Source organism: Rhinopithecus roxellana, chromosome 9 (genome assembly GCF_007565055.1).
Source record: "Rhinopithecus roxellana isolate Shanxi Qingling chromosome 9, ASM756505v1, whole genome shotgun sequence".
NCBI classification, from domain to species: domain Eukaryota; kingdom Metazoa; phylum Chordata; class Mammalia; order Primates; family Cercopithecidae; genus Rhinopithecus; species Rhinopithecus roxellana.
Genome location: NC_044557.1, coordinates 104,905,250 through 104,977,338, shown reverse-complemented (window position 1 = coordinate 104,977,338; position 72,089 = coordinate 104,905,250). Strand labels below are relative to the sequence as shown.

The 72,089-nt window shown below is 40.0% G+C and overlaps 1 protein-coding gene and 1 long non-coding RNA gene across 3 annotated transcripts; one reads left to right on the top strand and one right to left on the bottom strand.

Moving 5' to 3' along the window:
- Positions 1-27,180: 27,180 nt before the first annotated feature.
- On the bottom strand, positions 27,181-56,514 carry HAS2 (hyaluronan synthase 2). Of its 2 annotated transcripts, XM_030937306.1 has the most exons (5): positions 55,946-56,288; positions 44,732-44,853; positions 43,398-44,024; positions 32,173-32,274; positions 29,172-30,101 (listed from the first exon to the last, which is right to left on the bottom strand). In XM_030937306.1, exons 3-5 carry the CDS (start codon positions 44,022-44,024, stop codon positions 29,172-29,174), a joined length of 1,659 nt encoding a protein of 552 aa, XP_030793166.1. In that variant the 5' UTR covers positions 44,732-44,853; positions 55,946-56,288. The 2 variants fall into 2 exon arrangements, with proteins under 2 accessions (XP_010379820.1, XP_030793166.1); XM_010381518.2 differs by lacking the exon at positions 44,732-44,853 and having other exon boundaries at positions 27,181-30,101; positions 55,946-56,514.
- LOC104676631 lies at positions 54,415-60,348 on the top strand. The gene is made up of 4 exons (XR_749948.2): positions 54,415-55,244; positions 56,263-56,520; positions 57,643-57,790; positions 59,306-60,348. It is a non-coding gene; the product is annotated as an uncharacterized LOC104676631 (long non-coding RNA).
- The last annotated feature ends 11,741 nt before the right edge of the window (positions 60,349-72,089 follow it).

Below are 72,089 nucleotides of genomic sequence, written 5' to 3'. Positions count from 1 at the left end.
AGGACAATGATTTTGGTGTCATGTCTAAGAACTCTTCACCAAGCTCTAGGTTCCAAATATTTTCTCCTATATTATCTTATACAAGTGGATCTCACTTTTGCCCAGGCTGGAGAGCAATAGTATGATCATAGCTCATTGCTGCTTTGAGCTTCTGGGCTCAAGTGATCCTCCTGTTCAGCCTACCAAGTAGCTAGGTCAAATTACATAATTTATAATTTTTATTATAATCTCCCAGGTGCACGTCACCGCACTTGCCTAATTTTAAAAATTTATGTTTTGTAGAGACAGGGTCTTGCTCTGTTGCCCAAGCTCGCCTTGAACTCCTAACCTCAAATGATCCTCCTGCCCTGGCCTCCCAGAGTGCTGGAATTACAGGCATGAAAGTTTTCTTCCTTAATGACATTATTATTACAACCAATAAAATTTACTATAATTATATCAATATCATATAATACTGTCCTAGTTCATATTCAGCTTTCCCTCATCGTCTCAAAAATATATTTTCATAGTTCCTTTCTTTAAATTAGGATCCAAGCAGATGCTACTCATTGCATTTGATAGTTCGATGTTTAAAGTATCTTTTAAATTGTCCCATCACCCTGCCTTCCTTCACATCGTGATCTTCAAAGGGTGGCATAAAAGCCCAGTGATCAGACGGGATCAGGTGCGTTCAGGGTGTTATGGCCATGGACAAGGCACAGTTATCAAGTGAATTACGAGCCAAAGCTTGGGACAGACATGATTGAGAAAGTTAAAATGAAGCTAGCAGTGAAAGTAAGAGGAATTGAACTCCATCTAATGGATACTTACTAACTGATCACTTACTTCACACAAGGCACTATTGGCAGTGCCCTGTATGAAATAAGTACAGAAAGTACAAAGTAACAGTACAAAAGCACTATTAGTCATTTTAGAGAATCCAAAGATTAGTAAAGAATTACTTCCTCTTGGCAGGGTGCGGTGGCTCAGGCCTATAATCCCATTACTTTGGGAGGCCAAAGTGGGCGGCTCACCTGAGGTCAGGAGTTCGAGACCAGCCTGGCCAACATGGTGAAACCACGTCTCTAGTAAAAATGCAAACATTAGTTGGGAGTTGTGGCACATGCCTGTCATCCCAGCTACTTGGGAGGCTGAGGCAGTGAGCCAAGATCATGCCACTGCACTCCAGCCTGGGCGGCAGAGTAAGAGAGACTGTGTCTCAAAACAAAACAAACAAAAAAATACCTCCTCTCAAGGAGAAAACATGACGCTTTGAAAAAGTTACAAAATCATTGTAGAAAGGATCAGGAGAGATCTCTTGGGTGAAAAGGACCGGGATTTGAGCTGTGCCTTGAAAAAGAGTTTATTTGTTTATTATCTATTTATTTATTGTTGGATTATTATTATTGTTGGATGCTGACAAATTATATAATTTCTGTGTTTATGAGCTACAAAGTGATGCTATAGGTATACAAAGTGAAATGGCTGAATCATGTTAATTAATATATTTATCACCTCAAATACTTACATTTATTATTAACTGAAAAATTGTGCTTTTTCCCCATCATCTCCCCATACCCTTCACTCTCTCTCCTCTGGTAACCACCATTCCACTCACTGCGTCGATGTGTTCATTGTTTGACATTCCACGTGTAGTGAAAACGTGAGGTAATTGTCTTTCTAGCCTCACTTATTTCACTTAATTTAATGCCTTCCAGATTTATCCCCGTTATCAAAAATGACAGGGTTTTCCTCTTTGTAAAGACTGAATAGTATTCCATTGTGTGCGCATATATCTGTATCTAGATAGATATATCACATTTTCTTTATGCACTCATTGAGTGATGGACACTTGGTTACATAACTTGGCCATTACCTTCACTGAACTCTGATTTAGTACTAGGGATGCAAGACAAGTAGATGAGACAAGTTACTTAGGTTAACAAAGTATATAATCTCTGACTCTGAGATCTTTTTTCTGTCTTAAATTAAATCAGGCTTTATTCTGAGACGGACCAATGTAGCAGCTTCCTAAGGATGCTGTAACAAAGTATGAAAAACTGGGTAGTTTAAAACAACAGGAATTCAGTTTTGAACAGTTCTGGAGGCTAGAAGTCTGAAATCATGGTGTTGGCAAGGCTGTGTACTATCTGATGGATCTGGGGGAGAATACTCCCTTGTCTCTTCCTAGCTCTTGTGGTTATTGGCAATCCCTGGCTTATAGACTGCAATCCCTGCCTCTGTCATGACATGGCCATCTTCTCCCTGCTTCCCTCACCTCTTCCTATAAGGATCCCAGTTATACAGAATTAAGGGCCCAGTCTGCTTGGGAATGACCTCATCTTTTATTTTTTTTGAGATGGAGTCTCACTCTTTCGCCCAGGCTCGGCTCACTGCAACCTCCACCTTCCAGGTTCAAGCGATTCTCCTGCCTCAGCCTCCTGAGCAGCTGGGATTACAGGCATGCACCACCACATGCGGCTAATTTTTGTATTTTTAGTAGAGACGGGGTTTCACCATGTTGGTCAGGCTGACCTCGAACTCCTGACCTTGTGATCCAGCCGCTTCAGCCTCCCAAAGTGCTGAGATTACAAGCATGAGCCACGGTGCCCGGCCAGGGAATGACCTCATCTTAATTAGATCTGCAAGGACCTTATTTCCAAATAAGATGCACATTCTGAAGTACTGATCATTAGGACTTCAACACTTTAGCTCATCTCTTGGGAGAAACGCAATTCAACCCGTAACAAACTGTGAATGTAAAGTCATTCACCTCTATACAAGTGTGCGTTGGGCTTAGCTCACTTAGGACTATTGATGGCCTTGCATCAAAATCAATTTTCTCAACCTATGTTGAACTATACAATCTCTGGGGGAACATGGGATGCCATGACTCTGTGATGAGATTGATAGAGACAGTATTTAGTCCCTGAGTTTCTGTGACCAGTGTGTTATTCTCTTAATATTTATTATTAATAAATTTAATATTATTTAAACATAAAAATATGGTTTTCATACATGGTATTATGATGGGCCCATCTTATATTGTACAAACATAAGTTGAAGCTTTGAAGAGCAATCTTTCAGATTTTCATTGAATTATAAATTTGTGCATCTATTTAGTAAGAGAGAACTTATTACTAGTTACAGGTTTCTTGGCAACTGAGCTATTTTTACCTAGAGGAGACTAAAGAGGAGGTGATAGGTATTTAAATGACAGAGTCCCAACTGTTTGGAATTATGAGTTCATGTCCTTGTTTAATGTCTTCCTGGACAGCTGCCTCCTGCTGTAACAGCTCTGGAGCTCTGCTTTTAACCCACCAGATGCTTTCTGAATGCCTGATACGCAAGGCCTGTGGAAGCTGTTGGGCAACCCGTGCCTTGTATATATAAGATGCTCAATAAATGTTTATCAGCCCAGGCGAGTTGCCTCACGCCTGTAATCCCAGCACTTTGGGAGGCCAAGGCAGGCAGATCATTTAAGGTCAGGAGTTCAACACCAGCCTGACCAAAATGGTGAAACCCTGTCTCCACTAAAAAACACAAAAATTAGCCGAGTGAGATGGCACGTGCCTGTAATCCTAGAGAGGCTGAGGCAGGAGAATCACTTGAACCTGGGAGGCGTAAGTTGCAGTGAGCCAAGATGGCATCACTGCACTCCAGCCGGGGCAGCAGAACGAGATTCTTTCTGTAAATAAATAAATAAGTGTTTATCAAATAAGAGAATGCTTTGGAGAGGCAGGGGTGACTCTTTCCTTGAGGGCTCTGGAAAAGGAAAATAAATCACCAAGCCAAGGGAAAAGTCAAGCTGAGAATTGCATTAGGCAAACCTGCCTCCCATTTCATTCCTAAATAAGATAAACTACAAAGAAGCTATATACCTCCCTCACAATTTGCCCACAAGGAAATTCCTTGTGAACAAAGGACAGACAGAACTCAAAGTCATTCCTCTGAGGTTCACCTGAGACAAATGCATATCTGATGACTTCCTTTGCCCTATTTATGTAGAAATGCAGATTCACTGAGCCAGACTGAATTGTGTATTCAGTGGAAGGCTGATCAAGGACTCAAAAAAATGCAACCTTTTGTCTTTTATCTGCTTCCTACCTGGAAGCCCCCACTTCCAGGCCCTGCCTTACAGGACTGAACCAATGTATATTTACACATAATAATTGATGTCTCATGTCTCTCTGAAAGTGTACCCTGACCACCTTGGGCACCTATCCTAAGGACGTCCTGAGCCTGTGTCACGGGCTGTCCTTCACAGTGGCAAAATAAACTTTCTAAATTGACTGAGACCTGTCTCAGATATTTTGGATTCACAACTCTGTGCAGTTTATTTCAGTTATTTTCCACAAACAAGGACTGAGTACCACCTTTGGTAGGGCACCATGGGCCTGGATTTCACTTTGGCTCAGTCAGGTAATCCTTTGATGGTGTTACCTCTGCAGTTATCTCAGCCTTTTTAATGCTCAGTTTCTTAGTTGGTAAAATTGTAAAATAATACCCATCCAGCAAGTGTGTTGTGGAAATCACATGGTACAGGTCCTGAGGTTTGAGTCATATTTGGGAAATGAGGGTAGAGACTTTTTTTTTTTTGGGGGGGGGAGGAGTCTCACTCTGTCTCTCAGGTTGGAGTACAGTGGTACGATCTGGGGTCACTGCAACCTCCACCTCTCCACCTCCTGGGTTCAAGTGATTCGCCTGCCTCAGCCTCCTGAGTAGCTGGGACTATAGGCGCACACCCCCGCGTCCCACTAACTTTTGTATTTTTAGTAGAGACGGGGTTTCGCCATGTTGACCAGGCTGGTCTCGAACTCCTGACCTCAGGAGATCTGCCCGCCTCGGCCTCCCAAAGTGCTGGGAATACAGGCGTGAGCCACCGCACCCGGCCACGGTAGAGATATTCTTGCTTGGACTCTTTTCCGTTTTGTTTTTTCTTCTTTCCTTGCTTTCACACAGTCGCCCAAAAACTGTAAGGCCCTAAATAGGTCTTTATGTTTAAAGAGGTGAGAGTTTCATTCTATTATCATCAGCTCAAAGTGATGAGATACCCCACTGTCCTGGCTCCTAGATTTCTGCCCTCAAGAAAATGACATACACTTGAGAAGGCTAGATAAACTTCATCATTATTATCATCATCACAGTCTTATAATTACAAAGCGGCATCACTCTTATCAGTAATAATTATAGCTAAGCTTTATTCAATGATGATGATGATCCAGGCATTGTGCTAAAAACATTTTATTTAGAGCTTATTTAAGCATCATTATAACCCTTTGAGTTAGGAACTATTCTTTTCTACCCACGTGGAAGAAGCAATAAAATATAGCAGTTAAATCCTAGACATAGTGGTTAGTCACTAGAGCTGAACTTGCTGGGTTTAAGTCCTTGCTGCATTGTGTACTAGTTGCGTCATTTGGGGCATATTATTAAATCACTCTGTGTGCTATTATTTTCAATAAGATGGGGTGGTGATTATCATAAGATTACCCATTTCATAGGAATATTATGAAGATTAAATGAATTGAAAGGGTATAGGGCTTGGAACACATTTCACAGAGTAAGAACTCAACAAATGTCTCCTCTTTTATCTCCATCTTTTAGATAGCTCGGGGAAGTTGGCTGACTAGATTTAGGTTATGCAATCTTTAAACAGAGAGACTGAGATTTAACCATAGGCAATTCAGTTCTGCAGCTTGCATTCGAACCCTCTATACTCTACATTTAAATAAAGTTTAATCACTAAACCCATCAACTATAGGAGACCTGGCACAATACCATCTAAATCTAACGGGATGGGTAGCACAATTGATAGGGGCTCACAGGACATCTCTATGGGATGGAGAGAAAGTGAAATACAACTCTGGAGATTTCCAAGACACTCTTCAAACAGGGTGGAGACACACTGATTTAAAGCCCTTCAAATCCTAGGGACTGAATTGCAGAAAAGGTCAAGAGCAGGGATATGGGAATCTTTCATTTTCCTTTTGAAGCCTGGGCTCAGCTGGAGTTTTAAAGGAAAGAAAAAAATGATGCTTTGTCTTCTCTTTTCTCTTGGGTTTGGTAGACCGGACCTGAGGACAGTTTGTTCTGAGTGTGGGTTGGGAGTACAAGTTAGACACCCAGGGTGGTTTAAGTTGCTAAACTGAATGTGGAATCTCTCTCTCTGTCAGAGACAGCCAGTGGATGATCTGCCCTGCCTGGGTAATTAGCCACGTTGTTGAAATAAAAAGCCACGTCAAGCAGCAATTCATAAAATCCCAACCCAGATACTCACCTCCCAGGTATCTCTCAAATGCATATAGCAACAGCTGTGACTGAGTTTTGATACTGAAGTTTGATGATAAATAAAAACACTGACTCCACATTTTGTAAGAACACACTCACACTTTTTTCCTCTTTGTTATTTTTCATTACGTGCATAGGCTCCAGCCAAGCTTTTCTGGCCTTCAAGAGTGTTTCTTGTTTTGCTTTTCTTTTTCTCTTTCCGCCCCTCCTCCCCCAAACCTGGCACTCTGAGTATTGCATGACAGAGTTGATTCAGAAGCGATCTCCAAGCCTTCTACTTGTGGGGCCTCACCAGGCCTAAATGAAAACAATCATAGCAAGCCCTGGGGGAAGCCTGACGTTTGGGAACAAGCTTTGTAATGAGGGCAGGCCTCCAGGGAGCCTCCTCTTTGTCATAAGGAGCTTTGGGTACTCAATTAGGTGTCCCAGAATGCCATTTTCCCTGCTAAACCTCCAGAAAGCTGTAGGTGCTACATATGGCTCCTTGATTCTTTTTTTTTTTTTTTAATCCAGAGCTTTATTTTTATTCCAAAAATGAAGAGAGTTAGATGTCTTTAAGAAACCTCCTTTACCTGAGCAGTGAGCTCTGAACAAATGGAACTCTTGACTGCGGGAGCTAAGACAGACAGCGTTACTTCCTTCCTCAGATCATGCCTCACTCACTTCCACTGGCTCCTTTTCCCACAACTCCTTGGCAGGGACCAGCCCATTTGGCTCTCTATTCAGAGACCTGGCTTAGCGCTGATGTTTGTGTACTGCTTCTAGCCTTCTGACACGCAACTCATTTTCAGGATGCTCCGACCGTGTCTCAGGCCCACAAAACAGCTTGGCATTAATGAGAATTGGTTTAAGAAGATTCTCATAAAGATTTTATCGATTACCTCATTCATTTAACCTTGTATTCCCAAAACTCTCTATGTAATTGATAAAGACCTATGATTACAAAATGCCCCTTACAAGCCCCTTTTCTTGTCTGTTTCAGTTTTTCTTTTCTTTTTTTCCCTCAAACACAGGTATTAGAGTCAATATTTCCAATGTTTCAATGTTTCTTTTTTGTTTTTGTTTTTGTTACTTTATTTTGTTGTGTTTTGTTTTGTTTTTTTGAGATGGAGTTTTGCTCTTGTTGCCCAGGCTGGAGTGCAATAGTGCAATCTCGGCTCACTGCAACCTCCAACTCCTGTGTTCAAGTGATTCTCCTGCCTCAGCCCCACAAGTAGCTGGGATTACAGGCTCCAGCCACCATGCCTGGCTAATTTTTGTATTTTTGGTAGAGATGGGGTTTCACCATGTTGGCCATACAGGTCTCTTAACTCCTGACCTCAGGTGATCTGCCCGCCTCGGCCTCCCAAAATTCTGGGATTACAGGCGTGAGCCACTGTACCCAGCCTCAATGTTCCTTTGAACCCTGAAATAATATTTTTATGATTGATATTTTAGTGCCTCTGTCCTACAAAGAAGCTGATGAACAGAGGAAAATTCTGTCTGAGAATAGGAATAGGAAGAGAGAAAAAAATATTAAGAGAAGGTATCTTTCAGGTGAGAGCAATTTTTATCAAAATATAGATATGATACAAGCTATATATGAGAATATATGAGATGAAATACGTGAGAATCACGTGGGCCACTGTTAAGATGCACAGTTGCCTGAGGCCCATCTGGGATCTATTGACTAAAAAACTCTAAACACTGGAGAATTTACACTTTTTTTTTCTTTTTTGCGATGGAGTCTCGCAGTGTTGCCCGGACTGGAATGCAGTGGTGATATCTTGGCTCACTGCAACCTCCGCCTCTTGGGTTCAAGCAAGTTTGCACTTTTGATGAGGACATTATATTAGATGCAATGTCTATTTCACTGCTTTAGGACAGAGATACTCACTCCCCTGACTGCTAAGAGTTTGACTGTTTTTGAAGGACAGTTGAATGACTCCCCAGGAATTTCCCTGGGCTGAAGAGAACTGTGTTGTTCACGGCTGAGTTTTTTCCCCTGCTCTCCACCCCAGAATAGCCTTTGTCTAATTACTGGTTGTTACAACAGGTGGGTACAAAGACATAGCACCCTTGTCTACATTTAAGACAACTCTAGAGGGTTATTTCATCTCTAGGACCCCCGAGGGATAGGCTGAGGTCTCAGTTGCAACTGCATCGTAGCTCAACTTTTTCCTCTGCCTGTTACTGCTTCTCTCACTATCTTAAAGGTGTGTTTCCTAAAAGCAATTCACAGTAAACCATCTGCAAGAGTCTCCATCTCAAAGTCTGTTTCCTGGGATACTGAATGCAAGGTACACTATAAATATTTACTACTATTGCAAGTGCTCATGTCTAGACTTCAGGGGAAAAAAAAAAAACCAATGACAACAAAAGGCCTTAGTCCTGGACTGCGTTATAAAAGGCATTTTTAATCTACTTGGGCTGCCACCTACACTCTTGGGTTATAAAAAGGGAGCAGTAGCAGAGCAAGTAGAAAAGACCACAAGGAGCATGGTGCCTGCGCCTGTGACAGCCGAATGATTGGCTACAGGAAGCATCAGCAAGAGCAAAGCGACTGAGAAGGATGCTGAGAAGGCAGCCCTAATTGAGCAAGAGCACAGCATCAGAGGTAGTCCAAGGGGTTGCCCTGCATAGCATCCACCTGATATAGAAGGAAGGGATTTGGGGAAAACCTGCAGGGCTAGAGTGCTATAAGGAGTAGAGTTAACAGAAGACAGAGGGAGTTGGCTTTCTAGATGTCACACTCACCGCTTTACCAAGAGACTCTTGTTCTTTTATTTCTGACTGTGGGTTTACCCATTGAGTCTGTGATAATATGTGAAACTGACATATATGCAATTGTCTGCTCATCCTACCTCATCTTCTATAATACATTCTGCTCTCCCATGGGGAAGAGGGTAATGCTACATCATAGGCTACATCTACCCAGATGGGGAGGGTTATTGAGCTGGGCCAATCACACTTTCCTCTTCAATGTCTTTAAAATAAATTTCCCTCTGTTGTGCTGAACCCCTGTTAACCTCAATAGGAAAGGCATCAGGTTTAACAGGCCAAAGAAGAGGTGCAGAGCCAGCAAACAAGATGTAGGGTTTAATTAGGGGCTTACATACAGAAAAGAGAGTCCAGTGGCAGCAGCTGGACAGGAGAACCACATTATGCACAGAAATTGTCTAGTGGCAACAGGCTGGACCACATATCTGTCTCCCTACAGTTCAGTGATGGCAGGCTGGACAGTATGATCGCATGGCCCAGTGGCGGCAGGCTGGGCAGGGAAACTGCAATCACTTGCAAACAGCATGCAGTTTATATCGTATTTTCACTTGATACCCTCCCTTTAACAACCTCCACCTGGCAACCTTCACGCATCCCAGAACTCAGGGCCCCAGTCCACTGTATGGCCCATGTTCCACGAGAAGAAACAGCAGCTCAGGTGTTCCTCATGGACAAGGAATGAATCGAATCCCTGGGTTGGCCCCGCCTGGATTCCCTAGATTAGAACACACATTCAAATACCTCTGCCATACAGAGTCATTTTCAGGGTATGTTCAAGCTATTGCTTTCAGGTGCATTTACCCAACACTCTATTTATATAAATTATTTGTGCTTTGTTTCCTCTAACTTGAAACCAAAGGAATTCTGATAATATGTTGGGGTCGAGATACAGAAGGAGCATAATATTCATGGAGCACTACTGTGTGCCAGACATTCAAAAGGGATTAAATTTGCTAGCTAATTACAGTCTAAAGTAATACTAAGACATCTGACACTGAAAATAATCATATTTGGAAAACATGGTGAATGAGCAATACTAAATAATCCCAGCTCAGATCAACTCAGCAGGGGAGTAAGCTTTCTGGATTTGTCATCCTCACTCATTAGGATGCATTTCAAAGCTCCAGCAAAGCTCCTCACTGAGGTTCTTTCATGATCCAAATGAATGATTGTAAACACCTGCTCTTAAGATTATTCAGACCCCAAACATCCTTTTAGTTCTTTGTAAAGTGAAACTTCGAACCTCAGTCTAATTGCCATTCACTTCTTTGAACAGATCTACAGCACATTAAATGAGAAAGCTTTTGGTCCTGCAGTGTGGCTCCTGCAGCTTGTTTTCTTATGGAAATGAAATTGTTGAAGTAACAAGTCTTATAAAATGTTAGCCTTGCCATTTAAATGTCTGCTGTCTAAAATGTACTGATCCCTTAACCAACAAGGCAGAATATTGTCATTTTGGGCACTCAATAGAAAAACACAGCCGAGAGGCCGGGTGCGGCTGCTCACGCCTATAATCCCAGCACTTTGGGAGGCCGAGGCGGGTGGATCACAAGGTCAGGAGTTCAAGATCAGCCTGGCCAAGATGGTGAAACCCCATCTCTGCTAAAAATACAAAAAAGTAGCCAGGCATGGTGGTGGGCACCTGTAATCCCAGCTATCAGGAAGCTAAGGCAGAGAAATGCTTGAACCCAGGAGGCAGAGGTTGCAGTGAGCTGAGATGGCATCACTGCACTCCAGCCCGGGTTACAGAGCAAAACTCTATCTCAAAAAAAAAAAAAAAAAAAAAAGTAAAAAGAGAAAGAAAAACACAGCCGAGAAATCCCTATGATCAAGACTTGACTAAATTTTATTTAAAATATTTAACAACAGTAACAAATCTTTATTTTTTGCTATTTTGTAAAATAAAGGGTTCGGGCCATTAGCTGACATTTACTGAGCACTGTTTACAAATCTCATGTAATTATTGTGGTAGACTGTTGAACATGTCAATAAACTATTGTACCCTAAACTATGCATATCCTGTGTGTAGTCCTTGCACATCAATTCTGAACTTGGTCATATTAATGTATTTGGCTAGCTGTACATGAGCAAGCCTGAGACATACAGAGGCTCGATAATTCCTTGTGCACTAGGTCTTTTTCTCTTAAAATTTTCTGTCCCCCTCTGAGAGTCCCTCAAAGCTACCCTGTAAAGAAGTTTGGCTACTGTGGTGTTATTATATGTTTGTAGGTTTTTGTCCACAGTTCCTGGCTGATAACTCCCATAGCCCTTGTTACATTCGTTTGTTATAATGTTGGGTGTCTTAGGCCTCAAAAAACAGGATTACTCTGACCTTCCTCTATTTTCCTTTTACCTGCCCCAAGACAGGACTCTCAACTTCTCCCACTTTTCTGAGTATGGATCTTTTGAGTATGTTGATGATGCCTGGCTAAGAAATCACTGTGATCAAGACTTGGCTTGATTTATTGTGAGAAATAATAAATTGTTTTTGTTTTAAGCCTCTACGTTTTGGCACAATTTATTATACATAATAAAGGACTCTCCTTAGAGAGAGTCCCGCCCTATACACTGGAAGAAGGAATGCTGACATCATGAAATTTCCTTAAAAATCCAAGAAGACGGTTGGGCATAGTGGCTCATGCCTGTAATCCCAGCACTTTGGGAGGCCAAGGCGGGTAGATCACGAGGTCAGGAGTTCAAGACCAGCCTGGCCAAGATGGTGAAACCCCCATCTCTACTAAAACTACAAAAATTAGCCAGGTGCGGTGGCAGGCGCCTGTAATCCCAGCTACTCGGGAGGCTGAGCCAGGAGAATCGCTTGAACCCGGGAGGCGGAGGTTGCCATGAGCCGAGATCACGCCACAGCACTCCAGCCTGGGTAACAGAATGAGACTCCGTCTCAAAAAACAAAACAAAACAAAACAATCCAGAAAGACTGGATTCAGAGAGCGTCTGGATAGCTGAGCACATGGAGGTTTCTGGAGGCTGGTATCCAGGGAGGGCGTGGCAGCTCTGTGCCCCTTCCCTCTTACCTCACCCTACATATCTCTTTATCTGTAGCCTTTACAATATCCTTTGTAATACACCGATAAACATAATTGTTTCCCCAAGTTCTGTGGGCTGCTCCAGCAAATTAATAGAAGACAAAGAGGGGAGGGGGGCATGAGAACCCCAACTCAAAGCTGGTAGGTCAGAAGTTCTGGAGGCCTGGACTTTTGACAGGCGTCTGGGGGAGGGGAGGGCAGTCATGGGGACTGAGTCTTCCACCTGTCGGATCTGACGCTATCTCCAGGTAGAAAAGTGTTGGAATGAATGAGAGAACACCCAGCTGGTGTCCACCGCTTGGTGTGTGTGGGAAAGCCCCCACACATTTGGTCACAGAAGTCTACTGTATTGATTGTCGTCGTGTGAGAGCAGAGGAAAAACACAGTTCGGATAGTTTTTTTTCCAAACCAGCTACTCTGCTGGAAAGAGCACATAGAGGGGAGAGAGAGAAATGATGATGATGCCTGGCTAAGAAATCACCGTAATCAAGACTTGGCTTGATTTGTGAGAAATAATAAATTGTTTTTGTTTTAAGCCGCTACGTTTTGGCACAATTTATTATACACAATAGACACTTAAAATAACCTTCATCTTCCTTGAAACTAATACTTTTATGGTACCTTTGACAAATGCAGTAAGTGCAGCAGAGAGCTTACTAAGGTTGCCAGGGATAACACAGGCCATAGGTGAAACAACCAAATTTCACACACAGGCATTCTGCTCCAATCAGTGTGCTATATATTATTGATCTAAAATAAAGATATTTCTATTCATAATATTTAAAAAATTAGACATTTGTGAATACTTAACTATTAGCCAACACTGTCATACATTTTCTAAAACACACTTAATCTTCACTCTAACCCTCTAAGGGAGTCTTTTATAGATGTTTGTTGTTTTGAGACTCCCATTTTTTGAAAGCTTTTTTTTTTTTTTTGGTAAGAGGACTCCTATTATCTTTTGGAGACTTGCTTCCTTTTTACTGTATACAGAATTGACAGCAATGGCTATTAAAGAGTTCTGCCCTCCCTTAGTCAAAGGTTGGGCACGTGACCTAAGCTGAACCAATCAGAATCTCCCTCGTAAGAATTTGAATCATGAGTGCACAACAGCACAAAGACAGAAGCATAGCTGAAGCTCATTCACGGTAGGAGGCACTCATGGGAAAGCCCCCACATCAGAACACGAATCCTCTTTTAATTACCCACAGCTACAATGTTTCCAACCCTCTTACATTTCTGCCTGGTTCTCTGATCTTTGCTCTTCAATACAACCCTTCTCTGCCTTAGTTGGTCAGTCTTGCCCTGTTGCATTCAAGAAATAAATTACTTAAAGATGAGGAAAATTAGTCTCATTGAGCCTACATAACTTGCTCAGGGTCACACGTCTTATAAATGGCAGAGTTGGGATCATAATTCATATCTTAGCTCAAAGCCTGTGTGTTTAACCACGTTAATTTAGATGCAGCGTCAGTCTTTCAGATTTTCCAAGCCACATATTGTTAGATATATAGATCTCTATGTTGTTTGATAATTGAAAAGTAACATAAATGAATTTCATTATTTTAATACACTGTAAAAATGTGTTTTTTGAGATATGATTTAATTTAATCCTAGTAGCATTTATTGAAGAAAGCATTTGTTTTTTGGGGGGTGTGTGTGTCTGTGTGTGTGTGTGTTTGTTTGTTTTGAAACGGAGTCTTGCTCTGTCACCCAGGCTGTGCAGTCGTGCGATCTTGGCTCACTGCAACCTCCGCCTCCCAGGTTCAAGCGATTCTCCTGTGTCAGCCTCCCAAGTAGCGGGGTTAATAGGCACCCACCACCGCACCCAGCTAATGTTTGTATTTTTAGTAGAGACAGGGTTTATCCATGTTGGCCAGGCTGGTTTCAAACTCCTGACCTCAGGTGATCCGCCTGTCTCGGCCTCCCAAAGTGCTGGGATTACAGGTGTGAGCCACCGCTCCCAGCCTGAAGAAAGCATTTGTAAAGATGGTTATGGGAGACTGGAAAAAGTGTCAGAATGAAAAGAATAAATCTTTTTTGAACTCTGCCTTTATGTGTTAATGGACTTTGGGAAAATCTAATACTTCCAAATGTCAATTCCCTCATCTTAAAATGAGGTTATTTATACTTAATTTATAAGCTTGGTGGGATTAAATGAAATAATGTATTTAAAATTACTTGTCATTTGGCAGTCACCCAGCCTACCTGATATTTACTTTTGACTTAGAGAGCATTTTTCTATTGTTTTGCTAATTATCATAAATGATAAGATCACTTACTCATTCACTTGATCAACAAATATAGCCTTCACTCCATGAAAAAGCATTTCATGTTGATAAAATATGTTTACAAAGATGAACAAGACATAGACTTCCGCATTGAGCAGATCACGGTCCATCAGAGAACATGAGAAAGTTTTGATTAATTAAATATAATATATTAAATGCATTACTGGAAAATACAAGTGATGTCTGGAAATAAAGAATGGAGTTACTGACTCTTAGTGTCCACCAGAAAAGCTTCTCTCAGAAGAGGCTGATGTTTCACCTGGGCTTTGTAGGATAATAAGATAAGGTAAGTGAATCTTAAACAAATGAATTAACAAAAAGCACATGAGTAGGAGGTGCTTGGATTAGAGTGATCAGCTACTAGCTAATGTTGACTCCAAATCTAAGCCTCCCTTCACTCTGCCATTCACATGTGTTGACTTAAACAGGAAATAAAAAAAACAACCAACTAATTTGTTTTATCAGTGGGTTTAGAGTGAAAAAATAAAAATAAAAATAAAAAGGTATGTTCCTATTCACAATGGTAGAAGGGAAGGGGGAATAAGGCTATAGTTGTGAGGACCAGTATTTATCTGACTTCAGAAGCTCAGCTGGGTTAGATCAATTCTGGAGAAATATTTTAACCTTTACACATAGATTCTCACAGTCTGTAGACTATCCATTATCTGCTCTAGAAAGGAAATGACTCAAGCATGGGAAGAAAAGATGGAAAATACCTATGGCATCATTGGATTTGTCCATTGCCAGATAGTATAATTTCTGTGGAGACACTTTCTTAATAAGACCTTGTTTAGGCTGGGCTTTTATCCATATAGTGAGATATAAGCTCTATATGCCCAGAAGTCATGTTCTGAACAGTTTGGAAGTTGGCCATCTAATAGGGTCATAGCAACATAAGCAGCTTCCGTCATGGTCCTGGAAGGTCAATGGAAGTTCTCAGCTCTCTTTGTACTTGCTAATCTCTAACTATGCTCCTTCTGCCAAAATTCTACTTAGAAAAGGTTATTGCTGGCTACGAATCACCATCCGGTGCCTAGGTTACTGGCAAAGTGATGTGGGACTTCTCCCGGGTAGGGCTTAAAAATGAGCAAGCAGGCCGGGCGCGGTGGCTCAAGCCTGTAATCCCAGCACTTTGGGGGGCCGAGACGGGCGGATCACGAGGTCAGGAGATCCAGACCATCCTGGCTAACACGGTGAAACTCCGTCTCTACTAAAAAATACAAAAACAAAAACTAGCCGGGCGAGGTGGCGGGCGCCTGTAGTCCCAGCTACTCGGGAGGCTGAGGCAGGAGAATGGCATGAACCCGGGAGGCGGAGCTTGCAGTGAGCTGAGATCCGGCCACTGCACTCCAGTCCGGGCGACAGAGCGAGACTCCGTCTTAAAAAAAAAAAAAAAAAAAAAAAGCAAGCAGTAACTGTGGCCATCAGTACACAGAGAATTAGTGTATTTCTCTCTCTCTCTCTCTTTTTTTTTTTTTTTGAGACAGAGTTTCTCTCTTGTTGCCCAGGCTGGAGTGCAATGGCGCAATCTTAGTTCATGGCAACCTCCGCTTCCCAGGTTCAAGCGATTCTCCTGCCTCAGCCTCCCGAGTAGCTGGGATTACAGGCATGCGTTACCATGCCCGGCTAATTTGTTTGTATTTTTAGTAGAGACGCAGTTTCTCCATGTTGGTCAGGCTGGTCTCGAACTCCCGACCTCAGGTGATCCTCTTGGTTCGGTTTCCCAAAGTGCTGGGATTACAGGCGTGAGCCACCACACCTGGCCTAAAATTCGTGTATTTCTTTTCCTTACAGTATCTTCTCCCCACTAGATACTCAAACTTGAAAAATATTATCAGATATCAAAGAGAGTTACAACATTTAAAACCCTGGATGTGAGCTTAAATAAACATTCATGTAGTATTGATTAAAACATTTTTAAAAAAGAAGAGACGGGGCCGGGCACCGTGGCTCAAGCCTGTAATCCCAGCACTTTGGGAGGCCGAGGCGGGTGGATCACGAGGTCAGGAGATCGAGACCATCCTGGCTAACACGGTGAAACCCCGTCTCTACTAAAAAATACAAAAAACTAGCCGGGCGAGGTGGCGGGCGCCTGTAGTCCCAGCTACTCGGGAGGCTGAGCCAGGAGAATGGCCTGAACCCGGGAGGCAGAACTTGCAGTGAGCTGAGATCCGGCCACTGCACTCCAGCCTGGGTGACAGAGCGAGACTCTGTCTCCAAGAAAAAAAAAAAAAAAAGAAGAGACAAAGCGCCAGTTCCAGTCTGTACATAACTAAGCCACGCATTTTTAAGCATTTATTATGCTTGGGTCTAACTTGTAGGGTAAATTGTTAATTTGTGGAAATGAGTATCAGGGGAAAGTGAAAAAAAGGCTTCCTTTGATATCCTCTGTGACCTGTCTTATTCAATTTTGGGTAAGCAGAAACAAGGCTTCTCAAAGTGAGGTATTTGGCACCAATATTTTATACCTGCATATATTCAGTCATATTCATTTAGTATTTTCTGTATGTGAAACAATGTTCTGGAGCTCTGAGATGTCCCTGTTCTCTGAATTTTATACTCTGGGTGCTCAAAGAGACAACAATCAAGTAAATAAATAAATAAATACACTAATTTCCAACAGCAAATGCTTTGAGAAAAATAATATGATGATATGGTAGAAAGTGAGTGGGGGACAGGATGTCACGTTAGATGACATGGCCAGGAAATAACTCTCTGAAGAGGTGAACTCAATAACAAGAAGAAATCAACCGTGCTATGTTCTTGGAGAAAAGCACTTTAGGCAAATAAATAGCAATGGTTAATGGCCCCTGAGGCGGGAACAAGCTTGTCTTGGCTGAGGAACAGAAAGGATGCCAGTGTGTAATGTAATAACGAAGGAGAGAGGTGCAACAGGAAGTCATGGAAACATACAGAAGGCAGATCATGTTGGACCTTGTGGAATACGGTATTCTAAGATAAGATGTTTGAAGGCTTCTACACAGGTGAGTCAGATGCTCTCACCCTGGCTGTTGGAAAGGTGCAAGAGTGGGAGAAAGGGTAGACGTCTGACAATACATGTAAGATGCTGGTGGCTTGGCTGAGGGGGGTGACAATGATGAGGAGAAGAGTCCACCGGGACTCAGGCCCTTATCTGACCTTTGTAAGGTAAAAATCTTCATGTGTCCTAATGCTCAGAACAAATCAGCATAACTCAAATGTGCAGAATTTTTCTGAATTCCCGATGGCCTCTTCCTTCTATTATTATTACTAATATTATTATTTAGTCTCAGTTAGACTCCCTGTGAAGTTTGTAGCAGGGGACCTCTTATGCTTTTCAAATTGAGAAACTGAGATATTCACCAAGAGTCAACCAGAACCCAGTGAAGCCAGGACTGAAATTCAACTAATGTCAACATCATGCTTTTCCTACTGACCCACCTACCATATTTTAGACATTCCAAAGGGTTTATCAGATGTAAAATTTTCTGTATTAAGTGTTATTCTGGATGTCAGAAGATACTAGACAATTAGATGAGTTTACCAGTTCTGTGTCTGAAGAGGGTGGTCACCTATTCGGAAGAAAAAAAAAATATCTTAAGTATGTATAGAAGCCTAGAAATGGGTGACTTAACATGCAGTTTTGAGGCATGGGCACGGTGGCTTATGCCTGTAATCCCAGCACTTTGGGAGGCCGAGGCGGGCAAATCACGAGGTCAGGAGTTTGAGACCAGCCTGGCCAACATGGTGAAACCCCGTCTCTACTAAAAATACAAAAAATTAGCTGGGCATAGTGGCGGGTGCCTGTAATCTCAGCTACTTGGGAGGCTGAGGTAGGAGAATCTCTTGAACCTGGGAGGTGGAGGTTGCAGTGAGCCTAGATCACATCACTGCACTCCAGCCCTGGCAACAGAATTAGAGTCCGTCTCAAAAAAAAAAGCAGTTTTGAGAGGTAAAATTCCTTAGTATTTGAGTTGTATATCCAAGTCCTCAGTCCTGTGTTTTGATGAGTAAAGAAAGCATAGGAAGAAAGGAATATTAATGAAGTTAGTTGTTTATGAGAGAAGGAAAAAGTAAAATTTTGTTAAACTAGTATGACATGGTAAGTATTTTTCTTATGTATTTTTCATAGGATATTTTGATTACACAATAACTCTGAAAGGTGAGTGTCATTTCCTTTATTATTCAGATAAAGAAAATAAGGCTTAAAGTGGTGGTGTAGTTTTCTCAAGTTTATACAGCTGAAAAATAGCAGAGCAGCAGTTTGAATACAAGTCAATCTGCAACCAAAGCCCAAGTACACAATGAGTCAGAGCTCCAAACTTGTCTGGCCTTACACACTTCCAAAATGGGTAATATGGCAGCAATTTGTTTTGAAGCAAGACCTTTAGAATCTCCACTTTTTTTATGTGTTATGATATTTCCTAATGGAGCTGAACATTTCAGGTACTGTGCTGTACTACTCAGAGTGGTCTTATATTTAAAATCTAAATATCAAAGACCTGTAATTCTGAAAGCGTATAATTTACAACTCCTTTTGAAGGGAATGGACTTAAGCATAGCCTCAATATGTCAGGTTTAAGATTAGAGAAGCTGCCCAGAAATGGCATATTAGAGGTTTTCTGCATTATAAAGCAGGCCTCAAACACTTATCTGGATGAAAGAGAGCCAGATGCTGGCTCCAGGGTATGTAACCCCTTGTGAAGCTAGAACCCAGGAGCTAAAAATCAAATGGATTGCAGTGTACTTACTTGAGATAAGGAGCTTGAACTTTTTCTGCTCTCTCTTTCTTTATACCTTGCTTCATTTCATTCCTGAAACATTTGAAGCAGCTGAATTGGACCAAATGACTTTTAAGTTATCTATCTACGGTGATTCCACTAATAGCTTCATAAAACAGCCATTCATTTTTGATTCCCAGAGATCCTTCTTCCAGGATTTTTATTTTTGTAATACTTGCATCTATTTTTTTTTTTTTTTTTTAATTAGAGACACATTACACTTTGTCTGGAGAGACTAATTGTTTACTTATATGACATACCAGTGCCTCCGTTCATTCTGAGAGTAAGGCATATATACTGTGATTCTATCCTCACCTGGTAAAAAAAAAAAAAAAGATTGTATTTGATTTTGTTACTCAACAATCAACACAATCTAAGAGAATAAAAAGCAAAATTTCCCTTGGTTTACAAAGCAATAGTGCTTCTTTTCCGTCAGTGCTCTCATATATTGCCAGAGTTGTTTCAAAGACTAGCTAACCCACTAATTGTACATTTTCCCAACATGCAAGGATTAAACTCCTTGTTGCCCTAAAAAGCAGAATTAAAACAAATCACTTAGGTTTGCCTAAGCCATAGTGTGGAGAGCTTTCTGACAACAGGTGGGTACATTGAACTCTTTAGAGAAGAGCCTGTTTCTGTAGCTGGTAGGCTAAGCCAAATGAACCTGAAGGTTTCTGTCTCTTTGCCCTGTGATCCCCACACCTGGAGCTGATTACTCAAATGAGAAGGTGGTTAAGCTCTGAGTGATGTTTCTAGAGGGTGAGTGAAAACAAATTCAACTTGTGATGTCAGAAAATACATGCCAGTGTCGCCTGAACTATGTTCTGCAGAATAATAATGTTAATCCAGATGTTAACCGACATCCCAGTGGAAAGAGTATCATAGTCATGTAAGTGTGGCGATTTCTGTATGTGACGGGCCTTTCTTGTAGATTCATAAAGCTCGTCAGCACATTAAAAGTTTCTGAGAATTTCTACAGCGAAGAAATATGGTGTTTCTTCAACATGCCTGAGATTAGAACTCTTTTAATTAATGAATGGTCTTTCAATACCTTGGAGCACTGATGTTGCAAGCACTCACTGAAGCAGCAGTTTTTCCTTTTCCAAGCACAAAACATATATATAGTAGATACCTAACAAATACTTGTTGAAGATTAAATAACTGCATGAATGAATGAAATCATATAAAGTAAGGATATATATTTATAGGCATACACTTGTAGTGTAAATAATTTTTTTTCCTATAGAAACAAATTTAACATGATCCAACCCATGATTACTGAACTCCTGCTTTTGGGGAGATCCTATGCTAGGTGTGGGGGAGCCCAGGATCTAGGACAAGATGATGATCACACCATGTCATATGTGGAAGAGAGATCACCAGGGGTAAAGAAAACATGCTATGCAATACAGGTGGGACAGGGGGGTCAGGGAAGATTTCTGGTGAAAATGATATCGAATTGAGTCATAAATGACAAGGTAGAGTTAGCTATGTAAAGAGATGATTCCATGAATGTATACGATATGCATGTATAAGAAAAGCTTCAGATGTACTGCATTGTAATACAGCTTGATAGCATATAAAATACACATTAGTATTTTATGATTTGAAGGTAAAACATTGTATCAGAAATGCCTTTGTTCAATGAGAAGTCTAGGTGTTCCAGGAAACCAGATAATAAGAGAACATGTGTCAACAGTACTTGTCCAAATTACATCAAAGAAAAATATGAACCATTAAACAATATAGGAAATGTAGTACTTAGCATTTAAATTAGTAAGTTAATAAAAACAATTTTTTAGGGAGGGATCTGTGCATCCTCATTATAGGAATTCTAGTGAAGTCTACTACTTCACCTTTCTCACAACTGAAGACCAGCCTCCTGCCCATACATTTTTCTTTCCCAACACTGATGCATTTCTGTTTCTAGCTTCTCTTCCTATCTTAAGTTATAAGTCAACCCAGGGATGAAGGAGTTCCTTATAGCTAAAAAGCTAAGATTTTGACTTAAAAGAAAAAATAACTCTGACTCTGTGGGTGTTTCCCAACCTGTATTGGGTGCTTTATTTCCTCACGCTTTTATTCTGTTCACAAATTTATATTGAGTTCCTAACCTGTGACATACTATGTGCTCAGATCAGAGCATGCAGTGCTGATACGATTGGACACAGTTCCTTTCTTTCTTTCTTTTTTTGAGACGGAGTCTCGCTCTGTTGCCCAGGCTGGAGTGCCCTGGCGCGATCTCGGCTCACTGCAAACTCTGCCTCCCGGGTTCACGCCATTCTCCTGCCTCAGCCTCCCGAGCAGCTGGGACAATAGGCACCCGTCATCATGCCCGGCTAATGTTTTTTTTTTTTTGTATCTTTAGTAGAGACGGGGTTTCACTGTGTTAGCCAGGATGGTCTCGATCTCCTGACCTCGTGATCTGCCCACCTCAGTCTCCCAAAGTGCTGGGATTACAGGCGTGAGCCACCGCACCCGGCCTCACACAGTTCCTTTCATCATCCAGCTTATCCTTTAATGAAAGAGACAGATGTTGAACAAGGAGTCATAGAAACAAAACTAAAAAAATAAGCACTAAGAAATTTCATAAGAGAATATAATAGAGAAACAAACCTGGCAATGGTAGTCATGGAAGCGAGGATTGAGCTGAGGCTGAAGGGTAGAATAGGAATTCACTACACAAAGGTGGCAGTGGGAGGAAGTGGGGTCAGGAAGAACTTCTGGAAACGACCACAGTAAAGTAAGAGCATGGCTTACTTTGAGTTCCTTTAAGTAACTTTTTGAAGGAAAGTATAATTTCTTATTTCTGATATCCCAGCAAAGTCTGGCAAATCATCACTACTCAAAAACTGTTTGTCCAGTGAATGCTTTAACTTGATAGACAGTGCCAAGGTACTCTTTTTTTTTTGACAAAAGCATCAGCTCTCTGGCCAAAGCAAAAAGAATGTGTAGCCCTCACACCCCAAAGCTCATCCTGCAGCAAAATGCCTGGAATACTATCAACTTTCCTGAAAGAAGATTTATTACTTGAATCCATCCATCCTTCCTGGTTCCTTCATGTGTTCATGTGTTCATTTACTTATTCATCTTTTTTTTTTTTTTTTTTTTTTTTTTTGAGACTGAGTTGCTTTGTCACCCAAACTGGAGTACAGTGGCATGATCTCGGCTCACTGCAACCTCCGCCTCCTGGGTTCAAGCCATTTTCCTGCCTCAGCCTCTCAAGTAACTTGGATTACAGGAGCCTGCCACCACGCCCGGCTAATTTATTTTTTTTTTTATTTTTAGTAGAGATGGGGTTTCACCAGATTGGCCAGCCTGGTCTTGAACACCTGATCTCAAGTGATCTGCCTGCCTTGGCCTCCCAAAGTGCTGGGATTACAGGCGTGAACCACCACCTGGCCTATTAACCAAATTTTAATGATCACATGACTATGCTAGTTACCATGGAGGATTCAAAAATGATAAAGATGAAGACTTAGCCTCAAAAACCTTTTCGTCTACCAGGTTGTTATCATGTGCACTAATATTCATGAAACAAGACAGAAGAAAGTCTGGACTGCATGACAGAGATAAAAATAGAACCCTAAGAGCGAAGGTAAATAAATCATTTTAAATTGAGGTATTGGGTAAAAGATACGCTAGTAAAATGAAGAACATGGAAGAATTTTGACAAATATATGTGGGAATAGGGGAAAGGTGAAAAGCCATTCAAGATTGAGAGCAAATACTAACAAAGGAGAAGGGCAAAGTGTGTTCAAGAGGGAGCAAAATAATCTAGTTTAGTAGGACATGAAAAATAGTAGGAGTAAAGGACTGCAAGTGAGAAAATAGATAATCATCAGCCTTGAATAATTTCTTATATATTTAATGCTTTTATCTGGTTAACAATGAGGTGAAGTTAAATCTTTGTATTCAGAACTGGGCCTTACAATGATAATTTTAACAGAAATGCAAAGAATTCATTGGATAAAACAGAAATGGAGCGTAGAAATGTAGTCAGGAGGTATTTTCTTTATTTTTTTATTTTTTATTTTTATTTATTTATTTTGAGACAGAGTCTCACTCTGTGCCAGGCTGGAGTGTAGTGGCGTGATCTTGGCTCACTGCAATCTCCTCCTCCCTGGTGCAAGCGATTCTCCTGCCTCAGCCTCCCAAGTAGCTGGGACTACAGGCGCCACCATGCCCAGCTAATTTTTGTATTTTAGTGGAGACTGAGTTTTGCCATGTTGGCCAGGCTGGTCTGGAACTCCTGAGCTCAGGTGATCTGCTCACCTCGGCCTCCCAAAGTGCTGGGATTACAGCGAGAGCCACTGCGCCCGGCCATCAGGCGGTGTTTTTAACAGTTCAGCTAAGAGATGTTTAAGTCTTAACAAAGATGAGAGACGAATTTGAATGACATGGCAAAGGTGGGATCAAATGACTGTAATAACTAGCTGGTTACTGGCTTCTTATACCAAAACAAAAGTTGAAGAGAGTGCTTGGGTAATTGGCAAGAGGTGATGACCTGAGAATGTAAAGCAAGAGGCAGCCTGGGAAGAAATACAATGAATGTGGTCAGGTGCCTGGGAGAGCAATACCAGTTCATTAGAAGCATGCTCAGGCCAAATTGTACTTATAAACACAATTGTTTATGTGAGATCTTCAAAACCAAACCATCATAAAGTGCCTTATTTTATGACAATGTTAGAATCCTGTCCAAAAATTCCATGGGTGTGTCATCTATCAAAAGTAATATAAATACCTCATTCTAGTATTTCTCCCAGTTGTGTTATGGTCTTCTATCATCCATCTTCAAATTTACTTGCTTTTTTTTTTTTTTTTTTGAGACAGAGTCTTGCTTTGCTGCCCAAGTTGGAGTGCGATGGCGCAAACTCGGCTCACTGCAACCTCCGCCTCCTGGGTTCAAGCGATTCTCCAGCTTCAGCCTCCCGAGTAGCTGGAACTACAGGTGCCTGCCACCACGCCCAGCTAAGTTTTGTATTTTTAGTAGAGACGGGGTTTTGCCACGTTGGCCAAGCTAGTCTCAAACTCCTGACCTCAGGTGATTCGCCTGCCTTGGCCTCCCAAAGTGCTGGGATTACAGGCATTAGCCACTGCACCTGGCCTTCAAATTTAGTATCTATAATCATCATGTCCCACTCTTGGTTAACTACAACCTCCACTTTAATTAAATTTGTTAATTCTGTTTAAAGCACCACATATTAAAATCACACCACTATCGTTGTATTTATGTTATTTCTTTTACCTGAAAAATCCTTAATTCCCATCCAAGTTTGTACATCTTTAAAGAATCAACCTAAATCCCAGGCTGTCTTAAAACCTGCCATTAGGCCGGGCACGGTGGCTCAAGCCTGTAATCCCAGCACTTTGGGAGGCCGAGGCGGGCGGATCACAAGGTCAGGAGGTCGAGACCATCCTGGCTAACACAGTGAAACCCCGTCTCCACTTAAAAAAATACAAAAAATTAGCCGGGCGAGATGGCGGCGCCTGTAGTCCCAGCTACTCGGGAGGCTGAGGCAGGAGAATGGCGTGGACCCGGGAGGCGGAGCTTGCAGTGAGCTGAGATCCGGCCACTGCACTCCAGCCTGGGCGACAGAGCGAGACTCCGTCTCAAAAAAAAAAAAAACAAACAAACAAAAAAAAACCTGCCATTATGAGGATAATTGTACATGTTCACCTTCATCTTCTTTTTACATCTCATGCCACTCTTTATACCTCTATTATTCTGTTGTGCATCAAATCCCAGTGTAACTACCCTCTTACTTACAGTATAAATATCCCTCTTACTCAATTGTAAGCTCTCTGAGTATAGACACGACGTACACCACTTCATTTTTTGCCCATGACAGGAACTTTTTTTTTTTTGAGACAGAGTCTCACTCTGTTGCCTAGTCTGGAGTGCAATGGCATCATGTCCACTCACTGCAACCTCCACCTCCTGGGTTCAAATGATTCTCGTGCCTCAGCCTCCAGAGTAGCTGGGATTACAGGCATAAGCCCCCATGCCGGGCTAATTTTTGCATATTTAGTAGAGACAGGGTTTCACCATGTTGGCCAGGCTGGTCTCTAACTCCTGACCTCAGGTGATCCACCAGCCTCGGCCTCCCAAAGTGCTGGGATTACAGGCGTGAGCCACAGTGCCCAGCCTATAACAGGTACTTAATAAACTTAGTTAAAACCAGATATCTGCCAACACCCATAAATTATATTAAAGTAGAAAAGTTCAATGGGAGAATACAATATTTGAATGAATAACTATCTTAGAAATGACACGCGGTTTGAAGGGAACAATATAAAATACTAGATTAGGGCAATGCTCCTCAAACTTTAATGTGTGTAAAAGTCACCTGGGTGGGAATCTTATTAAACAGATTCTCCAGAGAATTTGATTCAGTAGAAATTCCCACATGCTGCTGAGGGACAAAATACTGAGTAGCATTAGTTGAAGGGGCAAGCTTGATGTCATAATGCCTGGACCTAAATTCCACCACTACAATGTGCTGGCTTTATAATATTAAGTTACCAAATTTCTTTAAACCTCACTCAGCTTCCTCGCTTAAAATGGCAATAATAATGGAACTTCTTGGGACCGACATAATAACTAATCCATAAAGCATGCTTCCGGTAGTGCCTAAAACGTAGTATGTGCCCAAAAATTAGGTGTCAGTGTGAGTACTTAATGGTACAAATAAGTCAACAGATTCCTAAAGAGAAGGGGTCATTAAACTACGGGCTGCAGGATGATCTGGGTTGTTGCCTGTTTTGGTAATGCCGGTGAATTAAGAATAGTTTTGTGGTTGTTTTTTGCTTTTTTTTTTGTTTTTGTTTTTTGAGACAGTCTCACTTTATTGCCCAGGCTGCAGTGCAGTGGTGCAAACACAGCTCATTATAGCCTCCTCGACCTCTGGGGCTAAAGCAATCCTCCCACTTCAGCCTTCTGAGTAACGACGACACCACACTGGGCTAATTAAAAAAAAAGAAAAATTGTAGAGACGGGGTCTTGCCATGTTGCCCACGCTAGTCTCAAAATCCTGGCCTCAAGCAGTCCTCCCACAGTGCTGGAGTTACAGGCATGAGCCACCATGCCCAGTCCTAAAATGTATACTTTAAGGCTCTTTACATCAAAAGATTGTCACCAAGTGACTTCATCAGTGAATTATTAAGATTAAAACCATCAATACTTCTGGCTTATCTGACAGTAATGTTCAGTGGCTGCAGTTTATAATGTAGCAGTACAAAAGTAATGAAGGATTCTTAGAAAACAGATAAAAGAACTGGGAAATAAGATGAATTTGAGGGATAAGAGGTAAAATGAGGTAATTACTATCAAAGCTCCTCTAATCAGAAAATGCTGTTAATGTCCCAATGCACTTTTTAAAAAGTCGATATTTAGTCTTTTTTTCTGATTATAAAAACATATTTATAATATTTGAAAAATACAAAAACATACATAGAATATAAATCAGTCATTCCCAGTATTAGAGATAGTCATGTTTAAACATCTTCACTTTTATAAAATTGGGATGTTACTGTACAAAATGGTTTTTTTTTAGTGTGACATTTCTCCAAAATCCATGTGTTCTCTGAGAACATTGTCTTCAATAGCTAAGGGTGTCCCATTTTATAGAAATGCCATGATTTATTTAATTATTGCCCTCATCATTTGATTTTAGGTTAAGGTTTTGTTATTATTTCTGAATAATGCTGAAATAAACAAGCTTGCTTATAATATTTCTGCATATCTGATTTTTTTTCCTGCTATAATTTACTATAATAAACAAAATTGTCTAAATTTGTGCTGCTTTCAAGGGAAGCAGAAGAGAAAATTATAGACAAGGGTAATGATAATTAAGCAGTCTCTCTCCTCTCTCTCTGGTTTTCCAGATTTCCAAACCACACCAATTTTGGGGATTTCTACCTAATAATAAGTAACATTAAATGACATATTCTTTTTTTACCAACCATCATTTTTTTAAACCCCCCCTTCCTAAATTCATACCATTATAATCAGGAAAACAGAGTTCCCCCTTCCCTTAGAAAAAAAGGCAATTATCTTATCAAAAATATTTTATTTACAAAAAATTAATTATACTATACATCCTATACTGGAAATACATTGAATAATTGCTAAAATAAATACAGGCAATTAATTCAACTTTTTATAAGAATGAGAGAATTTGACATTTGAATGTTATCAAAGCTTAACTTAGAACATAAATAGTTAAAAAGGCAAACTCAAGTTTTCGTCTCATTTATTGGCATGGTGTGATTGTTTCCCACAAGCTCTCCAATCAGTGAGAGTCTTGAGTTTCAGAAGATGTACCTTTTTGTACTCTGAAGGTAGAATGTGCAGCTTTTTCTTAGGCAGGACAGATGTAACATAGATGACTGCATAAAAAAGAGGCAGAAAGGCAGGAAGCCCATTTTTTTTTTTTTAACACTTCTCCATGTGTCTCTGCCTCACCATAATGCTGTTTATTCAATTATTCATATATTCCGTTCAACACAGGTCTACACAGCACCAGCTACAAGACAAGGTCAATTGTGTAAAAACTAAAACTGGATAATGGAGGCCTTGTAGTAACTAAATTAGCCAAGTTCAGAGTATTTGGTTCAATAATTTTTATATGTGCCAATCATTGATATACTTATTAAACCTTGATGTCACTTCTACTGTGTAGACATTTTTATACAGGTCCAGAACAGGAAATAGGAAGCGATGATCTGTGTAATTCAGAAAAACAAAATTCCTCATTTTAAAGTAAAAGAGGATAGATACTTGGTGATTCTATCTGCCAATTTTGAATTTATGTGTTTTATAATTTATCCAACTCACCTGTGTAAACATTATACTAACATGTAAAGTGAACTGGCAAGTTGAAAACAAAAAAGACAGGCAAAACATGTTCAATGTATAGGTAGGACCCAGTAAATTCAGGCCACAGAACAAAACCTTTGATAAACTGCATTGTATATGTCCAAATTATACAGATAATTTCTCCACTTTCCACTTGAGTTGGACTGGGAAAACAATGCCAGAATCTCCAAAGATTATTCATCTTTGATACCCATGTTTCGTCCAGTGCTGGATGCCTACTGTTTTCTTTCAAAGACTATCATTCCCTTTTTTAAAAAATCTTATGAAAAAATTGCACTGCCTTTGGCCTTGATTTTCAATGATTTTTTTTTTTAACGTACACACGAAAGTGTGTATTTTTACTTCCAAAGTGTGACAGGTATATTGGCCTTTTGTAAAAGAAATAAAAACAAAAAGTTAAAATGTTGAAAGTTTAAATACTTTTTTCACAGAAATAAACTATTCGATTTTAAAAGGTAGAGAGAGAGAAACATTTTATTCTTTCTGTCATAAACATCAGTCAACCAAGCTTCACATTTTGGGCAGGATTTTTTAAGTATAAATTTTTTAAGAACTTCTTTTATTTTTAAAAAGGAAGAACAGGTTTATTTTGGCAGAGAAGTAAAATATAGAATATGCAAAATTTGTCTTTAAGATTGGCATACAAAATTTAAAAACACAGTACAATTATATCAAAATACAGCACAGCCAACGGCCTTTAAAACTTCCTTTGGCATTTCATTTGGTAAAGTTAAAAAGAAAATTCTTCCTAAAAAAAAAAAAAAAAAATTATCTATCAAAACAGTCCATAAGTTAGGTTGTATAGGTTGAAAGAACTTTTCCTTGAGTTTCCAAAATCCTTTTCTTCCATGATAACCCACATAAAGCATGGCTAGTGAGGTATATAGGGCAAAACACTTTCAGGCGGATGCACAGTAAAGAAAAAGTGCATAAACAAAGAATTCATCCCATTTTCATAGAAATAACAGGTTAAATCTGAGTTTCTTCTTGTTGATGTATTGTTTTACTTTGGCAGAATGAACATAAACCCACATAAATGTCTTTGTTCAAGTCCCAGCAGCAGTGATATGTCTCCTTTGGTGGCATTATCTGATGCCACAATACTGTACAGCCCCTAGAGGAACTAAGGTGTTGTGTGTGACTGCAAACGTCAAACCATGGAAGATCATACATCAAGCACCATGTCATACTGTTGTCCCTTCTTCCGCCTGCCACACTTGTTGATGAGAACAACATACAGCGTCAAAAGCATGACCCAATAGCATGCATAGAGCAACGTTCCAACAATGAGAACTGTCTGTTTGGATTCTGAAAATGGCCTTTTAGATTCCTTATAAATGGTGAAAATCACACCACCCAGGAGGATTGTAAACCAAACTGACACTGGAATGAGTCCTATGAAATTAACCACAATGGTTTTCCTTCCTGATGTGCCCCACCCAGCTTTGTTTATTGTTGCAATTGCAAACATCTTGGCGGGAAGTAAACTTGACATGTATAACACTGAGTAGAGAGACATGAAGACCATGACGATATTTCCTCTAAGGCAGCTGGCAAAAGATGATTTTATGAGACCTACTAGCTGGACAGTTAACAAGAAGAGGAGAATGTTCCAAATTTTACCCCGGTAGAAGAGCTGGATTACTGTGGCAATGAGAAAGAAAGGAAAGAATCCAGTGATAATCGCTTCATAGGTCATCCACAAGTGATGTTTGTGAAACCACATTGCATTGTACAGCCATTCTCGGAAGTAGGACTTGCTCCAACGGGTCTGCTGGTTTAGCCATCTGAGATATTCTATAGGTGTTTCAGTAAGGCACTTGGATCGAGCTGTGTATTTTGTTGCATAGCCCAGACTCAGCACCCGGTTCGTGAGATGCCTGTCATCACCAAAGCTACACTGGTTGCCCATAAATTCTTGATTGTACCAATCTTCCACAAACTCATGCAACAAGGAGTTTCTGTACATTCCCAGAGGTCCACTAATGCACTGGACACACCCAAAATAAGACTGACAGGCCCTTTCTATATTAAAAGCCATCCAGTATCTCACACTGCTGAGGAATGAGATCCAGGAATCATACTTGTTTAAAATCTGCAAGAAGAAAAACATAAATAAAAGGTAAGCTTTAGCTAAAAATTCCAGCAAAACCTGTTCCATCCTGAGGTAACTACCTGGAGTAAGATTTGTTATTTTATCCTCCTATTTTGGCTTCCTTCCTCTTTTTGGCGTGGTTATTTTATGTTTTCTCTGATTCTCTGATTCTGTTACTAATTTGTTACGTTGTATGCATGTGTTGCGATTCTTCGTTGGTGAATATTTTTTCTACTTCATCTTCTATCCTCTTTCTGCTATTCTTATTCTGTTTGTTGTGTTATCATATTGAGATATTTATTTATTTAGAGATGGAGTCTCACGCTGTCACCCAGATGGGGTGCAGTGGCATGATCTCGGCTCACTGCAACCTACACCTCCCTGGTTCAAGCGATTCTCCTGCCTCAGCCTCTCCGATAGCTGGGGACTACAGGTGGGCGCCACTAGGCCTGGCTAATTTTTGTATTTTTAGTAGAAATGGGGTTTTGCCATGTTGGCCAGGCTCGTCTTGCTTCTGACCTCAGGTGATCTGCCCACCTCGGCCTCCCAAAGTGCTGGGATTATAGGCGTGAGCCACCGTGCGTGGCCAAATTGAGATTTTTTTTAGGCTTTAGTTCTCAATTCCTAAACTCTTTTCTCCCAGGCACTCTTTCATAACATCTAAGATATGAATGTTTTTAGGTCCCAGTTCCTCCTGTGCTGGTTAATTTCAAACTGATCCTATCCTTGGCTATTAATTTTCCTCTCCTTTATCCATGCTTTTTGGCAATATCAGCAATAGGAGAGTTTCCCATGGCCTTCCTGCAAAATTTGAATCGTGAAATAATGCTTTATATAAAGGTTATTGAAAATTATCAGCTTTTTTGGCAATATTTCTAAATTCTCTCCTCTGTCTCAATTTTGTTCAGTTTTCGTCTGGATTTTGCAAGCTTCCTTTTCTTTAAAATCACCAGGCTATTTTTTTTTGTCCTTTCTAATGTAATTTTCTTTGCCTTTGCTATCAAACTACATATCTAAAATGGGTTATACAGCCAGATAATATCTAAATTTTAAAGTCTACTTTCCATGTGCTTTCTTACCTTTTGCTAAAGTCTAACCTCTTATTTGCAAGGCAATTTTATTTTAATCTTCACATATTTTCAGATATTCATTTTTCCAAATGTCAAATTACCTCCATTAATATTTGTTTCATTGTTTCTTCATCAATAACAAATGATGAACAATATTGGAAAACCACTTATCTGTTCTTTGCCTCTCTCACTAGTATAAATTTGAGTCGCTGTTTTTTTTTTATTCCTTTTTGACTCAGATTTTTTTTTAATCAACCACATATTGATCGTCCTTTAGGTATATAGGTATAGGATATGTATCAATTTCTTACCATACTTCTGTTTCTTTTTTCTTTTTTTTTGAGACCGAGTCTTACCCTGTCACCCAGGCTGAAGTGCAGGAGCATGATCTCGGCTCATTGCAACCTCCGCCTCCCAGGTCCAAGTAATTCTCCTGTCTCAGCCTCCCAAGGAGCTGGGGCTACAGTCACAAGCCACCACGCCCAGCTAATTTTTGTATTTTTAGTAGGGATAGGGTTTCACCATATTGGTCAGGCTGGTCTCAAACTCCTGACCTCAAGTGATCCACCTGCCTCAGCCTCCCAAAGTGCTGGGATTACAGGTGTGAGCCACTGCATCTGGCTCATACTTCTATTTCTTAATCCTTGTAATGAAATAATTTTTAGCAGAACATGAAATATTAAGTTATGGCCCAAAGATATATGGTGGAAATCATTACACATTTATTTTAACTTGCATATAAACTTATCAGCTACTACAGAAATGGGTTATACCCCAGGACTAAGCAAGAAAGTTCTAAATTATATTTCAATTTACATAGGAAAAGAGGCAGTGAAGCAGATCCAAGGTACATTTCAATGTGTCTCAAGCACCAAGAACAACACCTGGCACAGAGTTAGTGTTTAATAAATGTATGCTCAATGAGTCAATGAGTAAAAGTGCTCTTAAAAGTGTTTCATGCAAAAAAAAAAAAAAAAAAAAAAAAAAATGAAGCCATGTACCTGGACATCTCCCCCAACACCTCCAACCATAGGATCTTCTTCTAAAACTTTTACCATCTCCACAGATGAGGCTGGGTCAAGCATAGTATCTGAATCACAAACCTGCAAAGAAGAAAATGAAAAATGAGTTAAAGAACTATAAATACATGTCCTGTAGTCAAAATATCGCATACATACTGTGTCCTCATCTTACTGTCACAAGGCCTCAGTAACAGAGATAGGGTGGTGATAACAGAGGCCTTGTTATATCATGGCCAACACAAAGAGCCTATTTTTCAGCAAACTCAATATTTAAGGTAATGGCATTGCTGGGTAGAACAGCTGAAGTGATGTGCTCAGTATGACTTGTAGCGTGATCAACTTGTCCCAGTTTGCCATAGATGCTCCCCATTTTGTCAATGAAAGTCTCCCATCCCAGGTAACCTCCAGTCCTGGCAAACTGTAATGGGTGGTCCCCCTAGAGGTCTGTTTAAGGAAAAAAAATGTTTTTTAGTTACCTTCAATAAGGCTTTTAGGCTTTTTTGTCTTTCAGGTCTGAATGATAAGAAAATTCTATGACGTTATTGAAAGGGAGACATATTTAATGATTTTACCTTTCATTTTAATATGGTAAATAAATGACAGGAGAGCAATTCTCCTACATAGGATTGTGTAATTCTAAAGCAATAGTATAGCTCTAAAGATTATACAGTTCTAAAGTTCATATGACCTGGGCTTAGCAAATGACATTGCATCAGGAAGGGGATTTGCAGGACCTTCAACACCTTTTTATTCTAAAGTATTATTAAGTGTTCATCTAGCCCTCTGAATTTAAAAGTGGATATAAATCACTTTAAGCTGTTCTGGAAATGCCCATTGTTGTTTTTAAACACAATCTTTCTATGAGCCAAACAAAAGCAAGTCTGAAACCAGACCAACCACAACTTCAAGAAAATTGTTGGAATTAGTTTATAACTGTGTATTCCTAATAGACATTTCTGTTGGAGTCTCAAGGGCACAGGGCTATAAACTGTGCTTTTCTTTCCAGAGTGATTTCCAAATCCATTGAAAAATTAAACAGAATAACAAAGCAAACGGAAAACCAAACTATTACCTGTACACTTACAAAGCTGATATGGAGAATAGGGCTTTATATGTGGAAAAGTGGGCTTCTGTTTCCCAGAATTACTCAGTCCTGGAGACTTTACTCAGTCCCAGAGAGGCTCTCAGTGGGACTAGCCTCCTGCAGATACAGTGTATGTCCCTTCAAAAGGTACAGCTGATACCTGTTCCTGGGAGATTGTCTACTCCCAAAAGCCAGGGAGAAAGAGCTGGGCTTCCCCTTATTCCTTCCACACTCACTAATAAGATTAAGTCATTCCTTTTCTCTTAGGAAAGGAGTGAGACAGCTGGAAAAGGCTGGTGGGTTATACCTGCCAATGGAGCTTCCTCCATATGAGCAGAGAAAATCAGAAATAGAAAAAAAGTCGGAAAAAAAAAGTCCCCATCTCTCTATCCCTGCAACTTTTACTAATTGGACATACTATTTTCTGCTGAATGCAGCGAAGTCCTAACAAATATAAATTGATCAGAATTGTTATGTGATTAATCAGCCTGACATCCCCATTCAGACAATGAATGGCATGATTGGCAGAGACTCAGTATTTATTATCTGCAATTCCCATTATTCTGCCATCAAGTCTGACTGTACTGGTCGGACTGAATCAAGATTTAGCTAATTTTTAAAATATCAAATAAATTATTTAACAGTTCTGCAAACCACTCTAGAAACATAGTATTTCAGCCTGAGCAACAAAGGGAGGCCCTGTCTCACAGAAAATAGTGTTTGATTTACCAGTTTTCAATAAAAAAAAAAAAAAAGGAAATTAACCAATTAGTAGAAGCATAAAGTCTCAGAATTAAAGGAGACTCTAGACAATGTAGCATGAGTCCCTCACATTAGTAACTAAGGAATCCCAGCATTTTTAAAAGCATCTAGGCTGGGTGCAGTGGCTAAGACCTGTGTTAGGAAGAGCAGTGGGAAGCCAAGGCAGGGGGATTGTTTGAGCCCAGGAGTTTGAGACCAGCCTGGGCAACACAGCAAGACCCCATCTCAAAAAAATAACAAAATAAAATAAAAAATAAAAGTATCTACCTCAATTTTACTAATAGCTTTTTTATTTTTCTGAAAAGGTTTCATGTTAATGAAGAATGCTAGTGAAAATAGCAATTTAAATGCATTATTGGAAATTATAATGTGTGGAGTATATGCGGCATCAGAAAGTGAACCTATCACCCTTCTAGGTTTAATTATAGTAATTGTGGCATTAACTTCTGAATTTTTAAAACTTTATTCTCCTTATTTAGAAGCACTCATTTTCTAAATGAAACCCTATTGATTATTTTTGTCATTCCATTTAGGTTCAGCATAGTCTCACTTATTTTAAGAAAAAAAAAAATCAGGCAGAAGCTAGGCATTTGTTTTTCATTATAAAAAAACAGGATTTTACTGACACTTGGGTTTGTATCCAAGCATCCCAAGTCTCCGGAACCTAGAATAATTCCCCCGAAAGTAATGTTTTGCCTCTCCCATGCCCTGTCTATCCCTGGTTTGTATGTGGCTACGAGCTGGGCAGGAGGTCTGTGATGAGGCTAGAAAAAGGTGAAGGCAGAAAGTCTAACTCATCTTTAGCCTCCAGCATCCTGATTTTATGACCACACCCACCTCTGTTGACTCAAGCTGGAAAAGGTAAAACCAGGCTAAAATAAGACTAAAAACAACAGGAAGGGGGCAATCCAGAGTTAATGTTCAAATAACTCCATCTGCTTGTGAGCACAAGCAAGCCAGGAGAACTGCCTCTTTGAAATGACTACACTGGAACCAAATTTATGAGGTTCTGCATATTTAAATTGGTTCCTGCTCCTCCCAATTTCCAATAGCAAAGTGCCAGAAGTTCTCTGAGAGAGATTGTTCACATGGTGAATGTAGCTGTATCAGAAAGAAAAGCTCAGAAATCTCTTGGGAAAGGGTTTATTATCGTGGGATTTAACAGCTTTAAAATTTTTCAACTTCTGGATGCTGTTTGGTGATAGAATGCCAGCTAGAAAGCCATGGTCTTTGGCAGTTTGTGAAAGCATGTGTATTCACAGACACAAGGGAATTTACTCAGTAGGGTGTAAAGAGCATAACTTTTGCCCTTCTTAATTCCATACAGCAAGAACAGGCTTCCTAGCCATCTCCTCACTCATCAATAACAAGTATGTAGTTTCATGAATGTCAGCTAGTTAGCCCTGGATTAGAATCTGTGAAGACATGTACCAGTTCAAGGAGAACTGAACCTCACATAAGGAAAAACTACAGGACAGGATTTGCACACAGGAAAGAGAACAAACTGAAACATCTTTTTGGCCACACTAAGTGCATCAGTGTAATTTGTTGAAACTACATGATCACTAGTTGTAAGATTTCTCACTAGAAGATACGGAAATGAAGCAAGTCACCAACTTTTGAGTAAATGAAACATGTCAAGACAAGAACACATTATTTAGAAGAACCAGCCACCTCAGTCTTAACCACAGAATCATCCACTAAATTGCATAAGACCATCACTCTTCGTGCCTCACTACTCCAGCTAAGAGTTAATTCCCTCCATTTCCTCCCTATCTAAAACAGGGATTGGCAAACCAAGGCCTACTGGTCAAGTCTAGACTGCCACCGGTCTTGATATGGGTCATGGGCCAAAAATGGTTTTACATTATTCAATAGTTGAAAAAAAATCAAAAAGAATATTTTGTGACACATGGGAATTATATAAAATTAAAATTTTAGTGTCATAAATAAGCTTTTATTGGAATTCAGCCTTTCCCGCTCATTTACTTACAATTTATGGCTGCTTTTCATCCCGCAACAGCAAAATTGGCTGGTTACAACAGAGACCATATAGCCTGCAAAGCCTAATATTTACTATTTAGCCTTTTATAAGCAAAGTTTGCCAACCCTGGGTTCAAAATAACTGGTTACAGGGGGAAGGTTCTGCTTTCTTAAAAATAACAGTGAAGTTGAGATTAAATATGTTTGAAGCCCAATTTTAATTTAGTAGATTTTGCAAAAGCTGTCTCCATCTCCCTGTGTTAGGAAAAGCCTGAAATATAGGATATTAATAAATTAGATTTTCTTCAGCCAAGATTTTGCCTATTACAAGAGCAAGTACCCATGAAATCAAGAAGTCTTCATTAAAGTCTGAGGCCCTGTAACTTACTACTTCCATGACCTTGAATGAGCCATTTGCCATCATCATGGGACATTTGTGAGACACTGCAAATAAAAGTACCTTGTGAATTACAAAGGACTGTATTCCATTAGTATAAGGTAATAGTCTTCAATATTTTATACTTTCCAAGTAAACCCACACCTAAAGGATTATGTCAATTATGATCACAAATAGATGGCTCAGTAGCAACGATCACTAATAGGAACATAGGAATTGATTACATATAGAGAATCTCTTACCACATGAACAAACTCAAATTTATTTGGAAGCCATCTATAGCATTCCTGTCTGTTCTAATTTATCTCACTAATCTTAGAGTTAATTTATCTCACAACAATCTAAATAAAAATCTCCTGCAGAAATACTATTATCTATTCCACCAGATGCCTTTCAAATTTTAAGATCCAAGTCTAAAATGCCAAATCTCCATGTTTTACTTTTAATGTCTTTTTTTTCAGACTGATGGATCTCCTCACTTCCTCCCATACCACTTCAAAGGGCATTGACAGCTAACACAGCAAGAGAGAAATCTTAATTACTCTGGCTGCCTTCAATGAGGAAACAGGTTGAAAATAAATCAAAACTTTTTCTTTGGCTACTGGCTTCACCTTTTTCCTGCTTGTAAGGCTTAACCTTTCATCTTAACCTTCACCCTTCATCCTAACCTTGACCCAGTGAGACTATCTCTAGAATGTGTAGAATTTGTTCTTGGTTCCTCCCACAACTTAACCCAAAAGTAAATAGAAATTCTGCATCCCCCCACCACCGCAGCCCAATTTCTCTAGTAAAAAGGGGTAATGGCAGGAACAAAAACTTCCACAAATACTTACTTAGTAAATACAAGATGTTACCATTCCCCCGAACTCCTACCAGCACAACCTCAGAGCAAACACACTACTGAAACAAGCAAACAAAAAAAGTACTATATAAGGCCTTGGAATCAAATTCATCTGGATCCCAATCCACCATTAACCAGTTATGTAAACTTGGACTGGTTTCTTCACTACAGACTCCTTACCTCCTGAGGTTCCATTCTGTAGGTGAAAAATATGGTTAATCATACCTACCTCATAAGTTTGTTGTAATGGTTAGTTAATAAGATAATGTATGTAAAGCTCTTAATAATGGCTAGCTCATAGTAAATGCTCAATAAATGGAACTCATATATACTAAAAAGTAGGCCACAGTACGTGCAAGATTTGGGTGAAACAAAACAGTGAGGATAGAAGTTGACTTTACAAAGATGGAATATTATACACAATTTAACATTTCTCATACAACCAAAAAAAAAAAAAATCAATCCAAAGCTCTAGTGTATGTTCATTAATTATATTACAGCAAACTTCTAAGACTTTATCAAGATTGTATAACTTTATTTTTTAATCTTGATTTTCAATTTATATGAATTCTAGATGAATAGAATTTACTTATAAACATAGCTAAGTTAAGCAGCCTCAAATTAAGCAGCAAATACAAAATCATAAAATCTAAACATTTCAGAGCTATAAATCTTTTTGAAATCAATGAATAAAACCATTGCAGAAAAAAAAAAAAAGTCCTCAATGAAAACATCATCTTTCCTTTGTGAAGGGAACAGGGGATGGGCAGGAGGTTCTTCTCTTGTAGTAAGTTGGTTTATGGTACAGGATCTCAAATGTAGCCAACAGAAAGCCTTTACATTATAGACACCTATGCAGTTTGGTACTTCTTTGTAATTCTTCTTAAAAGGAATTAGGAATATACAAGCATTCCTTAGTAGAATGAATTATCCAAATTATTATAAAATAATTCCTGCCTTCTGACAACCAATCTCTTCCAATTATTAAAGTGAAAAAAAAGGAGTCATTTGGTTATTCTCTTTTCCTTTCTAGGAAAGTTGAAAACGAGCGAAAGTTATAAAAGGTGCAAAACAAAGGTGACGAGCCAGCTGGCAAAGTGAGAAACCAAATGCTGTCACCTCTAAGGCTTAAACCATGAAGGACCCTTATTCCAAATGTTTGGAATTCTCATTCTAAAGAAGAGAATCAGGAAAGCTCATAATGGTGCCCTTAAATCAAGATTTATATTCGAGAAGCAATCTGGGGGAAAAAGGCAGATTAAAAGTGAGAGTGAGAAACATGACAGTAACTGACAAATGAAAATTCTGATATGGCTTTTTCTTTTGATCTTGCTCTAGCAGAGCTTCAGGATGTTGCCAGATATAATTAAGACGTCAGAAGAATTACACCAATACTGACTTAACAATCTTGAGCTGAAAGAGATCTTAGAGATCGTCTGGTCTACTACCTCAATTGATGGTAAACAACAAAGTTGGGTACAGAATTCAGATTTCCTCATTCCTATTTCAGTGAGCTCTTAGTCTTATCCTCCAAAATGAAAGACACAAATAAACTTACTATTCTCAATACTGGCCCGCAGAATATTTCAGTTGCTCAGGCTTTCTATACAGAACAGAACAGGAACCAGTCAAATGTTATACACAGTTGATTATCATTATTTATGGTAATTATATTACATAAAGTTACCAGGAACATTGAACTGGAAAATACTGAAAATGTGCTTCTAGCAGAAACAGAGGGCTAGGTTCCTCCGAACCTCTGGCCACAACATTTTTGACAACACATAATCTTGTTTTACCTATGCTTCTGTTTATATGTACCTTATTTAATATACATATGGTTGGTTCATTAATATTGAACTCATGTGCAACAGCACGGTATCTCATGCCTAAAGGAAATTCATCTCCATGAGGTGTATCACAGTCTTCTTGTGCTTAGGAGCGCTAGATAGCATTTCAGCATTATAGTTCGAGGCCATGTTAAATAGCTACGCCGCCAAGGAAAAGCACAAAAAAGGGAAAAATGTGGCACTAAAGAGACCATGAAGAGGATAATTGTTTACAGTATAAAAGCTGAAACAAGAAGCCAAAGCATCACCTTGTTTGACCTCAGCTGGAACATGCACATTGGACGAGTCAAATTTTTTGCCACTGTGTGCTTGTTAGCAAATGATCACCTAATGACTGCAATTATTGATTTTAGGGTTACAAGTACATTTTACCAAGTAGACAAATTTACAAATACAGAATCCAGTAATAATCACAGTCAACTCTACTGTTATCAATAATAAAGCCTTACTTTTTTCCCACTCAAAGAATTCTGGATATGTAGAATGCTATGAGATTAAATCAATAATAACATTTCCTCCTATAATCTTCCAGCTTCGAAGATGTTCTTATTTGTTATATATTTTCTACCTAGGAAGTCCCTAATGCACACATCAGGGGATTTTTTTATTTTCCTTTGTCTCATAGACTGGTGGCCACTTGAATTGTAATATGCATGTTCAGTAAGAGATAGGAATAAAGCAATTATATAATCAAGACATCAATATATTTTAAGTTTTCTGAAAACATTACATTATAAAAGATACAAAAAATTAACATAATCCCAAAGTGTTCTAAAAACAAGGGAAAAATAGAAAAATATACATTGGAAAGTGTCAATTGGTTGGGTATTTGTTTAAGGTAACTTTAATTTTGCTTATTGTACTTTTTTAATACTTTTGAAACATGCTGCCATAAGCCTGTGTTACTTTTGTAAATAAAAAAGCCAACATAAACACTACTTCAAAGAGGTACACCAAACTTTTGTCCAACATTAAGTCATACTCAGAACAGGTCAGAATCTACCCATTTTTTAAAACAAAGTTTCTCTAGAAAATACACTATGAATTTTAAAAATCTTGCTCACTCTCCTTTAAAAAAAAAATTCATTCCCTTCAACTTTTTTTTTTTTTCCCCTTTTTTGAGACTGTCTTGCTGTGTTACCCAGGCTGGTATGATAATGGCTCAGTATAGCCTTGACCTCCTGGACTCTAGTAATCCTTCCACCTCAGCCTCCCAAGTAGCTAGGACCAGAGATGTGTACCACCATGTCCAGCTAATTTTTTTTTTTTTTTTTTTTTTTTTGTAGAGATGAGTTCTCCCTATGTTGCCTAGACTGGTCTCGAACTTCTGGGCTCAAGCAATCCTCCCACCTTGGCCTCTTAAAGCACTGCACTTAAAGGCATGAGCCACCACACCGGCCCTCTTTAACTTCTTTTCTCAATTTATTTTTCCCTTCCTGTTTTCTACCTTCATCTCTGAAAGCACCCATGAGCACCATCAGATAAATTTGCTACCACACTGGGTTTCTCCTTGACTAGTGACTCCCTCACTGTTCTATGTCAGCATTAATTATTTGAACAGCTACAAGGCTGAGAGAGCAGTCAGTAGAGAAGACTAGAGATGAAAGCTGAGACAGAGTTAGAGCTGGTAACTGATAAAGCTTTATTCCCAAAGAGACAAGAGGAAGCAGGTCCAGTGGTCTCAAGGGCATAGATCAAAAGTATAACCTTGAAACAAGAAGTGAGGTTGGATACTCTTGAAACAGTTTAAGAAGAGAGTAAAGATGATCTTGACAGCATTCAGAATCAGTACTTTTGACTTTCTCTTTAATAGGAGGCAAGGTCATCTGTTAGTAGTTAAGCAGAGAGGAGTTTGGATAGGGTTTTGGGAAAGTGGTGAAGGTATGAAATAATAGGCTATGAGAGCAATAAGCAAGACATCTATTCAAGACCAAGTGAAAAGAGTGCTGAAGAGTGCCAAGGATTCGGCTGCAACTGGAAACCAATTCTTTTGGCCATCTCTCGCCACAGTTAAGCGGAATTCTCCAGCAGGTTTGTGAGCATGGTCAATTTCTTGCCCAGTCCCCATTTTCTCTTGCGTATTACCACCTGAACTTCACTTCCTTCTTTCCCTAACCAGCCTGTACTCCAAGTTCCATCACTTGTAATGCTTAGCGGCCAACATCCTCAAACCCTTTTCCCCTTATTTGTCTTTCTGTGGTTTCTGCTTTGTAATGCGCAAACCCTGGGTCAGTCAGAATAGAAGATGGGAGTGTTTAGTGTTGTGGATTGAACCTTAGGAAACTGCCATTTTTACAGGTCAAACATGGTTAAATATTGAGGGATTTACTGAGGGATGGAAAGATGGAATTACCAGTTTCAGAATGCTAAGACATTTGTACTCCTGTGTGAGTGCTTGGAACTGGCTGAGAGTCCCAGGAGGCATCAGGGCCCAGTTAAGAGCCGCTGGTCGGGTCAGTATAACTGGAGATTTCCCCTATCTTAGCCTGGAGGAAGAAAAGTTCTCAAGCCTAACTAGGGCTCTAGCAGGAGGCCTACTCTAATATTTCATATTTTGTATTTTTTTTTCCTGGACAGGCACAGCATAAAGTTGTCAAGGATACAAACAAAATTCAAAACAAAAATGATGGGAGAAGAGGGTTTGGGAGGAGCAGGTTTAAAGAAAAGTAAGAAAAAACCCATACAAAGAGGCCTTGATTAGAAATGACCGGTGTGGCAATTGTTTTAACTAAAAGACAAAATATCAAAACAGATGTTTTCTCATTTAAAGCCCAGAACTTCATTTTTCATATCCTCTATAAGTTCCCATCATCCTTTCCCTTTAAAAATAGCCTATTATCCTCTCATCCAAGCCCAAAGTTATACTATGTAAATACCAGATGTCCAAAGATAACTGAAACTACCTTAACTTGAAAGTTTTACCTTTGAGAAATTAGGAGAAACTTGACAGAGAAAGGCTCTCAACTGTCTAGAAGGGAGATTAACATGTAGATTAGCATAATGAAGAAATGCCTCTAAACTCTTCAGACATCAACTGAAATTAGTCATATGGCGGCAATTGACAGGTACTATAATTTGAGTAAGGACTAAATGATAATAATAACAATATTCATATAAAAAGCTTTCATTCTATCAATGATAATATCATAACTAACTTTTGCCAAACTCTTGGAATACATTAATTTATTCTATCCAGAAAACTGAGACTCAGAGAGGTGGTCTGGCCTGTGGTCAACCAGCTAGTAATCTCTATGATTAGAACTTTGGTCAATTGACTCTAAAGCCAATGTCCATTCCTATCTCACTACGTGACAACCACTAGGCATGGCTCTGTGGCCGTAAAGGACCCTAAGGAATAGGATGGGTTTTCTAAAAACTAGAATTTCACTAGAAATTCTTGAGGAGAGGAAGACCATCCCAGTGCCTTTCTTAAACCAGAGACATTTTTCCCCTCTCAATACCACCATGGCCAAAATCTAATTATTAAAGAGTACCTGCAGAAAATTAAAACTAGAAACTCACAGGGACCCTACTAATGTTCTAAAGAAGGAAGCTTCAATGAGAACCAGGAGAGGAGAACCCCTCTAGTGAGCTGTCAGGAAATTAATGGGAGACACAGCCTGCCTAATTTTCATGCAGGCAAACACCATCACAAATGCTTTCAAAGGTCAAGTTGCAGTGAGTGAGGTAATGCTGTTTGGAGAGTGAAATAAACATTACTTTGCCTTTGCTCTAAGATTTTTTTTCCCATTTTTTGTTTTCCTTTTCCTTCTCTCAATTTTAATTTTTTTTTTTGCTCTTTTAAATCAAAATTGTTCTCACCACCCTTATTTTGCCCAGTCTCTGCGAAAAACATTTTATAGCCTTCCTTCAGCCTGCAGATTTTCTCAAGACCCTTCTGCTCAGGCAGACACTATATTCTTACAAAGCTGGAGAGTTTTAGAGTGTGGAAAATGACGTTGGATTTGACTTGGCAGAACCAAGGGGGCAAAGAAGGTAAGAGAGGGGGAGAGAAGGGAAGGAAGGGTCTCCTGTCAAAATAATCCTGATTTTTAACCAATAACACGGCACAAATTAAGCATTTTCATAGATAGTCTCAACAGTTTTACAAGATTTTTTTTTCCTCTTTTTCAAAATGTGCTTTCAACAGTCATGCTATTTTCAAATGAACTGAAAGAAGTACTGTGTTCAGAAGGGACAAGGATGGGCTATAGCATATGACTGGACAGATACAAAAGCTGCTTTATTTAAATGTATGTTTGCCCTGGCAGGAATTTGGAGACCTACCTGTACATAATCCACACTTCGTCCCAGTGCTCTGAAGGCTGTGTACATGACTTCTCTTTTTCCACCCCATTTTTGCATGATGCAGATACTTTTGTTGGACAAGACCAATTGCGTTACGTGTTGCGAGCTTTCTTTATGTGACTCATCCGTCTCACCGGGACCCTTTTCGTGGAAGTTGTTCTTCCAGATATAAGTGGCTGATTTGTCTCTGCCCATGACTTCACTGAAGATGTCCATCATGTAAAGGTCATCTTCTGAGTTCCCATCTATGACCATGACAACTTTAATCCCAGGGTAGGTTAGCCTTTTCACAGATTGCAAACATTTTCTTAAGTAGTCTGGATCTTCTTGATAGGCAGCGATGCAAAGGGCAACTGTTTTGTTCAACTTTATGGGGGTTTCTAGGGATTTTTTCATTTTCCGGTGCTCCAAAAAGGCAAATAGGCTTTGGATGATGAGGTGTGATGCCAAAAAGGCACCATACAGTCCAAAAGAGAAATAGTAATTATCCGTTTGGATAAACTGGTAGCCAACAATATAAGCAGCTGTGATTCCAAGGAGGAGAGAGACTCCAAAGAGTGTGGTTCCAATTATCCTCAGGATACATAGAAACCTCTCACAATGCATCTGTAATATAATCAAATGATATTTCGGTTAACCATGATTGTCCCACACTTGTTATATACCTAGTATCACAGGGAGAGTATTGGACTAGAAGCATTCAGGAGTTTTAACACTCAGTTTTTCACCCAACTCATTGTGTGACTTTCTGCACTTCAGTTTGCTCATCTGCAAAATAGCAATAAGGATGCCCTTCTAGCATACCTCAGGGAGTTATTTCAAGGGTCAAATGAGATGATGGTACAGGATACTTCTGAAAACCAATGTATTAAACGAATACTGCATACATTGCTTTAATGTGTTAGATCACTTGCCTAAGGCTATACTCTATGTATGTGGTCATAGCCAGGCGTGGACCCTGAAGTTTCTAACGCCCAAAGCAGTCATTCTTCTATATAGTCCCCTCACCCCTTGATACTGGCCAGTGAAAAACATCCACTGGAGATTTTGCTAAATTTCTCATGTGTAATTTAATCTCACCTCCAAAGCGTATTCCTCAACTTAAATCCTTTCCATGCAGCCAGCTGAGATTGGAGATCAGGATACTGGATTCTAATACTAGCTCATTAACTAACTGTGTGACCTTGGGTGAGTCCCCATACCTCTCTGGGTCTCAGTTGTTGTTTTGTAAAAATAACTGTTAAATGAGGTATTTTAGAATTGATTATTTCTGAAGTTCCCACTGATGCTAAAAATCTTCCATCCCTAAGTACCTTGCATAGATATCTATCAAAGCCCTCATAATTCTGAATTGTACTCCTTTGTTCCAATGTCTATCTCCTCCATCCACCATCACCAATACTAGATGATTAGATCCGGAGCATCACGAACCTCACTGGAACACAGTAAACACAATAAATGTTTATGGAAATAGTGAACACATTAAAGGACAAATAACATCATGATTTATTTCAGCAAGTGAGTTTCCATCCTGTTAAAAGCTATAGTACATTAGACCTGAAACACATTTCCATTCAATAATAGTCAGTTTTGTAGTCATCCCTAAATTTTGTCTATCTCCTGAAAAAGGTTTTAAACAACTCAGGGACAAAAGGACCATTTTTCCTAAAACATTGGTATTTCCCAAAGGATTTGTATTTCCCAAAGCATTTCTGATGCTTACATTAAAGGGGTGGTTGGCAACCCTTTTTATTTTATTTTTTTCCTCCTGGAGTTTTATTTTCCTCCTCTTCCAAGGATGAACTATCAAAGAAGATATAATTGGTATAAATGTAACATCTTCATCTTTAGTCATTTGCATCCATTTTTGGGCTTTTCTCATATTTACACATATTTAGTGTTTAATCTTTTTCTTTAATTCATTTCATTTTTAAAAGCTAAATAAATTTATTTTAAATAGAAACTTAGACTAAGCAATTACCTTTGCAAAATCTTTTGCTTGATGTGCTATTTATAATTTCCCAATCCACGTGCAAACTTAACACTGACTGTTCACACAGTATCCTCTAGGCTATTAACAGCTGCATGGCCACCACGTTGCTCAGCTCCAAGAGGCACCATTCACACAGTCACCTGCTATTCCCGGCAATTGTACATTGAGACAATCCTGAGGGGATCTGCACTGTACTTTTGGGAAACCTTAGTGTGGCTTCTTACCAGTTGTGTTACCTTTCCTTCCTGAGCATAGACTTGGTGTGGCCAAGGCATTCCAGGCTTTGGAAATCTGAGATGTGCCACTTCCAGTGAGATCTTTTCAGAAAGATAATATACCCCCTCTCATCTCTCTGGCCCTTCGACAGGCTTGATACATATATCAACAATGTTTTAGGGAATTGGAAAGCCCCAAGATAGATGGAGCTTGGTCCTTGGATTGCCATATGAAAGGGAGCCACCCACCAAACAGGAATACCTGCCATGGACGCTTACGTTAGCACCAAATAATTTCTGGATTTTTGTTTGTTCATTATGCATTTGGGGCTCAGTGTATTCAACTAGCAATAACTTAAATAATGCAAAGCACCCTGGAGATCAGGATTCTAGCTCGCGGATGTCACTTTTTTATTGTTGTTAAATGGAAATAACAGAACTTGTCAAAGACCCCACAGGGCTGTGGTGAGGAGCAAAATGGAACAGTGTTTATGAAAGTGTTTTTAAAAACCAGAAATGCATTGCAGCTTAAAGGATCAGTTAACTAGGAAGTGAAAAAGCAAACATAACAAAAAGAAAACTGGTGTTCTACTTCTAGCAACTATGTGGGACACCATAGCGTGTAATGTTGCAGTCTGATAAATGTAACCTTAACCCAAGTGGAAAGTTTAAACTGTTGGGGAATGGTGAAATGCTGAGTTTTCAGTGAAAGGCAGGCAAGTACAGCATCTCTTGTTAATTAACACAGCTGAGGCGATGCTGGAAACTCCCACGTGGTACATTAACCAATGCCTAAAGGTGCTGGGAGCACCAGACTTGGAACTTGTCATTTCCAAGACGTGAGTCATTCTCACAAGAGTGAAAAATTTCAAGGGGACTAAATCACTTTGCCAGGGAGAAGCTTAAGTGTGTATTTAGCTTGTATTTAAAATCACCATAGCCAGCAAAAGAACTGCCTGCCATTCTTTTCCATTATTCACATTTTCCTTGCTTTTATCAGCACACGTGGACACAGAGAGTGTTGACATAGCATCTGCTGGCCACAGCTGAAGTGGGAACACCCTCTGACATCATAAGACTCTACAGAATGTCCTTTTGAAGCTTGGGGAAAGTACTTTACTAGCATATTACAGCAACGTGGCTAGAAGTGAACCCTTATATTTCTGCGAGACATCTCAGTGTTGTCTAGTATTGCACACACAGCATCTTGGTACAGGCCAAAGGGCAAAAGGCACGTTTTAGAGCCAGCTTTGCTGAGGGAATACATTGATCTCAGGGAATGACACACAGGACGTGTTTCTAATTTCCCCTGGGCAACTGCATCGATATGGGCACCATATGTGTTAGACTTTCTGAGACAATCCCCAATTCAAATACTGTTTCATAAGCATACTCTCCTTGTCAGACATATGGCTTTATAGTTAAGTTGGAAAATAGTTAAATCCTAAATTATAAGTACTTGCTACTAGGTAGAAAGATGATTTAGAAATCTATACTCTCTAAATATTTAAAATTAAAAACTCAGATTTTTTTCCCCCAGTATGAGACTTTGGCCTATTAATTGATACCAAATATTTACTAACTTGTATTCTCCAGAGAATTAGGCCAAGCCAAGTATTAAAGAACAGCTTGCTATACTATAATACATATCATTATATATAGCTCCAGAAAGTCAATGGAGATCATCTGTTTTCACTAAAGTGTCCCAAGGACATAAAACACTGCCCGGCTTATAGCTGTTGTTCAGTAAATATTTGTTGAATGCATGAGTGCAAATGTATTCATCATCATCTTCATTATTATCATTATTATAATGGCAACTAACATTTATTCATCATTTATTAGGTTTCAGGCAGTGGGGCAAGTTTTTTTTTTTTTTTTTTTTTTTTAACCATAATCTTATTTACTCTTAATGACTTTGGGTGGTAAGCACATTATTAATCTCATGTTACATATAACTATGCATATAATAAAGATACCAAGACTCTGGGTATTTAATTAACTTGTCATAGTCAAAAAATTAGGAGTTGGATCCACACAGTGGCATAATGCCAGATAATTATTCTCAATACATTTGCTGAATATATTTGAATCCTCATGACAAAATAGGTGGCATTCTTTTGTTTTTGGCTAATAAAATGTCATCGTATAAGGAAAGATTAGAAACCATGTTGGCCAGGCTGGTCTTGAACTCCTGACCTCAGGTGATCTGCCTGCCTCGGCCTTCCAAAATGCTGGGATTACAGGCGTGAGCCACTGCACCCGGCCCGAAAATTGTTTCCCTACTGTGATAGAAAATGGGAAAGTGGCACTCACTCAAGTACAGACACAAGGCTAGCCAACACTGAGATTTTGGGCTCGTATATTTTCTATGTAGGAACAACCTGAAGACACATGAAATGTGGTTGTTTCAAAGGAAGAGCCTGGTTCCATCTATACAACAGCAATTCTGCTCCTAATGCCGACAGCCTGTCTTACCATAGAAAAGGCACTGGTGGGCCGGGCGCAGTGGCTCAAGCCTGTAATCCCAGCACTTTGGGAGGCCGAGACGGGCGGATCACGAGGTCAGGAGATCGAGACCATCCTGGCTCACACGGTGAAACCCCGTCTCTACTAAAAAAAAAAAATGAGAAAAACTAGCCAGGTGAGGTGGTGGGCGCTTGTAGTCCCAGCTACTCGGGAGGCGGAGGCAGGAGAATGGCGTGAACCCGGGAGGCGGAGCTTGCAGTGAGCTGAGATCTGGCCACTGTACTACTCCAGCCTGGGTGACAGAGCGAGACTCCGTCTCAAAAAAAAAAAAAAAAAAGGCACTGGTGTTCCCACTTCTTCCACCTGTGGAGCAGATACACAGCCTTGCTGTTGGCTCATATACCCCAGTGGGACTCTACAGGTCAATGTCACTAGACCTCGAAGCCATTTTCTCTCACTTGACCTTTTTGTATTAAGCAGAGAGTGAAATGCTGAATGAAAGGAGAATAACATCTACTCTCACTGCCCCAGTTCAACAGTGAGAATTGAGTTCAATGGAGTTACCCTAGTTTTCTTTTTCCTTTTTTTTTTTTTTTTGTTGAGATGGAGCGAAATTTCGCTCTCGTTGCCCAGGCTGGAGTACAATGGCACGATCTCGACTCACAGCAACCTCCGCCTCCCAGGTTCAAGTGATTCTCCTACCTCAGCCTCCCGAGTAGCTGGGATTACAAGCATGTGCCACCACACCCGGCTAATTTTGTATTTTTAGTAGAGACGGGGTTTCTCCATGTTGGTCAGGCTGGTCTCAAACTCCCGACCTCAGGTGATCCACCCGTCTCCGCCTCCCAAAGTGCTGGGATTACAGGCATGAGCTACTGTGCCCGGCAGGAGTTACCCTAGTTTTCATAAAATGGTCCTTCCATTTTGGATCTGGGAGAAGCTGAAATGAATTCAAATTTATTGAGTCAACATCTGGGAAAGAATACAATTAGGTCTGATGATACCTCTTCTGGGAGGCCTTAACTTATCTGTCCTTCTAAAGCAACTCCTCCACCCTTGCCCTCTCTTCACCCCCTGCCATGCTCTCTCCCCTTAACCTGCTTGATTTTCTAAGTAGTATATACATATATATATGGCCATAGAGTATATATGTACATACTCTGTGGCCTTGGGGGCTTGTGTAGTTCAATGATTTCGTTTGTCCTTGCATGAAAACCAGGGCTTGGCTCATAGCAGGGACTCAATAAATACATTTTCAATAAATAAATAAGCCCATCTGGACTCAGGCAGTCAATGTAGATTGACAGATACAGGCCCTACCCCAATCTTTACTGCAGAGGCAGTGAATATGTGCTAGAGACCACCAAACCCTTAAGGGTACCCCTCAAATAGTCTTTTTATTTTTTTAAGAAATCATCTCCATAATTTTTCACCCAGATGTCTAAAGGCAATGGTTGCAGGGATTCCCAGACCAGGTCTAGAAGGCCTTTGGAAAGCAAAGATAGAAAAGGCAGATGGTCCCCAAGAGCATTTACAGGGATTGTGAGTTGCAGTCTGAGCTATCTCATGAGCTCAGGGGTCAAGTTTGGGGCATCAACTTTTATTATCTTGAATTCCAGTACCCTTACAGTGTTTATTGTCCATTAATCCATATGCTGCTCTATATTTTGGCTCTAATGACTTGTGAGCATGTGTGCATGTATGTCTTGTCTATTCAACTAAATAAATTATCTAGTATTAACCAGATTAGCAAATATTTTGAAATCAGTTATACTAGTATTCAAATCCCAGCTCTGCCATCTACTATCAATTTCAGAGAATTTGACCTCTGGAACCAGACTGAGTTGGGATAGAATCCTGGCTCTTCCTTTTAGTGGCTAGATGACCTCGAGCAAGTTATACAATACTTGTCATCTTCAGTTTCTCCATCTATAAAATGGAGCTAATCATATTGACTCACAAAATGGATGAAATTTTAAAAAGGAATCTAAGTACATATTTTAAAAAGAAATTATCGGGCCGGGCGTGGTGGCTCAAGCCTGTAATCCCAGCACTTTGGGAGGCCGAGACGGGCGGATCATGAGGTCAGGAGATCGAGACCATCCTGGCTACCACGGTGAAACCCCGTCTCTACTAAAAAAAATACAAAAAACTAGCCGGGCGAGGTGGCGGGAGCCTATAGTCCCAGCTACTCAGGAGGCTGAGGCAGGAGAATGGTGTGAACCCGGGAGGCGGAGCTTTCAGTGAGCTGAGATCCGGCCACTGCACTCCAGCCTGGGCAACAGAGGGAGACTCCGTCTCAAAAAAAAAAAAAAAAAAAAAAAGAAATTATCAACAATTAGATCTTAGTGATGTTAGCTTCCTGCCAGTAACTACCTAATAACCTTGACTCTCCTTGCATTTAACTCATTCATCACTTATGGGTTAACAAGTAGTAACTATGGCATGATGAAAAGGAGGACTGGGAATCAGAAGAAATGGATTCAAGTCTGCACTCTGCCTTATATTAGCAACCTGGCTCAGACAAACTGCTTGAAGTTTCTATTAATAAGTCATGTGTCCTTGGACAATTCAATTAGTATCTTTGAACTTAAGTTGTAAAGTACACTTGCATCTCTTCATCATTATATTTGAAAATCCACTCAAGACTAGGTTCAGTGTCTTTTTAACTTATAGCCAAGTATTTAAACACATAAAGGCACAAAAGATGATGCAACATTTAAAGAATGTTTCTCTAATGAAGGCATGAACTGGTTCTAAAACAGGCTGTCTCTATGCATAAACTCATGTTGTATGGGAGAAGGGGCAATAGGCCTTAAATCATATGCATGATAATTAGAATAGGGAATATTAATCTAGGCTGGTGACACTAGCAGGGATAATAGAGATCTGCTGCTAAGCAGACATACTCAGGTCAGATGGTAGCTATCTGCTGGCTAAGAGTGGATTAGGAAGGTATGGTGAACAAAAGGTTAAAAAGTAGTGGTTCCAAAATTTTGCTATATATGCAGATTACCCACAAATCCATAAAATTTACAGATCTGTGGCTCCCACATTTTGAGTTCATTGACATGGGCTGTGCCCAGGTCATCACAAGTTTTAAAATCTCCTCCGGTAATTCAACTATATAACAAAGTTTGGCAACCACTAGGTTAAAGTAAAATAAGACTTTCATGACCTCATTCACATTGATACCCATCCCTGATGTGTATTCCCTCTGCTACTGTCCCTAAGTAGAAATCTGAGATAGGAGGACCCAAATGAAGTCTCCCCCCAGCAGTCTTCACATTTCAACACATTCCCCTCTGGAACATAAAGGATAAACCCTCCCAACTCCCCCTCCCAACCTCCCTTCTCCCCTTCTGACCTTCTCTTCCTCTCTGGCTTTGAAGTCTGCCTTTTTCTCTCCAGTCCCACGGCAGTTATCTGAGCAAAGACCCTTGAGCCAAGCTTCCAGGGTTATGATACAAGCCTTTGTTACAGGACTTGTCACCCCAGCGGTGTCTGGGTTCAGAACTGTAGGTTTCAGATTTCTTTTCCTTTGCACCATCTGTATTAATCACAACTCTTTCTAGGATGTGTATTCTTCCAACTGCTCTACTGGTTCCTGAACTTCACCATCCTAAACTTAGTTCACAGTGTAGGGGAAAAAATTACCAAATGACACAGAATCTTAGTTTTATATGTACCTGCATTGGCTCCTGGGAATTATATCTATAGGTCAAAACCCTACTTACAGAGCCAAATGTAGCACAAATGCCAAGTCTCTTTAGGAAATCTTTACTGATCTCTCTCAATCAGATGTGATTTCTCAATATGAACCCCCATAAAACTTGACTAGTGCAGCTACAGCATAAATTAGCATGAATTCAATTCAAGGGCATTATATTCCAAGAATTCTTGAATTACATTCCATCCACACGTCTTACTAATTAATTTACTTTGAGTGAATTGCTTAACTTTTCTGAGGCAAAGTTCTTTTACTTACAAAACTTTCTTTGCAGATTAGGATCAGATAGATGTATGTAAACCATCTAGTTGAATGCCTGAAACATACTAGACATGTGATAAACAATAGCTGTTGTTTCTTATGGGCCAGATCATAGTTTGTCTTACAGTATATTTTAAAATTTCATTAAATAAACTTTTAATTAATTTTTAAATTATCTGCAGTATAGATGTATTCAGTTAAGAGGCATTCATCAATAAATGTATTTAATTTAAATAAGAAAATATTTAACAGTGTGACCTTGTTATATTTGAGTCTCATCAGTGACATTCTCCTAGATTGTGGGAAAGGCAGCATATATATGAACTCCACATGACTACCATTCAAAATATACTTTCTTTTTTTTTGAGATAGAGCCTCACTCTGTCGCCCAGGCTGGAGTGTAGTGGTGAGATCTCAGCTCACTACAACCTCCACCTCCTGAGTTCAAGAAATTCTCCTGCCTCAGCCTCCCTCAGCTGGGATTACAGGTGGCCACCACCACACCTGGTTAATTTTTGTATTTTTAGTAGAGACAGGGTTTCACCATTTTGGCCAGGCTAGTCTCGAACTCCTGACCTCAGGTGATCTGCCCTCCTCAGCCTCCCAAGGTGCTGGGATTACAGGAGTGAGCAAAATATACTTAAATAATTTAAAGCTGTATGCAGTAGGATAATGCTTACTCTACATAGATCCTTGCTAGAGGGGAAAGGATAAAACAACAAGTTGGGGTGATGGAAATTAGTTTTCTCTACAGGTAGCTGTCCCTCCACTCTGTTGATATACCAGCTGCCACCAACTCTGTCACTGACAGGAACACAGCCTGGGTTTGCATGGATAAAGAGGAGAACCCAGAAGGAGACATGGGGGTTATGCTCTGTCCTCCCATAACTTTAACTCAGGGATCACACTTCATACAAGAGCCAGGAAGCTAATAATGCAACAAACTACTTGTTCTTAGACTTTGAAAGTAACTGTGTAATATAACTTTGAAAAAGGGTATGTCTGCCTTGATCCATTGACAAAGGACTTCCCCCAGAGTGCCAACAACAGGAAATAAATGAACGAGTGAAAAGTGTTTAAAAATTCAAGAAAAAAAAATATTAAAAAAAAAAAATCTTACCTAGTAAGGAAATCATGTATGGGAAAGTATTTATGAAATTCAATACTATGGGGCTATATTCCACAGACCTAACAAAAACGAGTGGTTCCAACTAACGTACTTTCTAGTAACAGTTTCTTACTCACTTGTTGCACAATTCCCCATTTCCAGGAAGGTAGCTGACTAAATATCTTTGCTCTGTGGAGAGTGACATTAGAATTTAATGCTAGTCACTGATTTGTTAAGTCCTTGAATTTTTATAAACTGCGTAACTTTCTTTGATAAAGGGATTCGACTCTGGGTACAGTACAAGCAACTCTGGTAATATGCATTTATCAGCACGTCTACAGTATATTTTTCTATTTACCAGACTCAGGTGATATCTAAGAAAAAAGAAATAGGGGGGATGATACTTTAGCTATAATATTTTATTCTAGAAATGTTCACTGAGAAATCAGAATTATCTGTCCCAGAATTGGAAACACATACAAGACATAATATATCAACGCAACAGTTACCTTAAAGGGTTAAATTGTCATTGAAAATGTAAAAGAATCCCGAAACTATTGGGAAAACTTTTGGTGGAATATGATGGTACTCAAAATACAGTACCAGCTGTACTGTAATCTTATTAAGCTCTAGAAAAATGTGGTGAAAATTAATTTAATCAATGAGTCAACTTGCACACATTGGAAGGAAATAAAAATTTAGAATTTAAAAGTACTTTTCAATTCAGTAGTCACAGAACTATAAAACTTAAAATTGTATCTACAAAGAGATTGACGGACTTGGATCTATAGAAATACATATTTTAATTTTTAAATCTAGTATCGTGAATGTAAATATGTGTTGACCGTTAAAAACTTTATTCTTAAAATAACCTTTTTAAAAAATAATAACCTGACTTAATACCGCCAAAAGTACTTATCATATGCCTTAACCGCAGTGAGAAATCTGAGCCAAAGTCTTGGAATGTACAATGAGCGGTGAAGTTGTCTCCCTCTTAACAAGCGGCCTCACTCCTTCAGCAAAGGCCATCCACCAACTTCCTTCGCTTTATTCTAACACTGAGCTGATGGTCTATATATACTCAGGCCTCCAGTTGGGGGAAGCCCTTGGTGGCCAATCGGGGCTTCCCTATCTATTGCGTCACACCTCCCCCCTGCGTGTGACGTCAAAGGCAATCCCAGCCCAGACACGTGGGTTGGAGCAGCGTCGCGTTTCTGGGCAATTGCTCCCGAGACCCAACAGGCAGCAACGGTCCCAAGGGTGAGGAAGTGGGCAGGGAGGGGCTGATGGGGCTTCTACACGTTCCCTCCCGGAGCGCGGCTGCAGGATGCAGCAGCTCGTTCGCCCCAGAGGCGCGCGGTGTCCCTGAATCTAAGCACTCAGCGCGGACGTTTCGGGGATGTAGGGAGCGGAACTGGGGGAAACTGGCACCTAAGACTGTGTAATAGGACCTGGGTCTTGCAAGCCCTCCTCCCCAGGCACCGCCCCTGTGCTCTCAGCGCCTCTTTGCAGCCTTAATTATCCTTTTAGCGCCGTTCCCCCGCGGCTGCGTTTCCGTGGTCAGAGGAAAAAGGCTTTCTCGCCTCCCGCTTCTCACCCTCATACAGACCCTCCTTTCAGACCCGCCCTCCTGTTCACAGGGACCCATTTCGGAGCCCTGGCTCACGCTGGGCGGGAACTGGCGTTACGAATTCCGCCCAAGGTGTTGATTATCCATCCCAACCCAGCCTCTGGCTTCCCTCCCACCTCCACCCCAGCTCCCGCAGGCCCCTCGCCCCCTTCCTGGGCTGGGCGCTCGAGACGGCGCCCCCAGATCTCCCACCGGGCAGTGTCCCCAGCTGCAACTGAGGAGAGAAGCGCCGGCGTGCGCTGTGCCACGTCGGAATTGGCTCTGGGGACGTTGCAGCTGCCGAAGCCCAGCGCGCGGTCCCCACGCACGCCCTGCCCCCGGGCGGCCGGAGGGTGGCCCGGCGCGGAGAGGAAGGATGCGCGCCCTCCTCCCGCTCCCATCTGAGGGTGCCACTGCCTGCGTCAGGGACCCCGGGCCCGAGTAAAGCTTCCGGAGCCGAGCTGAGCCCAGACTGACGAGCCTGACACTTTAATGGGGTGCGGGAAGTGCAAAGGAGGGGAGGCCCGGGAAAGGGGGGAGTGGCTGAGAGGGGGCCGGTAGCTGCGAGGAGGTAGAGAAGGACCCTCCTTCTCCAGGGTCCCAGCTTGTCGGAGCTGGAAGCCCAGATTGCTTAACCCTTTGCATTCCCAGCAAGAAGCGAGTTTCTCACTTAAAAGTAAATCGCACTGGGCTATTTCAGTTTTTCTCCCCAGTGTGTGTGGTGGGGGAAAAAAGGAAGGGAAGGGCTGGGGGCGGCTGTGCAGAATGCATTTTCCTTACACATTGGGAATTCTTGTTTCCTAACTCAGGAGCCCCTCTGCTGCTCCGGAAGATGCAAAATGGAAAAGTACATCTGGGGACGTGCAGCCTTCCCCAGGCAGAGAGGTTACCTGTGTCCCCAGAAAGGCAGCGGATTTCTAGCGAGAGCCGCAGAGATGGGAAAAGAGGGCTATGTTGCTAAGCCTGACAGTGACCTGAAATATTCCCTGATCTTCAGTCTGTTGGAAATTTTTAAACTTCCAACTTTTCTATCGAAACTGGCTTACATTTTTTTAAAACAATTATATGGATAATTTCTTCCTTCTCCCTGGCCTATTTGAGGACCTTCATCCTTCACCAAAACGCGCCAGTGTAACACATACCTTGTTCAGCTCTTGGTCATAAAGTCGTCCTCAGCCTGTCTGTGTGGTCCCGGAGGGTCGGTGGCGGGCAGTTTCCAAAATTGAGGTAATAAGAGATCAGATGAATTTGAGACGACCGGCCAAAAAAAATAAGAAATTTAAAAACAACATTTAAAAAGGATAGGGGAGTCTTAAATGTTTGATTCTCCCCCACTTTAAAAAATAATTTCACTAATATTCTCTTTATTTTTCTGTTGCACTTCAGTCTAATTCTTTAAAAAAAAATTATGCTTTAAAAATAAATTAACTTTTCTTTTTTCTTTTTTTTTTCGCTTCAGTCTTTCTGCCCCCGATAACAGAAAATCTCTTTTTCGTCTTACAGGAAAAAAAAAAAAAAAAAAAAAGACTGTGGAAGACTCAGCAGAACCCAGGAAGCGCAGAATCGGGAGAAAAGTCTTTGGCTGGGGCTGTTTCAAGTCTCTGGTTCAATGGGCTGCTCGAAGCCAGGACTGGGTAATTCTTTCCAGACGTCTTGACTTCTCCTTCCTCGCCGTTGTTGCCTTTCTGCCTCCTCCAACTTAAGGGGGTCTTAACAAGTGAGCTGGTGGGTGTTTTAATAGGACGGCGGAGGGAGTGGGGGGGGGGTGAGGGAAGTGGAGAGGGAGGTGTGGACTGGGGAACCCTGAGGGGAGGGAACTGGGAGCGCGGGCGGGCGGGCGGGCGGGAGGCGGGGAGGGGGAGAGGGAGAGAGAGAAATTGGCCATTCAAAGCCTTCTCTGAGCTAGAGGCCGGTTCTAAACTCCAATGAATTCAATTAACTTGATTGCTAACGTGTGCAGAGAAATGCAAGACACATAGGGGGCCACCACCTGATTCCCTGCTCTCCTCTGGCGGCGGAGGTGGGAGTCCTCGCCTCTTGGATTTCCCTGAACTCCCGCGTTACAAGTTCCCTCCAAGCGATAAACTCCCTGTTGCGCTTAAGTAATTTGTTTTAAAGCCAAATGGTGCCCTTCAGCTAAGTAACCGACCCGAGGAGGAACAGTTGGGAGGGGTGTGTGCACGTGTGTGTAAGTGTGCGTGTGTGTGTGTGTGTACCTGGAGCCTTCGACAGCCGGCTGGGACTCTAAATAAAGACCGCGCTGGTCCACCACTTGTTAACCCTTTCTTCCCGCCAACTCAAAAGTTTCTGAGCTGACGTCAAGTGTCAAAGCCTTTCTCATAAAGAGGTTTCTACCGTGGGTGGGCGGAAAAAAATAGAAAAATAATTATATGTATATTTTTGCTCAACCTGGTCCCCTAACGGAAAAGTACTCAAACAGCGCGCATTAAAAATACAATAATAAAAATTGTTTTCTGGATGACTTGTATTTAGCCATCTCGAAGGAAATGGCTTAAATGGCTTTTGGTAAGAGCAAGCCTTCTGCAAAGTTAAAAATACGTCTTGCGTGGAGATGGCCTTTCCTCGTCGTTTTCACCATGCCCCAAGGCTGGGTAGAGTTCGTTTTTTGGTTACTCCTCCCCCCCACCCCGCCCCCTTTCTTTCCCTTGGTCCTTGCCAACAAGCCTGCTGATGACTTAAATTGGACAGTAGGTGGCACTGTTTAGGAAAAAATGAGAGTGAGTTTACAAATGAACCAACTTGGTCTTCGAAGATTGCGCTCAAACTGTTACAGGATAAAACAGATTTTTCTTTCTTTTTTCCTTCTTCCCCTTCCAAGGAACTTCTGAGGGTTGGACTTCTTTGGAACTCGACAGGACCTTGAAGACTGGGTTTTTAGTCCTTATCACATATATGGGCTATAATGAATAAGTCGAAACAGAAAAGTCAAACAAACTGGAAATGATGCTTTCAGCACGTCGCACAAGGTGTAGTGTTGGGGCATGTGATTGGAGGTCAAGCATTTTACTGCAATACCAGGTAGTCAGCCATCCCAGTCCCCAGGGGCTGACCTGCAAAGTACTGTGCGTTTCCGCCCCCCTTCCCACCCCCACACACAGCGGTTACACCTCTGGGAAGCATTACCTTGGCCTGATGACTTCACGCTGCTCAGGGGAACCCACTGATTTCCCCCAGCAAACTTTCACGCTTCAGCCTTTGTTTGAACTCTGTCTTAGGTGGTTCAACTCTTCGAGAGACTGGCTTAAATTTCAGAGCACAATTTCAGCCCACTTCATCAGACTGGAGCTTCCTGATTCAGTTTGTCGGTAGTTTTCAAATGCTAAATTATAATTTTAAATATATCACCTAACTTCTGTACTCTGACGCATAACGTGGATTAAACTGATTTAGAGGTAGAGTGGAAATTGTGGGGTGCCAAGTATCTAGCTGTGAGACTCCAGGGGGACACTTAACCTTCCAGCTCTAAACTTCCATGAATATGATACATAATGCGGGAATACCTATTATTGCTTACTAGCATTTAACTGTGCCTGTGCTAATAGTTCAAGCAAGAAGCACATCTGCTAAAACTGGTTTTCTTTATTATAGAAAAAACACATTTGTTTTTTCTCGCCTCTTACTTGTAATTCATTACCCATAAAACAAAAGTAAAATGTTCTCCGACTGCAAATGGATGTAAAAGCTGATTATACAGCTATGCATTTCTGTCGTCCTCCCATCTCCACCCCAAAGAAAGAGGTAAGAGACTAATACAATGTGAAGCCAGAGTTGAAAGTTATTTGAAAGCAAACTTTCAAGTTTGAGAGAGACTTTACATTCAAATCCTATCTTTGATGTTTGCTGTTGGTGAGATCCTAGAAGCCTATTTCACCTCTCTGGATCTTCATTTCCTGGTTGATAAATGGAGAAAATAGCTACAAAGTGGTTTTGATGATATAATGTGTTAAATTATATTAAGAGCTTAGCTCAGTGCCTGCAACATTGTGGGTATTCAGACAAACATTAGTACTGCACTCTTTTCCTGGCCTTCTATTCCTTAAATTATTCTTGGTGAGCATTAACCATGGCTTCATTCTAGGTTCCCTTATTTGACCTACTTCAGCTTTCTACTGTCCCCTCACTCTTTTATTTTTGTTTTTTATAGAGATGGAGTCTCACTATGTTGCCCAGACTGGTCTCGAACTCCTGGGCTCAAGCAATTCTTTTTCTTCTACCTTCCAAAGTGCTGGGATTATAGATCTGAGCCACTTTGCCTGACCCCGTCACTCTTTTAGATTGACTTAGTCAGTGCCCATGAATATATCCCAGACATTCCCATTTAATGCAACTTCTTTTCTGAGTCTCAGGCCAAACTGTCGGTCATGGAGTACTGATTCACAAACACCAAATTAAGAGACATAAGATCCAGTTTCACAAATAAGCTATGGCACCAACCAATTGAATAACATTGGATAATTCACCCTCAGCTTTCTATCTTACAGGAGCTGTTTAGATCAGAAGATGACATCCTTTCAGCCATCCCTTTCAGGTTTTGACATCCTAAAATATACCTTATGGAACACATACCTGTTATGCTTTCACCTGTACAAGGCAACAGAGAAAACATGGTAGTCTTTACTTGAGTAGATGTGACTTAGCAGTATATTGTTGCTGACCTCCATCCCACAGCACAAAACGTATGTTTATATATCTGAGAGACAAAGTATCCAGAACAAGGATTTAGTACCGTCATAATCCTCTGTATATGTGGTTCTAGAACTTTTAGTAAAGAAACTCTTTATACTCTTAATAATTATTGAGAACCTCAAAAACAGTTTATATGTTATGTCTATCAATATTTACCACATTAGATTTTAAAGCTGACTTAAAAAGTTTTAAAATACTTAAGTCATTTAAAGTAATAATAAATGCAGTTACCTACCAACTTAATAACATTTTGTGAAAATAGCTGTTTTTCAAAACCAAAAGTGAGAAGAGTGTCATTATTTTCCATTTTTGTAAATCTCTTTGCTGTCTAGCTGATAGAAGACAGCTGGATTCTCCTATTTGCTTTTGCATTCAATTGTTGTTCTGATTGAAGTATAAGAAAAAAAATCTTGTGTCATACGCATATATAATTGAAAAACGGAAGAGCATTTACACAGGCTTTTTTAAGTATTCCTCCTTTATACTACATCAAAACTTGGTAAGTTGCAATGTTGTGAATTGGCCCAGGGCTTGGCCCTCTGAAGATTTGCTGAAAATCACTGACATGAAGTAGATTAATAGGAGAAAAGGCATATACAATTATTTAATGTGTATACATACACAGGGGCTTTTAGAATGAAGACCCAAAGATACAGAAGAAATTGTCTGTTTTTATGCTTTAGTTTAACAAAGAATGGGCAGCCATGTAGAAATAGGACAAGACAAAAAGCGCATAATCTAATGCTAGCTGAGTGAGTGAGGAAGCCCAGCGAGGCCTGTCAGTGTGTACTCAGTGTGAGTGAATTTTGTGTACTCTGATAATACATTAAAATCTGTTGTTCTTTCTTACACTGTAAATGCATCTTTTATAACCATTTATGAATTTGTAATACTGTGTATTGATTATCTAAAAAATACAGGTCCAATGAGTTATTTTATTTTTATTTTTTTGAGACAAGAGTCTTGCTGTGTTGCCCAGGCTAGAGTGCAGTGGTGCAATCTCTGCTCGCTGCAAGCTCCACCTACTGGGTTCAGGCCATTCTCCTGCCTCAGCCTCCCGAGTAGCTGGGACTACAGGCGCCCACCACCACGCCCGGCTAATATTTTTGTATTTTTAGTAGAGATGGGGTTTCACCATGTTAGCCAGGATTGTCTCAATCTCCTAACCTCATGTTCTGCCCGCCTCGGCCTCCCAAAGTGCTGGAATTACAGGCGTGAGCCACTGTGCCCAGCCAGGTCCAATGAGTTATGCAGATTTTCTAAATGTTGACACATTTCATTTTTGATAACACAAAAGATCACAATCATTAATATTACCACCAATCCCATCCAGTGTCTTCAGATATTAAGAATCTGTCATGTCCATGGTGGCAAATACAAGTTTCCCAAAACTCTAGTTTTCTCTTGAAAGCTACATATTATCATTAGCTATAAATACTGTCGGTTGCTTGCATTGTAGTGACAGGTTCACTTCGTTCAATTAAAAAAAAAAAAGGCTTCCAAATGCCTACACTTGAGTAATAGTAGTTTGTCTGTTAATTATTCTTTCAAGTAAAAGTTATGTTCCATGATAAAAGTGGCCAGCGAGGCTTGCAACTCAATCACATGAAAGCTTTTCCTCCAGATAACCAGGGTAGCTTGGTGTGCCCTTTCTATTTCTTCACACAGAATGCTAAAAAGCCAAATACCGAAGGATTAAAATTTAATAAAATTAAAACTATTGGCTGGGCACAGTGGCTCACACCTGTAATCCCAGCATTTTGGGAGGCTGAGGTGGGCAGATCACCTGAGGTTGGGAGTTTGAGACCAGCCTGACCAACATGAAGAAGCCCTGTCTCTACTGAAAATACCAAATTAGCTGGGCATGGTGGCACATGCCTGTAATCCCAGCTATTCTGGAGGCTGAGGCAGGAGAATGGCTTGAACCTGGGAGGTGGAGGTTGTGATGAGCCAAGATTGTGCCATTGCACTCCAGCCTGGGCAATGAGAACAGAAATCTGTCTCAAAAAAAAAAAAAAAAAAAAAAAAAAAAAAAAAAAAAGGCAAAAAACAACTATTTAGTGCTTTATCAAGGATCTTCTTAAATGAAACTTGCTATTTATTTCCTAGTGAGGGCTTGGGGGGTAAATCATGTGAGAATGCCTGCTACTACAGTTTGCTCTTACTGTTTTCCAGCTAAGGCACTATCAGTTTTGCCCATCATTGTCTCTGCATCATCAATATAAATGTCAACAAAGTGAAAGATGAAAATGCCTTAGAATTAATATTAAAATCACTTTGATTCCCTGAAAGGGCTTCAGGGTCCCCCAAATATCTACAAACCACATAGAAAATACTGGTTTGTATTAAGCATACCAAATGCGGTAGTGTACAAATCTCTTACCTTGAGAATATAGACAAACTTTTGCACATTGAGAAGATACCTAGCAATAAGAACAGGAATATTGATAGCAACTCTGTTTCATGATGCATGGCTGTAGGAATTAGTAATGCTTAGTGTGACACAGAAGATTCAGAGGACGCAAGAGACACTGGGAAACTTATATGCCTTGGAAACACATATGAGCTTTAGCACATACCCTATGATCCCAAGACTGTCTGTATACCACTGGGGATTAAAACACATCATATTTCAGTTCCGCAAATGATGGAATTTCTTAAGAGTCTGACTGTGTAAAGATGGGAAAGAATTAACCTGAAATTTAGTTTTTTATTTCCAGTTCGCGTGAGGCAAAGGAATTTCCAGCATCTCATAGAGATTGGACTACTTGCCTTTTAATGTTAATTCCAAGCCTGAACTCCCATGGCTCTATAATTAATGCAGAGAAAAATTTGAAGATGGTATGGCTGTGTTAATGATGGTCACTAGATTTTAAAATGTGAAGACACGGAGATCTAAGCATTTATAAGACACTCAAGAAATTGGAATGAACAGATTGGAAGAGATTAAAATACTCATTGATTGATTGATATAGGTAGAGGAAGATCATTTTATTTATCCTTGTAGTTTTTGAAGGTTTCACTATATCAGAGTAGTAATTTGTCAATCTTTGATCCTTTCAAATTAGACTCTGAATATTATTTGAGTTGTTTGTTTGTTTTCAATTTGAAATGGAGTTTCACTCTTTTTGCCCAGGCTGGAGTGCAATGGCGTAATCTCGGCTCACGGCAATGTCTGCCTCCCGGGTGCAAGTGATTCTCCTGCCTCAGCCTCCCAAGTAGCTGGGATTATAGACATGCGCCACCACACCTGGCTAATTTTGTATTTTTTAGTAGAGACAGGGTTTCTCCATGTTGGCCAGGCTGGTCTCGAACTCCTGACTTAAGGTGATCCGCCCACCTCAACCTCCGAAAGTACTGGGATTACAGGGGTGAGTCACCGCGCCTGGCTTGAGTTACTTTTTAAGGATTACCAAAGTGGGCCGGGCGCGGTGGCTCAAGCCTGTAATCCCAGCACTTTGGGAGGCCGAGACGGGCGGATCACGAGGTCAGGAGATCGAGACCATCCTGGCTAACACGGTGAAACCCCGTCTCTACTAAAAAAATACAAAAAAAACTAGCCGGGCGAGGTGGTTGGGCGCCTGTAGTCCCAGCTACTCGGGAGGCTGAGGCAGGAGAATAGCGTGAACCCAGGAGGCGGAGCTTGCAGTGAGCTGAGATCTGGCCACTGCACTCCAGCCTGGGCGACAGCGAGACTCCGTCTCAAAAAAAAAAAAAAAAAAAAAAAAAAAAAAAAAAAAAAAAAAAAAAAAAAAAGGATTACCAAAGTGAAAATGAAAGGAACAAAAACCAAAAGTCATAGAAAACTCTTTATAATCATCTTTCAATAGGCCTTTCCACAGATGAGGAAATTAGTTGTAAAATATTATATGACTAAAGCTGTACCCTAAAGAGTAGGTAGGTATTCAAAAGTATTTAAGGTCAAAAGTTGTGATCTGATTGGCAACAAAATCATCAAATATAGCCATCTGGATCACTTATTGAAAAAGAAAGTCATGTATTTTTGAACTTTACATTAGATCACTGAATAATTATATAGGAGCAAAGTTTCATATTATTGAACTATTTAAATTTTAAGAATTATCTCCAGATTCATGTGTGTTTCAGATCTAAGGGTAGAAAGTTATTTACGTAGCCTAAATAACATGTTTATCACTTGCATTTTTCCAGACCCAGATTATAGAAAAGGACAAAACTATCCTTAATTTAAATGTTAGCAACTTCTGTCAAGAAAAGTTTGTGCTTTACAGCACAAATCAACAATAGCAGAAAGTGCTACTCAGGGGGAAGGTTTGTAATCTAATCGTCCTTTGATATTTTAATGGCCTTAATTGTAATCTCTAAAGATAAGATTTTAAAATGTGTGTGTGTGTGTGTCCATAGCAATTGCTAATAATCTTGATGGGAGAAACAGATTAAGTATCTACATTATAGAAATAATCTTCCTTGGAAACTACATGGCATTTTATCTTATTCCTGAAAAGCTGAACAAACTTACCAGCTATTTATTTATTTATTTATTTATTTAAATTTTTTTGAGATGGAGTTTCACTCTTGTTGCCCAGGCTGAAGTGCAATGGCGCGATCTCGGCTCACCACAACCTCTGCCTCCCAGGTTCAAGCCATTCTCCTGCCTCAGCCTCTTTAGTACCTGGGATTACAGGCACCCACCATCATGCCCAGCTTTTTTTTTTTTTTTTTTTTTTGGTACTTTTTTAGAGATGGGGTTTCACCATGTTAGACAGGCTGGTCTAGAACTCCTGACCTCAGGTGATCCTCCTCCTAAGGAGTCTAGAACTCCTGCCTCGGCCTCCCAAAGTGCTGGGATTACAGGTGTGAGCCACCGTGGCTGGCCTTCAGCTTTTTCAAACCCCCCAAAAATGTGCTTAATTTCTGGAAACTGATTTGTTTCTTATTAGAGGGTGTAGTTGCTAAGCTTTTCTGGGTAAAAGAATCTTCTCTGATAATTTGGGATAAAAAGTGACTCTGTTCCCAAATTAATAAATATGCATTTGAACATTTTCTCACAATTTTGGGGACATTACAAACTGCTATCCCTCAGGCATGTTCATGGACAGATTAAAAAGCCTCTTGTCCGATAGAAATATTGTGCGGTCTTTGGAAAGACTAAAAAATCCAAAATCTTCCTAGTTAATTACAAAGTAAAAAGCTTTGAAACTTGTATTTTCATCTACAACATCCCTAAAGGAGAAGTTCCCAAGCTTCAAAGTACTTACAAATTTAAAAAGAAGACAGGGAGAAAAAAGTTAAGCCAACTTTAATTTTTTCTAATGATTTACACTAATTTTCTTTTAATGCATCAATTTGAGAGAGAGAAAATCTAAACTAAAGAAATCTTAGTCATTTGGGAGAAAGGTAAGAAACTGGGAATATAAGATTTTTAAAGAATCCATTACATTTCCCTTTTCCCAGGTATTGACACCTGATTTTATATTTTTAGGAGAATAAGAAAATCCAAATTCTATTCCAAGTTTTCAAATTAAGAAGCCTGTGTTCACACACACAGGTGGCTGAAATCCTTGTCAAGGTGGAGGGGACCTAAAGCAATTCAGTAAATTGAGACTTCCTACCTTTATCCAAGAGAGGTGTTAGGCTCCAAGACCCAGTTAGTAGAATTATCATTCCAATTGCAAATCCTTGTTCTGTCGCTCTCAGTCCTAATAATGCAATTATTCCAATTCAAGGGCTGGTACTGTCACTAGCAGTCCCAATAATGCCATTAAGAAGTGTGACTCCAGGTATTAGTCACATCCTGCCTACCCTGGAAGCCATAGCAGGGTAACTTGAGGATGAAAGCAAGCAATTGAGAAGCTTACCAAATAAATTATATTTTTGTGAATTATAGGTGTGTTCTCTATCATAGCATTTTCTTTCTAGTATTTTAGGGTTTCCAAGTTCAACCCAGATTAGTGCAGGATTGAGAACTTAAGTGTTCAGTGGTTCTAGCTATATATTATGTGTAGGCAGAGAACCAGGACCTAGTTTGATTTTGTTCCTGACTCATCTCTTGCAGACAGCACCTGTTGTTTGTTCACACCAAATTCATCAGGCTTCTAATTAAGCAATTTTTTGTTTTGAAAAGCCAGGTGGCCTCAAGAATCAGCCGTGAAAAGGAATGTAAAGCTGTACTTCTCAAAGTGGTCTGAGAGTGGCCTCCATTGCAGTGAGTTGGCTGCTGTTAAAAATATAAATTTTGTGTCCAAACCCCAGACCTAGCTCCTCAGAATTTATAGTAATGGGTTCTGGGCATATGTCTGCTTTGAAAAAACTTCCCCAGGTCATTCTTATATCAACTCTGAAGCTTGGGACTTCTACCTTGGGGGGTGTTGTAGAAGAAAACACAAGTTTCCTAAGCTTTTTACACATGACTCTTTACAGTTATATTTGTGTCCTTAACTCTAATTGGATAACAAAAAAGTAACAATGCCTATTTTTGCAGAATAGGATTGTAAATTCCAAATTTTTTTCTCTTTAATGACAGTATGTTTGTCTTGAACACCCTGAGGCTTATATAATCAATAGGTTATCTGCTGCCACATTAATCCAGTGATTTCTATCACAGGTGAGACAATATCAAGTATAAAATAGAGGGTTTTAGAATTGAACTACCGATTTGGGGCACCCTCACACTTCTGTCTGCATAGTCTTGGGAAAATTGCTCAATCTCTCTAAGCCTCAGTTTCTCTATATTTATATTCTCTGTATATAAAATAGACATGGTAGTAAGATCTTACTTAGAGTTCATTGTGGGGAGTAAATAAAATTATCCTTTGAAAGCTCTGATAAGCAAGAAATAAATGTTTGCATAATTATGGGTGTTGTTGAAAACACTGTCAGGTTGAAAGATGACACATGTACTCATCCCTAAGAACTTGCTGCTTGGTTACAATGAAGATTTTCAATTTCCCCTGTTCTGGTAGGTTTCCTGCTATTGTATACTTCTAGATTATGCTCAGAATTTAAAAATGTAAAAAGTTGGTCAAGACTTTTTGAAGGCTTAAAAGCTACAAATGTTATTTTTAATTCCTAAAGAAAATCCCTTTAAAGTACTAATTAAGTATCAGGCGTAAGTATGTAGTTCAGAAGGAATTTACTATAGGCGTTATTCACCATGTCTACTTAAATAATAGGAAACTCCATGTTCAAAAAGGCTTAAAAGACAAGTTTAAAATACTTCTTTTAAATAGTTGTTTTTGGCTGGGCGCGGTGGCTCAAGCCTGTAATCCCAGCACTTTGGGAGGCTGAGGCGGGCGGAGCATGAGGTCAGGAGATCGAGACCATCCTGGCTCACACGGTGAAACCCCGTCTCTACTAAAAATACAAAAAAATTAGCCGGGCGAGGTGGTGGGCGCCTGTAGTCCCAGCTACTGGGGAGGCTGAGGCAGGAGAATGGCGTGAACCCGGGAGGCGGAGCTTGCAGTGAGCTGAGATGCAGCCACTGCACTCCAGCCTGGGCGACAGAGCGAGACTCCGTCTCAAAAAAAAAAAAAAAAAAAAAAAAAAGAAAAAGAAAAAGAAAGAAAGAAATAGTTGTTTTCTTTCTTCCCTATTGTAATTTACCCAGTGAAATTAACAGAGTTCTCATCTGGTTTTCAGCACACTGTTGCTTCATCGCATGCCTCCAGCTGAACGATCTGAGGTGCGAGGAGGTCAAGCGACCCCTCCAGGTAACACACAGTAGGTCAGAGATTCAGGCCAAATTCAATTTTTTTTTTTCATTTTCTTTTTTTCTTTGAGACGGAGTCTCACTCTGCCACCCAGGCTGGAGTACAGTGGCCGGATCTCAGCTCACTGCAAGCTCCGCCTCCCGGGTTTACGCCATTCTCCTGCCTCAGCCTCCCCAGTAGCTGGGACTATAGGCGCCCGCCACCTTGCCCAGCTAGTTTTTTGTATTTTTAGTAGAGACGAGGTTTCACCGTGTTAGCCAGGATGGTCTCGATCTCCTGACCTCGTTATCCGCCCGCCTCAGCCTCCCAAAGTGCTGGGATTACAGGCTTGAGCCACCGGCCAAATTCAATTTTTGTGCCAGGGCTTTTGACAAGTTTCTAGGAGTGTCTGAGAATAAATAGTTAGCTAAAACTGAGTCTTTACACCTTTGTTTTAGAGCAAAGACAAAGGATACCTTTTTTCTTATTGATGTTTTCATTCAATTCAAATTTCTAAATAAAATAAAAAAATTTCTAAATATAATAATTCAGACATGACTTATTAACTCTCCTCCAAATAACTGAATTTATACTGCTATCACATTAGAACCCTAGCAGAAGACTTTATCTCTTGGAATTTCTGGCCAATTTGATCTACTTTCGGCCGTCTCTCCTTATTTTGAGCCATCATGTTCACTGTTGCTGCATATTCATTCACCAAAAGTTTATTAAGCATCTACTATAGTCCAGGCACAAGTCTTGTCATTAGCATTTACAGGACTCTGCACAAGAATACTTATAGTGGCTCATATGCCATATGTCTACATGCCTAGTAGTTATAAAACAAGTTGGCGAAATATTTGCTAAAATTAGTTCTTTCTACCTTGACAAAAAACCTTGCAAGGCCAATTTGAAATTTAGAATTCTCAAATGCTTCAGCATACTATGCCAGAACCGCAGTGCAAGGAGAACATACTAAGAACCACCAGCACCCAGGTGCCAGTCTCCTGCATCTGGCCCTCAGCCCATCCCTCTTTTTTCTCCACTTACGGCCACATCCCATAACATGATGGACTTTGCACACATGCCTTGAATATCCTAGCTTGCACATTGAAGCTCAGCCACAACTCCATCTATCAGGCCCCCTTGCACCATTCTTTGTGGACCTCTCTCCTCCAAATTCTTTAGTCTGATCTGACCTTAAACTTTCCAACCTAATTGCAAACTTTTTTGTTTACAGTACATTATATTAAACAAGTTAGTGCACATTTTCATTGCAATACCTCTCAGTCCCAAACTACTCTTTCTTCCTAAACTACTTTTTTCCATCTCTGTCCACTTCAGTATTCTAACTCATCTCTCCATCTCTTAGCTCTGACAGTACTCCATGACTAACTTTCACATCATAGTCCTCATCTTTTATGTGTATGTACATATGTATATCATTTTGCAATTGTGTATATGTATATATATGTCATATATACATATATACACAATCATATATGTCAAGTTTGCAATTGGGTTGATGTGTGTGTATATATATGTCAAGTTTGCAACATATGTGCATGTGTGTGTATGTGTATACGCATATACATATATACATATATGTACACACACATATGTACACACACATATGTTAAAACATATATATACATACCATGCACGGTGGCTCATGCCTGTAATCCCAGCACTTTGGGAGACCGAGGTGGATGGATCACCTGAGGTCAGGAGTTCAAGACCAGCCTGGCCAACATGGCAGTACTCTGTCTCTACTAAAAGTACAAAAATTAGCCGGGCATGTTGGCACACACTTGTAATCCCAGCTACTTGGGAGGCTGAGGCAGAAGGATTGCTTGAACCCGGGAGGTGGAGGTTGTAGTGAGTCGAGATCGTGCCACTGCACTCCACCTTGGGCGACAGAGTGAGACTCTGTCTCAAAAACATAAAAAATAAAACAAAAAATACACACACACACACACACACACACACGTACATATATATATATATATATATATATATTTAGAGACAGGGTCTCGCTCTGTTGCCTGGGTTGGAGTGCAGTGGTGTGGTCATAGCTCATTGTAATTCCAAATTCCCACAGAGAGGGCCCTGAAGGGACAGTACTTGTATAGAGAGGAATGGGATATTTAGTGTAACTTTACTTCATTTATTGTATGGTGCCAACTTTTACTAAGTTTTCCCAGCTGGAGATTAGCTTCTCATCTGCTACTTCCCTCATTCAATTACCAATCAAATCATTTTAATTTTACCTTTAAATATTTTTCAAATCTAATCTCATTTCAAATATCATTCTTTTGTTTCGGTCCTCAGTATTTATAAACAGGTCTTCTGGTCATAAATTCATTTCAAATGAGCCATCAATATGAGGTATGTGATTTGCACAAATCTAAAATGTCATTTTTGTTTCCACAAATATAATTGTATGATAAATAGAATATATGAAACCAGAAGGTAAAAGTAAATCCAGTTATAATGGCAGTTACAATGAATATAAATGTGTCAAGCTTACTTGGAAACAAAAGACAGAATTTCATTCTGACTAACACAAATACAACACACTCATGAGTCTATTTTTTTTTTTTTTTGCTAAACATTTTTTTAAGCCAAGCAAAAAATAATGAATTAAGAAAAAACTAGTAGAAATTTGGAAATGATAGGTAATATACACCAAGGGAAATCCAGGATAGTAATTTAATATCATTGTTACCTTATTCTATCACTGCTACTACATAGTAGAGGCTTATATGTTTCTTATACTTATTGTTATTCACTTTGCCAATTAGCAACATCTTTTTTTGTCTCATAGTCATATACAGTCGCAAACTAGTAGTAGTAGAATGAAATAGCAACTAGGATTATAAGACCGTATATATCAGAAAACCTAGGTTAATAGCTAGGTATGTTTTAAAACTCTCATAGCTTTTTAGACATTTCCCCTTTTCTGATGTAAGTATGTAGCCCAAAAATTTCCCTCTCAGCTCTGTTTTAGCTTATATCCCACATATCTTGATATGCTGGGATTGTGTTTTGTTTTGTTTTCATTCAGTTCAGTGTGTTTTTAAGTGTACTTGAATACTTTCTCTTTGACCCATGGATTATTTTAAAATGTAAGAGTTTAATTTCCGTATGTGTGGTAACTTTCTGCCCTTTCTGTTATCAATTTCTAGTTTGATTTCATTGTGGTCAGAAAACACATTCTTTATAATTTCAATTCCTTTAAATGTTTTGAGGTTTGTTTTATGAACCATGATATGTCTTTCTAGGTTTTTTTTTTTTTTTTTTTTTTAAACTATGTTGCCCAGGCTGGAGTGCAGTGGCCTGACCTTGGCTCACTGCAACCTCCGCCTCCCAGGTTCAAGCGTTTCTCCTGCCTCAGCTTCCAGAGTAGCTGGGATTATAGGCACGCACCACCATGGCCAACTAATTTTTGTATTTTTAGTAGAGATGGGGGTATTGCCATGTTGGCCAGGCTGGTCTCGAACTCCTGACCTCAGGTGATCCACCCGCCTCAGCCTCCCAAAGTGCTGGGATTACAGGCGCGAGCCACCACCCCCGGCTCTAGGTGTATGTTCTGTGGGTACTTGAATGTATTCTCTTCCTACTGGATGGAGTGTTCTATAAATGTTGATTAGAGCCTGTTGGTTAATGATGTTTTTGAGTTCTATTATTTTGATGTTTTTTAGTTCTATTATTTTGCTGATTTTTTTCTCTAGTTATTTTCTCAATTGTTGAGAGAGATATGTTGAAGTTCTAACTATAATTGTGAATTTGTCTGTTTCTCCTTTCAATTCTGCCAGTTTTGCCTTCACAGACTTTACAGTTCTGTTGTTTGATGCATACACGTTTAGAATTATTGTTTTCACCGGGCGTGGTGGCTCACACCTGTAATCCCAGCACTTTGGAGGCTGAGGCGGGTGGATCACCTGAGGTCGGGAGTTCAAGACCAGCCTGACCAACATGGAGAAACCCCGTCTCTACTAAAAATACAAAATTAGCCAGGCATGGTGGTGCATGCCTGTAATCCCAGGTACTTGGGAGGCTGAGGCAGGAGAATCACTTGAACCCGGGAGGCGGAGGTTGCGGTGAGCTGAGATCACGCCATTGCACTCCAGCCTGGGCAAAAAGAGCGAAACTCCGTCTCAAAAAAAAAAAAAAAAAAGAATTATTGTTTTTTTGGTACATTGACCCTTATGTTATTATATAATGTACTTCTTGGTGTATGGTAATTTTCATTGCTCTGGAATCTATTTTAGGTAATATTAATACAGTCACTCCTGTTTTCTTTCAATGTTTGCATGGTATATCTTTTTCCATCCTTTTATTTTCAACATGCCTGTATCATTATATTTGAAATGAGTTTCTTATAGACTACATATACTTGTGTCATGTTTTTTATTCAAATGTGCTTATCTGTGTCTTTTAATCATTGTATTTAGACCATTTATATTTAATGTTATTATTATATTAGGGCTTTAGCCTGCCATTTAAATTCTTGTTTTCTGCTTGTTCTCTCTGATTTCCATTTCTATATTTTTTTCCTTGCTTCTGATGGGATGCTTAAACATTTTAAAAAATTTCATCTATAATTTTTTTCAGTCTCTTGTATATACATATACCTCTTATGTAATGTATATATTTCATTATATATACCTAACTTATCACAGGGACTACTAGTGTTGAGAGTCGATCAACTTGAGTAAAATGTAAAAACCTTACGTCCCTTTAACTCCCTTTAGCCTCCACCTTTTATAATTGTCTTAAAAATTTCTTCTCCATATATTTAGAATCATATCATATAAGTTGTAACTTTTATTTCCACTATCAAACATAATTTAGAAAAACCCAAGCAGAAAAAGAAAATGCATTGCACTTGCTCATGTCTGCACTCTTT

Coding starts and splice junctions, on each gene's coding strand:
- HAS2 (XM_010381518.2), bottom strand. CDS start 44,024: ATGCATTGTGAGAGGTTTCTATGTATCCTGAGGATAATTGGAACCACA. Junction 32,275..43,397: donor GAAGTGTGGATTATGTACAG/GTAGGTCTCCAA, acceptor TCTTCTTTGCAG/GTTTGTGATTCAGATACTAT. Junction 30,102..32,172: donor GTGTTGGGGGAGATGTCCAG/GTACATGGCTTC, acceptor TTCTTCTTGCAG/ATTTTAAACAAGTATGATTC.